General features: G+C 53.6%; 1 protein-coding gene and 1 long non-coding RNA gene across 12 annotated transcripts in view; both read right to left on the bottom strand.

The window, feature by feature from the left end:
- Positions 1-6,664: 6,664 nt before the first annotated feature.
- Positions 6,665-51,951, bottom strand: LOC127542960 (uncharacterized). Of its 11 annotated transcripts, none has more exons than XR_007948941.1 (9): positions 51,808-51,950; positions 51,406-51,505; positions 50,802-50,905; positions 50,562-50,660; positions 50,241-50,341; positions 49,406-49,501; positions 48,681-48,752; positions 48,034-48,167; positions 6,665-6,727 (listed from the first exon to the last, which is right to left on the bottom strand). It is a non-coding gene; the product is annotated as an uncharacterized LOC127542960 (long non-coding RNA). The 11 variants fall into 11 exon arrangements; XR_007948934.1 differs by lacking the exons at positions 48,034-48,167; positions 48,681-48,752; positions 49,406-49,501; ... (3 more) ...; positions 51,406-51,505; positions 51,808-51,950 and adding exons at positions 23,401-23,534; positions 24,056-24,127; positions 24,690-24,785; ... (3 more) ...; positions 26,720-26,819; positions 27,151-27,292; XR_007948939.1 differs by lacking the exons at positions 6,665-6,727; positions 48,034-48,167; positions 48,681-48,752; positions 49,406-49,501 and adding exons at positions 23,001-23,063; positions 23,401-23,534; positions 24,056-24,127; positions 24,690-24,785 and having other exon boundaries at positions 51,808-51,951.
- A 7,783-nt stretch (positions 51,952-59,734) lies between these two features.
- LOC127542952 (collagen alpha-2(I) chain-like) overlaps positions 59,735-60,948 on the bottom strand; it is a 1,831-nt gene continuing 617 nt past the window's right edge. Inside the window, exon 2 of the mRNA XM_051968903.1 lies at positions 59,735-60,695. Within this exon, the coding sequence (XP_051824863.1) occupies positions 60,045-60,695 (651 nt within the window). The 3' untranslated portion in view covers positions 59,735-60,044. The remainder of the gene's footprint in view (positions 60,696-60,948) is intronic.

Here is a 60,948-nt window from a genome sequence, read left to right as displayed (position 1 = left end):
TGCTCTGGTTGTAGCTACTTCTGTTTATTATAGATCAATTGGAACTGATTTGGATCCTCTCATTGTTGAACAGAGCCACGTCCATCAGAATTGATCATCAAGTAATATTGTTGTTGAATTATATAATGATCTCCTGGTTCTGCTTATTTAACTTATTGTCAGTTCATCTAAAACTCTCCAAACCTCTCTGTATTCATCCTGCGGGTCATTTCTTACAAATAATAATATTCCATAATATTCATACACCACAATTTACCCAGCCATTCTCCAACGGATGGGCATCCATTCAATTTCCAGTTTCTAGCCACTACAAACAGGGCTGCCACAAACATTTTTGCACATACGGGTCCCTTTCTCTTCTTTAGTATCTCTTTGGGATATAAACTCAATAGTAACACTGCTGGATCAAAGGGTATGCACAGTGTGTGTGATAACTTTTTGAGCATAGTTCCAAATTGTTCTCCAGAATGGTTGGATCTGTTCACAACTCTACCAACAATGCATCAGTGTCCCAGCCTTCCCCCATCCCCTCCAACATTCCACGTTATCTTTTCCTGTCATCTTAGCCAATCTGAGAGGTGTGTAGTGGTATCTCAGAGTTGTCTTAATGTGCATTTCTCTGACCAATAATGATTTAGAACACTTTATCATATGACTAGAAATAGTTTCAATTTCTTTGTCTGAAAATTGTTCATATCCTTTGACCATTTATCAACTGGAGAATGGTTTGATGTCTTATAAATTAAAGTCAATTCTCTATATATTTTGGAGATGAGGCCTTTATCAGAACCTTTAGCTGTAAAAATGTTTTCCTAGTTTATTGCTTCCCCTCTAATCCTGTTTGCATTAGTTTTATTTGTGCAAAAGCTTTTTAACTTAGTATAATCGAAATTTTCTATTTTGTGATCAATAATGACCTCTAATTCTTTTTTGGTCACAAATTCCTTCCTCCTCCACAAGTTGAAAGGGAAACTATCCTATGTTCTTCTAATTTATTTATAATCTCATTCTTTATGCCTAGATCATGGACCCATTTTGATCTTATCGGGGTGTACAGTGTTAAGTATGGGTCAATGCCTAGTTTTTGCCCTACTAATTTCCAATTTTCCCAGAAATTTTTGTCAAATAATGAATTCTTATCCCCAAAGCTGGGATCATTGGGTTTGTCAAATACTAGATTGCTATAGTTATTGACTATTTTGTCCTGTGACCCTAACCTATTCCACTGATCAACTAGTCTATTTCTTAGCTAATTCCAAATGGTTTTGGTGACCACTGCTTTATAATATAATTTTAGATAAGGTCCAGCTAGGCCACTTTCATTTGATTTTTTTTTCATTAGTTCCCTTAAAATTCTTGACTTTTTGTTCTGCTATATGAATTTTGTTGTTATTTTTTCTGAGGTCATTAAAAAGTTTCCTGGGAGTCAGATTGGTATAGCATTAAATAAATAGATTAGATAATATTGTCATCTTTATGATATTTGCTCGACCTATGCAGGAGCACTTAATATTTTTCCAATTGTTTAGATCTCCTCTGTTAATCTGAATAACCTATATTTTTGAAAGCATTCATCCATTTCATTTAAGTTATCAAATTTATCGGCATAAAGTTGAGCAAAGTAATACCTAATCATTTCTCTAATTTCCTCTTCATTAGTGGAAATTTCTCCCTTTTCATTTTTAAGACTAACAATTTGATTTTCCTCTTTCCTTTTTTTCTAATCAAATTTATCAAGGGTTTATCTATTTTATTGGTTTTTTCATAAAACCAACGCTTAGTTTTACTTATTAATTCAATAGTTTTTTTTACTTTCAATTTTATTGATCTCTCCTTTTATTTTTAGAATTTCAAGTTTAGTATTTAATTGGGGGGGTTAATTTGTTCTTTTTCTAGCTTTTTTAGTTGCAAGGCTAATTCATTGACTTTCTCTTTTTCTATTTTATGCAAGTAAGCCTCGAGAGATATAAAATTTCCCCTTATTAGCACCTTGATTGCATCCCACACATTTTTGTATGGTGTCTCATTATTGTCATTCTCTTGGGTTAAATTATTAATTGTGTCTATGATTTGCTGTTTCACCCAATCATTCTTTAGGATGAGATTATTTAGTTTCCAATTATTTTTTTGGTCTATTTCCCCTGGCTTTTTATTGAATATAATTTTCACTGCATCGTGATCTGAAAAAGATGCATTTACTATTTCTGCCTTTCTGCATTTGAATTTGAGGTCTTTATGTCCTAATATATGGTCAATTTTTGTATAGGTTCCATGAACTGCTGAGAAGAAAGTGTACTCCTTTCTGTCTCCATTTAGTTTTCTCCAAAGATCTCTCATATCTAATTTTTCTAGCATTCTATTTACCTCTTTAACTTGTTTCATGTTTATTTTGTGGTTTGATTTATCTAGTTCTGAGATTACAAGGTTGAGATCTCCCACTATTATAGTTTTGCTGTCGATTTCTTCTTGCAACTTTCTTAAATTCTCTTTTAGGAATTTAGATGCTATACTACTTGGTGCATGTATGTTTAGTATTGATGTTGCTTCATTATCTATGCTACCCTTTAGCAAGCTATAGTGTCCTTCCTTATCTCTTTTAATTAGATCAAGTTTTGCTTTTGCTTGATCTGAAATGCTTTTTTGATTTCACCTGAAGCATAGTAGATTCTGCACTAGCCTTTTACCTTTATTCTGTATGTATCTCCCTGCTTCAAGTGTGTTTCCTGTAAACAACATATTGTAGGATTCTGGCTTTTAACCCAGTCTGCTATCTGCCTCTGCTTTATGGGGGAGTTTACCCCATTCACATTACTAATTCTGTATTTCCTGCCATCTTGTTAACCCCCAGCTTATGCTTTTCTCCTTTGCTTCTCTTTTACCCCCCTCCCCAGTATTAAACCTGTGAGCACTACTTGCCTCACATGGCCCTCCCTTTTTAGGATCCCTCCCCCCACCTAGAGTTCCTCCCCTCTTCTTAACCCTTTTCCTCACAATTTCTGTATTCCCTTCCACTTAGCTTACTTCTTCCCTTTTCACTTTTCCCCTCCCACTTTTCAATGAGGTGGGAGAAGTTTCTCTGTAAATCAAATATGTCTAATATTTTTCTCTTTAAGCCAGTTCTGATGAGAGTAAGCTATACACTGTGTTCATGCCCCTCCCTTCTTTCTCTCAGCTATAAGAGGTTTCCTTTGCCTCTTCGTGAGATGTAGTACCTCCACTTTTTCCCTTTCTGGTACTAGTTCCTTTCCATCTCTAGATTCTTTTTCTATTATAACAGTAAAACCAAATTATACATGTATTCTTTATGTATACTCATAACAGAAATATAGTTCTTTTTATCTTTTTTATGTTTCTCTTGAATCCTATATTTGGAGATCAAACTTTTTGTTTAGTTCCAGTTTTTTCATCAGAAATAGATGGAATTCACCTATTTCATTGAATGTCCATCTTCTTCCCTGGAACAAAATGCTAAGTTTGGCTGGGTATGTTATTCTTGGCTGCATACCAAGCTCCTTAGCCTTTTGGAATATCAGATTCCAGGCCCTTCTATCCTTTGCTGTGGATGCTGCTAGACCCTGAGTAATCCTTATTGTGCTTCCTTGGTATTTGAATTTTTTCCTAGCTGCTTGTAGTATTTTTCCCTTGGTCTGATAGTTCTGGAATTTAGCCACAATATTTCTTGGAGTTTTGATTTTGGGATCTCTGTCAATAGGTGATTGATGAATTATTTCAATGTCTATTTTACCTTCTGTTTCTATACGGTCTGGGCAGTTCTCTTTGATGATTTCCTGAGAAATAGTGTCTAGGCTCTTTTTTCATCATGATTTTCAGGGAGTCCAATAATCCTTAGATTATCTCCCCTACATCTGTTTTTCAGGTCTGTTGTTATCTCAAGTACATATTTAACATTTTTTCTATTTTTTTCATTTTTTAAAATTTTGCCCGACTGATTCTTGGTGTCTCCTCAAGTCATTCATTTCCATTTGTTCAAATCTGATATTTAATGAATGATGTTCTTCATTTACTTTTAAAATTTCTTTTTGTAATTGTCCAACTGAGTTTTTAAATGAGTTGTTTTGTTCTATGGAATTTTTTTTCCATTTTGCCAGTTTTTTTAAAGAATTATTTTTTTTCCAATTCACAAATTCTGTTTTCCTTGGAATTGTTTACCTTTTCTAATTCACAAATTCTGTTTTCCTTGGAATTGTTTACATTTTTCAATTCACTAATTCTGTTTTAAGAGAATTGATTTCTTTTTCCACTCTATCTTTTAATAACTTACATGTCTTGTCCAGACCCTCTTGCAAAGCTTTCCTTTCCTTTTCCCATTTTTCTTCTAGCTCTCTTTTAAGATCCTTTTTAATTTCTTCTAGGAGAGCCTTATATGATGGAGATCAGGTCACATTTATCTTTGAATCTAGAGACAAAGTGTTTTTAGCCTCCTCAGGGTTGAAGTCTGCTCTCTTTCCATATAGAAGCTATCTATAGTTAGAACCCACTTAGTTTTTTTGCTCATTTTAAGAAAAGAAAAAGAAAAAAAAAAGCTACTGTCTGCTTATGGGGCAGTGGGGTATTTCCAAGCTGCCTCTACAGACAACAGGAAGCGGCAGTGAAGGGGCAGTGGGACGGCACCCACGGGCTGCGTTGGGATTAGCAGTTGTGCTTAAATTAGCGGCAGCAGTAAGGCAGTATCTGCACTGGGAACGGTGACTACGGCTGCACCCGGATCATGCGGAGTCATTCCAGTGTTGGGTGGGTGTGGCCAGGTCCCAAGAGACTCTAGCATTTTGGGGTTATAGTCTTTACCCCCTGTGTTTATAAGCCTCTCTGCTGATTTACTGGCTTGCTACCATGGCAAAGCAGCTCACACTGTGGTAAAGTTCTCCCCACAGGTTTTCCGCCAGTAGAGACCACACCCCCCGCCCCGCTCTGGTCTGCTCATTGTGAGCTGTTTCCCGAGCTCTCACCGCCTGCCTGAGTCTGCCCCTGGCCTACCCCCTGTTCTGTCCCGCACATGAGCAAGACAGACCTTTTCTGGTGAATTACAAGATTATCTTTGGTTGGTAATGTGTTGTACTCCCAATATTTGTGAGTTCTGACAGTCAAGCACTAATTCCGAGGCTGAACTTTGTTAAAAATTGATTGAGGGCAAAGGAGAGCCTAGGAAGACATGTGTGTCCTCTGTGCCATCTTGGCTCCGCCCCCACCCCCACCCCAGAAAAGGGACTTCTTGAACTCAGTTGTGCTGACAGCTATGAGGATGACGAATTTCTCCATAGATGATTACTGGGATCTTAATTAAGACCATTTTGATTTCACTGATATCCTCCCTTTCCAATCTCGGGGCCACTACATTCTGGACACCCACCGCTATACCAGTGACACTGGCCATCCAACAACACCTCCGAACAAATCTCGCCCTTCAGCCCTGCAATTTTATCCACTCGTGTCTTTTGGATCGGATTTACTGGAAGCAAAAATGCAATTGAGGCGGTTGGACACCAGGCCCCGTTGAATACAAAGGAGTGTGGTAGATTAGGTGGCAAGTGCTAGACACAAGAAAGAGTGAGAATATTTCCATGAACTAGTAAAGAACAAGAGACAGCTGAACAACAGCTGATTGCAATCAAGTTAAAACAGAGGGTGATGGCACTCCTGCTTGGCCGCCTTCCACAAAAACGATGCCTGCCCAGCCATTGATATCTCCACCTCATCACGCTGGATCGCATGGCAAGGGACTTCAGTTGTACCCTGGAGTACAAAACAATTGGATCTGGCCTTGTACATAGAGAGCAATCCCGATCCTCCGACATGGCCTTGTTTACGTCCCTGGCGTCCACCTCCAGTGCTTTCGGAAAGAAATATTTGCATACTGAGCTCTAAGCAAAGATCAGGAACCGTACTATGCCGCGTTGCTAGAAACTTAGAACCCCTCAACCTCTAGAGAATTCTGTGGCCGTGGCGTCCGTCAGCGCCTTCTCCCTGGTTTTCAAATGGAGGAATATTCTTGCTACGTTTGTCCCGGCACCACAGGGAATTCAGCTATGGCTTGATCTGCTGGACAGCTCCTAGCAAGTGCTGAAAGAGACTGAGTTATCGCCTTACAGAGGAGCCCTTTGGAAGAACCTTGGGAGAGGCGGCCTAGCCCCCTTGGAGCCAGAGCAGAAAGATCCCTGGGAAGCAGGGCCATACTCAGCAAAGGCAATGGATGAAGGGGTCGTGTCACTTGGCTCTTTCTGCCTTTACTGTATGTTTCCCCCGAGGATTGCCGTTTGCTCTTCATTCCCGAAGAGAGCCATGGCATCCAGGAGGTGACACCATAACTCCATGACACGAAAGTGAATTTGGATTGGAAGGAGGGAGGGAGGGAGGGCTGGGCAAGGTCAGCTGCTTCACTGTTCCCTCCAGCCCCAACTAGACTGAGAGCCAGCCCTTGCTGGCTGTGCCGGCAGCCAAACACAGGTCTCCTTTTCCTCCTCTGAATTGAATCCCCTAATAAACAATTACTGAAGCATGATCCTAGTCTTCCTATAGTTTGCATTTCACAAAAATCATGCAACCTCCCAGATTTCTCTAAGACATGGTCATGTTCCCACTGCTCCGAGGGAGTCCCCCCTCCCTCTCCCCCCCCCAGAGCGCAAGGACCCTCTCGGCACACGGCGGGTTCCTCAGAGGCGTGTTTATTGACCAGATGCATCACGCCTCACAGAGGCAGCCGCCCGGGCACCTGGGAGACAAGGACAGCCATCGGGGGGGGGGGGGGGCACAGGGGAGGCTCGGCGGGAGACGGGAAGGGGAGCGGCTCTGCGGGTTGGGACCGGGCGGCGGCGGCCGTGCCAAGGCCACATCTGCCTGACGGCAGCAGCCTCCGGGCCCAGGGAGGAGGGGGCGGGGAGCCCACACACCCAGAGTGCCAAGGGGTCAGGCCACCCGCAGCAGGGGCTGGGTCCTCCCCTCTGCCCTCTGCCCTGGGAGGCCGGCACGCCCGGAGGGCGGCACCCCCGTCTGGGGTAGAACGTGTCCGGGGGTGGCGGGCAGGCAGAGGAGCCCTCCCCCCCCCCACTGCCCAGCCAGACCAGGCCCTACTTACTCAGGGTCTGAGCGGGCAGCAGTCGGGCTGGGTCCTAGCGGACCATGCCTCAGCTGACCCGATGTCTGGTGGTCCTTGTGCCCCACAGAAAGGTGCTGCTTCTGGTCCAGCAGGGCTGCTTTCTCCTCTAGTTCTGGAACACACCCCAGCCCCTCCCTCCCCCCCACCCCCGCACCCTGGGCCCCGTGAGGAACAAGCCCGAGCTGTCCTGGGGCTGCGTGTGTGCCCTGAAGGTGGGGACGCCCCTCTGGGTGGTTGCTATGTGTATTTGTGTGTGAAGTGTACTTTTATGTCTGGTGTGTATTTTTGTGTCTGGTGTGTGTACATTTCTGTGTAGTGTGTATTTGTGTGTCTGGTGCATGTGTATTTGTGCGTGGTGTGTATATTTGTGTGTCTATAGTGTGTTTAGTATGTGTGTTTATTTGTGAAGTGTATTTTTGTGTCTGTTGTAGATTTTTGTGTCTGGTGTGTGTAGATTTCTGAGTGATGTGTATTTGTGTATGGTATGTTTATTCCTGTGTCTATAATGCGTTTGGTAAGTATATTTGTGTGTGAAGTGTATTCTCTTTCCTGTTGTGCATCTTTGTGTCTAGTATGTGTGTGCATTTGTGCGTATTGTGTCTTTCTGTGTTTGTATTTGTGTGTGGTGTGTATGTGCATGTTTCTATAGTGTCTGGGGTATGTGTATTTGTGTATGATGTGTATTTTTATGTCTGCTGTAGATTTTGGGGTCTGATGTGTGTATTTCTATGTGGTGTGTATTTTTTGTCTGGCGTGTGTGCGTTTGTGTGTTTGTATTTGTGTGTGGTGTGTGTTTGGGCGGCTGGTATGTGTCTGTGTGTGGAGCTGTGTGTATTTGTATGTGGTGTATGTTTGTATGTCTGGTATTTGGATGTATTTGCATGTGGTGTGTGCTCATTTGTGAGTTGATGGACTATGCTGTATGCTTCTTTGTGGTGTGTATTTGTGTTTTGGGTGTGTGTGACATGAGTATTTTTATCTGGGATGTATATTGAAGTGTCTATTGTGTGTGTTATGTGTATTTCTGTGTCTCGTGTGTGTCTATATTGCAGTAAATGTATTTGTGTGTGTGTGTGTTGTAGGTGTGGATGGTGTATTTGTGTGTACTGTATATGGTATGTGTGTATTTTTATAGGGTGTGTGGTTTTTTAAATGTATGTATTTGTGTATGTGGTATGTACATTCACGCATCTATGGAGTGCATGAAATGTGTATTTGTGCACTGTGTGTATTTGTGTACGTATGCTCTGTGTGGTATGTGTATTTGTGTGTATGAAATGTAGGTGACACGTGTATGGTGTATAGAGTGTATGAAATCGAAATTGATGTGGAGGGTGTAGTTTGTGTATTGTTTGCATATGTATGTATATGTATTTGTGTGTGATATAAACATTTTTATGTGATGTATTTGAGTGTAATATGTGGATTCTCAGTGTATGTGGTGTATGTGACTGTTCTAAGTGGATTTGTGCACGTGTGTCTTCGGTAAAGTATATTTAGTGTTTGCCCGAGTGTGATGTGTGAATATGTATGTGTGTGATCTGCATATGCACACGTGTCAATTTGTGTGTGATATATGTGGTATGTGTTGAAATTGTGTGTATAAGTATATTGTGTATTTGTGTGGAGGTGTAAGCATTATTTTTCAGTATCGTATTTGTATATGTGTGAGTTTGGTGGATGGTGCGCCTGATGTACGTATTTGTGTGTCTGTGGTGTGTGTTATGAATACTTGTATGTGTATAATGTGTATAATGTATGTTTGTGTATATTGCATATTGTGTTGGGTATATATGGGTATATATTTATGGAGTTGTGGTTTGTGTGCTATTTGTATAAGAATGTATGTATATATTTGTATATGATGCACATATGAGTTTGATGGATATGTGTATTTGTACGGTGTGAGTGGTTTGTGGGTTATGTATTTGTATGATGTGAGTGGTTTGTGTGTTGTGTATTTGTATGGTAAGTGTGGTTTCTGCGATGTGTATTTGTATAATGAGAAAAGTTTGTGTGTTGTATATTGTGTGTTTGTATGTAATTGTATGGTGTGAGTTATGTATTTGTGTGCTATGTGTGGTTTCTGTGATGTGTATTTGTATAATGTGAAAGGTTTGTGTGTAGTTGTGTATTTGTATGCTATGTGTGGTTCGTGTGTTATGTATTTGTGTGGTGTGAGTGGTTTGTATGTTGTGTATTTGTATGGTGTGTGTGGTTCATGTGTTGTGTAATTGTATGGTGTGAGTGGTTTGTGAGTTGTGTATTTGTATGCTAGGTGTGGTTCGTGTGTTGTGTAATTGTATGCTGTGAGTGGCTTGTGCGTTGTGTATTTGTACGGTGTGAGTGGTTTGTGAGTTGTGTATTTGTATGGTGTGAGTGGTTTGTGCATTGTGTAATTGTATGGTGTAAGTGGTTTGTGAATTGTGTATTTGTACGGTGTGAGTGGTTTGTGAGTTGTGTATTTGTATGCTATGTGTGGTTCATGCGTTGTGTAATTGTATGGTGTGAGTGGTTTGTGTGTTGTGTATTTGTGTGCTATGTGTGGTTTCTGTGATGTGTATTTGTATAATGTGAAAGGTTTGTGTGTTGTATATTTGTATGATGTGAATGGTTTGTGAGTTGTGTATTTGTATGCTATGTGTAGTTCGTGTGTTGTGTAATTGTATGGTGTGAGTGGTTTGTGTGTTGTGTATTTGTATGGTGTGTGTGTGGTTCATATGTTGTGTAATTGTATTGTGTGAGTGGTTTGTGTGTTGTGTATTTGTGTGCTATGTGTGGTTTCTGTGATGTGTATTTGTATAATGTGAAAGGTTTGTGTGTTGTATATTTGTACGATGTGAGTGGTTTGTGAGTTGTGTATTTGTATGCTATGTGTGGTTCGTGCGTTGTGTAATTGTATGGTGTGAGTGGTTTGTGTGTTGTGTATTTGTATGGTGTGTGTGGTTCATGTGTTGTGTAATTGTATGGTGTGAGTGGTTTGTGTGTTGTTTATTTGTGTGCTATGTGTGGTTTCTGTGATGTGTATTTGTATAATGTGAAAGGTTTGTGTGTTGTATATTTGTACGATGTGAATGGTTTGTGAGTTGTGTATTTGTATGCTATGTGTAGTTCGTGTGTTGTGTAATTGTATGGTGTGAGTGGTTTGTGTGTTGTGTATTTGTATGGTGTGTGTGTGGTTCATATGTTGTGTAATTGTATTGTGTGAGTGGTTTGTGTGTTGTGTATTTGTGTGCTATGTGTGGTTTCTGTGATGTGTATTTGTATAATGTGAAAGGTTTGTGTGTTGTATATTTGTACGATGTGAGTGGTTTGTGAGTTGTGTATTTGTATGCTATGTGTGGTTCGTGCGTTGTGTAATTGTATGGTGTGAGTGGTTTGTGTGTTGTGTATTTGTATGGTGTGTGTGGTTCATGTGTTGTGTAATTGTATGGTGTGAGTGGTTTGTGTGTTGTGTATTTGTGTGCTATGTGTGGTTTCTGTGATGTGTATTTGTATAATGTGAAAGGTTTGTGTGTTGTATATTTGTATGATGTGAATGGTTTGTGAGTTGTGTATTTGTATGCTATGTGTAGTTCGTGTGTTGTGTAATTGTATGGTGTGAGTGGTTTGTGTGTTGTGTATTTGTATGGTGTGTGTGTGGTTCATATGTTGTGTAATTGTATTGTGTGAGTGGTTTGTGTGTTGTGTATTTGTGTGCTATGTGTGGTTTCTGTGATGTGTATTTGTATAATGTGAAAGGTTTGTGTGTTGTATATTTGTACGATGTGAGTGGTTTGTGAGTTGTGTATTTGTATGCTATGTGTGCTTTGTGTGTTGTGTAATTGTATGGTGTGAGTGGTTTGTGTGTTGTGTATTTGTGTGCTATGTGTTTTTTCTGTGATGTGTATTTGTATAATGTGAAAGGTTTGTGTGTTGTATATTTGTACGATGTGAGTGGTTTGTGAGTTGTGTATTTGTATGGTGTGAGTGGTTTGTGAGTTGTGTATTTGTGTGGTGTGAGTGGTTTGTGAGTTGTGTATTTGTGTGGTGTGAGTGGTTTGTGCATTGTGTAATTGTATGCTGTGAGTGGTTTGTGAGTTGTATATTTGTATGCTATGTGTGGTTTGTGTGTTGTATATTTGTGTGGTGTGAGTGGTTTGTGCGTTGTGTATTTGTGTGCTATGTGTGGTTTCTGTGATGTGTATTTGTATAATGTGAAAGGTTTGTGTGTTGTGTATTTGTACGATGTGAGTGGTTTTTGAGTTGTGTATTTGTATGCTATGTGTGCTTCGTGTGTTGTGTAATTGTATGGTGTGAGTGGTTTGTGCATTGTGTAATTGTATGGTGTGAGTGGTTTGTGTGTTGTGTAACTGTATGCTGTGAGTGGTTTGTGAGTTGTGTATTTGTATGCTATGTGTGCTTTGTGTGTTGTGTAATTGTATGGTGTGAGTGGTTTGTGTGTTGTGTATTTGTGTGCTATGTGTTTTTTCTGTGATGTGTATTTGTATAATGTGAAAGGTTTGTGTGTTGTATATTTGTACGATGTGAGTGGTTTGTGCGTTGTGTATTTGTATGCTATGTATGGTTCGTGTGTTGTATATTTGTGTGGTGTGAGTGGTTTGTGCATTGTGTAATTGTGTGGTGTGAGTGGTTTGTGTGTTGTGTATTTGTGTGCTATGTGTGGTTTCTGTGATGTGTATTTGTATAATGTGAAAGGTTTGTGTGTTGTATATTTGCACGATGTGAATGGTTTGTGAGTTGTGTATTTGTATGGTGTGAGTGGTTTGTGTGTTGTGTATTTGTGTGCTATGTGTGGTTTCTGTGATGTGGATTTGTATAATGTGAAAGGTTTGTGTGTTGTATATTTGCACGATGTGAATGGTTTGTGAGTTGTGTATTTGTATGGTGTGAGTGGTTTGTGTGTTGTGTATTTGTGTGCTATGTGTGGTTTCTGTGATGTGGATTTGTATAATGTGAAAGGTTTGTGTGTTGTATATTTGCACGATGTGAATGGTTTGTGAGTTGTGTATTTGTATGCTATGTGTGCTTCGTGTGTTGTGTAATTGTATGGTGTGAGTGGTTTGTGTGTTGTGTATTTGTGTGCTATGTGTGGTTTCTGTGATGTGGATTTGTATAATGTGAAAGGTTTGTGTGTTGTATATTTGTACGATGTGAGTGGTTTGTGCGTTGTGTAATTGTATGGTGTGAGTGGTTTGTGTGTTGTGTATTTGTGTGCTATGTGTGGTTTCTGTGATGTGGATTTGTATAATGTGAAAGGTTTGTGTGTTGTATATTTGTACGATGTGAGTGGTTTGTGAGTTGTGTATTTGTATGGTGTGAGTGGTTTGTGTGTTGTGTATTTGTGTGCTATGTGTGGTTTCTGTGATGTGGATTTGTATAATGTGAAAGGTTTGTGTGTTGTATATTTGCACGATGTGAATGGTTTGTGAGTTGTGTATTTGTATGGTGTGAGTGGTTTGTGTGTTGTGTATTTGTGTGCTATGTGTGGTTTCTGTGATGTGGATTTGTATAATGTGAAAGGTTTGTGTGTTGTATATTTGCACGATGTGAATGGTTTGTGAGTTGTGTATTTGTATGGTGTGAGTGGTTTGTGTGTTGTGTATTTGTGTGCTATGTGTGGTTTCTGTGATGTGGATTTGTATAATGTGAAAGGTTTGTGTGTTGTATATTTGTACGATGTGAGTGGTTTGTGCGTTGTGTAATTGTATGCTATGTGTGGTTCGTGTGTTGTGTAATTATATGGTGTGAGTGGTTTGTAAGTTGTGTATTTGTACGGTGTGAGTTATGCTATGCGCGGTTCGTGTGTTGTGTATTTGTGTGGTGAGTGGTTTGTGTGCTATATGTTTATTTGATGTGAGCGCTTTGTGTGCTGTGTGTGTATGACTCCCACCGGCCTGTCAGGGAGCCACCACTCCCCGGCCCCCGTGAGCCTCAGTTTCCCCCTCTGTAACAGGGCAGCCTTCTAGTCAGTGGACTCTCTGGCCTCCTCCCGCTCTGAGTCCAGCTCCTTTGGCCCCAACTGACGAGGAGCTGGGGCGGGGGGTGAGGGGGGGGACGATTTCTTGCCCCTTGGCTCCCACCCCGCTGAGCATCACTAGGGCAGAACGTGCCCCCTGCCCCGTTCCCTCCTTCCTGTGGGCCCGGTAAGGGCCCGGGGAGTCGGCGGGCCCGGCCGGGGGTCCCTGCGGTGACGGCCGGGGTGGTCGAGTTCTCTGCCCCCCCGAGGCCCCTGCAGGGTGAGAAAGCCTCCGTGTGTCCTCTGTTTTCCCTGGAAGCTGCCCCCGAACCGCGGGGCCGGCCCTTTGGGCCAGACCCAAACAAGGAGCTTCTTACCCCCCAGGGCACTTATTGGGGCCGGGTCTCGCGCTCCCGTCGCACCGCAGTCTCCCCCACAACTTCCCCGGCTCTGCGGGGCCCTGGGGCAGGCAGAGGGGGTGCCCCTGGGGCTGCTGGGAAACTGCAGCCCTCAGGCAGGGAGCCAGCCAGGGCAGGGGGAGCCTTCGGGGCCCCGCTGCGCCCGAGCCCGCCGGTACAGTCTGGGCCGGGACAGCCCGGGAGCCCCCGCCCCGTCTCCCACCCGCTTTCTTCAGGCCTAACTCAGAGGGGCTCCCAGGACGGACCCGCTGGGCTGGAGACCCCCACGTTCCTGTGGGCCTTCCCCCCTCCCCCTTCCCAGAGCCCAGGGGTCTCCCTCCTCTCTGTGAAGGCGGAAGCTGGGGCAGTGACTCAGAGTGGGGCTTCCCACCCCAAATGAGCCCCTGCCCCTGCCACATCCCCACATTCACCACCTGAGGGGGCCCCCCATTTGCCTGTGAAGGAGGAAGCAGGGGCAGTGAGTCTAGACCAGGCCTTCCTGGCCCAAAGGCTCCTTGAATTCTCCACATCCCCAAGTTCCGCACCCCAGGGGAACATCCCCTGCACCCTGGTGGGGGGGATCTCTCGGGGGATCAGGGGTGGGCACCTGGAGATTAGGCGACAAGAGACAGCAGCAGGGGACAGTAGGGGACAGGAATATCAAGGGGCGGAGACCAAGGGGCCCAGGAGAAGAAAGGCAGGAGGCAGGAAGATGGAGGGGGCCCCACCAGGTTGTGGTGGGGTTGGGGGCAGGGGGGGAGAAGAGAGAAGGACAAAAGAACAAAGGCCATTTCAACAGAGAAAGTTCTTTAATTTTCATGAGGGTGAAAGAAAGCTCTTTTAATTTTGGAGGAAAAGATGAAGTGCAACAGGATAATGTTTAAAAGAATAGGTCCTTCCCAGAAAGATAAGGGGAGAGAGATAGGAAAAGGTGGCAGTCTCCTGCTCTCCTCCAATCTATAGGACAATCGCTGTTGAAGGGAGCCTTTAGGCCGAAGGGGGAGGGGAGAGAGAAGGGCCAAAGGGGAACGTCAAAGGGAAAGGGGGGAATGATGAAATAGATGAAGGGGACGAGGCCAGAGTTTATAAAGGTGTGCTCCAGCCCTTGGACGTCCCCCACTACACGTCCCCTGTGGTGGTCAGGGCAGAAGGGACATCTTCGGTTCTTCCATCTTCTTCTTGTCCTCCTTCTTGTTCTTCTAGGCCATTGGCAAGTTGGTGGGGACTTAGGGACACGGGTGGAGGGCAAGATTTGTCACTGCCCTCAGCTGCTGCTGCCTCCTGGGGTTCTTCAGCCACAGACTGGGAGGAGGCCCCGACGAGCGCCCCGGAGCTTCGATCTTCCGTTCCAGCCAGAGCTGCCAGCAGGCTTTCAGGGAGGGCTCGGTATCTTCTCGCATGGGCCATTGAGCGAGGGCCCCGATGTCTGTCCGTGAAAGTCTGGGACCGCCTCGCTTGGAGAGATATTCCCATTCTCCCGTCGCCGGCTCCGATAAAGGCTCCCTGTTGACTCTCTAGGTATGGCTGAGGATGACGGGCGTACACCATTGCCTGTGGCCTAGCTCCCGGTCTTCCATCCCGACCTGCACCGAAAACCGTCACAAACAAATTAGGAATGGCCCGGACTACCCTCGCATGGATCATAGGCTGGGGAGGGCCTCTTCCCCGCCCATGCCCAGCAAAGGGGACGCGGACTCCTTCTGCTTGGATTTGTGGCATTTGGGGACGGGCCCCTAGTGATGCCCGGGGTCTAAATTTTCCGTCCGCTGATCTCAGAGGAAAGTGCCCAGGCTTATAGGCCGAGGATGACAATCGGACCACACGGGTCATAGGCTGTTGCCACGGTTCCGAGTCTGTTGGCCCCACCCCACCCTGGCTGTTATTCCATGGCAACCCTTTTTCATCAACTACCTAGGAGAATTGTGAGGTGGCGCCCCCCCGCTGCCACGGTTACCCCAAATGCCAGGAGATGTTCACAGAGATGGGCCTCAAGCCCCCCCAGCAGGGGGCTAATTTCTCCATCTAATTGGGGGGACCGGGGCTCCTCTCCCCCAAAACATGACACAACACAATTAATAAAGGTCAGAAAGTACACGCACACCGCCATCCCCGCTTGTGGAAGTGCCCACTGGTGGGAGCTTGATCGCGGCCCCCGCACTGGGTTGTGGGCAGGGTTAGGAGTGTTGGGAACGGGCCCAGGCTCTCCCATGCCCCCCTCCCAGCCGGGCACTCCCCAGGATGGGGAGGCACCGGCACGGGGCCTGGCGCCCGGGCAGGGCCGCTCACCTGCATGTTGTTACGTCTGAGGAGTCCTTCCGCATCGGGCCTGACTGTGACCGGCTGCTCCAGCCATGGCCTAGAGGCCCCTCTCCCCATGTCCCGCTCCCCCGGGCTGGCAGCACCTCCCTCAGGCCCAATTGCCCCCAACGGACCCCCACATGCTGGGGCTCGGCTCCCTGGGAGGGAATCTCTGACACCGGCTGTCCTGCACCAGCCGAGCACCAGCAGGCCTGGGGGAGGGCAGACGGGCCGGGGCCACATCCACAAGTGGGCCCAACAACCTTCCAATGAAGGGGGAGGATGAGGGCTGGGGCCCCACGGCCCGTCCAGCTCTCAGGGAGGAACGGCCGGCGGCAGGGGGAGAGCAGGCACCGAGGCAAGCCCCAGCCGGCTCCCGGAGAGGGAGGCCGGGCCGGGCCAGGGAAGGCGGTCGGAGGCAGCCAGGGCAGGCCTTGCTTGGAAATGCCCCAGCAACCAAAGGGAGAGTCGGGGGGGGGGGGCGAGACCTGGGGAGGAGGGGGAGGGCCATGCTGGTTGGGGGCAGAGGAGGCGGCTGGGAGCCATGCTGCTGCATGTGCCCTTTGGCCCCGGCCTCCGTCCCCTCCAGCCCCGGCCTGCTGCCCCTCCGGCCCCGGCCTCCTTCCCCTCCGGCCCCGGCCTGCTGTCCCTCCGGCCCTGGCCTCCTTTGGGAGAAATGACCAGGTCTGAGGAGACGGCCTCTGAGGCGCCCTCAGAGACGGGCCATGGCCCATGTGACCTCTAACCTCCTTTCCAGCGTTTCCCCAAGAAGGGGAAGCTGGCCAAGCCTGCTAGCTGCAGGTTGATGGGCCTGACTTGGAGCTCCCGAAAACCCCTCCAGGGAGCCCTGAGTCCCCTCTGTTGCCTCAGGGGGGTCCCCCGGCCCTTCTCAGCCACTCCCCGATGGCACTCACTTGGCCCCACTGCCCAGCGGCCTCTACTGGCACCCTCGGGGGGGGCTAATGCCCTGGGCTAATCCAGTTGCCCCCAGTGCTCCCTTCTCCCCCATCCTCCAGAGGACAGCAGCCCCACATTGTGCCCCCCAGGGGTGCACCCCAACTGTGTGAAGGACAAGGCGGGGGCAGTGAGTCTAGAACATGGCTCTCCACCGCAAATGAACCCTCGGATGTCTCCGTCCCCGAGGTCTGCACTCGATAATGGCTCCATATCCCTGGTGCTGAACTTGGGGACGTGGATATTCCAAAGGGCTCGTTCGGGGCTGGAAGGACTGGGCTGTAATCACTGCCCCTAACTTGTCCTGAACATAGTAGGCGTGAGGCCCTGGAGGGCAGAAGCCGGGGATCTGGGTAATCCAGGGGCTCAGTTGGGGTGGGAATCTCTGGTCTCTACTTGCTGCCCCCAGCTTGTCTTTCCCACCGTCGGATAAAGACCCCTGGAGAGCGGAACTTGGGGTTATAGACCATCCAAGGGTTCATTTGGGGTTGGAATCTTTGGTTCTCTATTCACCGCCCCCAACTTCTCCTTCACACAGGTGGGGTGGAGACCCCTGGGAGGCAGAGCTTGGGGATGTGGATTTTCCATAGGTTCATTGGTTTTGAAAAACCATGGTTTGGACTCACTGCCCCACCCTTGTCCTTCCAAATGTTGGGGTGGAGACCTTTGGGTGCAGAACTTGGAGATGTGGATGATCCAGGGGCTTATTTGCGGTGGGAATCCTTGGTCTCTATTCACTGCCCCCAGCTTTTCCTTCACACGATTGGACCCCTGGGGTGCAGAACTTGGGGATGTGGGTAAACTCACTGGGGGTGGGAAGCACAGGGCTGTATTCACTGCCCCAGCTTCCTCCTTCACAGAATAAGGGGGAGATCCTTGGGATGCACAAAGTGGGAATGTAGCTGGAAGAAAGGCCGATTGAGGGCGGGAAGGCATAGTGTAGACACAATCCCCCCCCCCGCTTTCAACTTCACAGATAATGGGGGATGTCCCTGGAGTGCAGAACTTGGGATATGGATAATCCAAGGGTTCATTGGGGGTGGGAAGCGCGGGGCTGTATTCACAATTTCTGGAGAAACTTTCGGTCTGGTGACTCAAGACCCCAAGCCTCCTTGGAAAAATCCTGGAGGATTTTCCTAAATCTAGGTGCCGAGTGAAGACCGGGGGCCGGAATGGACCCCTGCTTCTGGGTGTGGATTGCGATGGGGAGTCTCATCGGTCTAGGGGCAGGGCTGCTGGGGGCCATTGGAATGGGCCCCATCCTTGCTTCCTTCCTGTAGCGGGGAGACTTTCTGCATGGACAGGCTGCAGAGGCCAAGACAGACCCATCTGTGAGCCAGGAAAAGGAAGGCCCTCTTCCCTGGAGCCAAAGTGGAACCGGGTCAATACGCCCAATAGTAGGTCCTAGATGGCCCCGAGAGCCCTGCGGGGACCTAGCAGCGGCCTTGGAGTTAGGGCCTGTGCCAGTTACTGTCCCCCTTGCACGGGGGGAAAAGAACTGAGGCACGGAGAGGTCGGTATGGCCGGCTCCTGTGTTCCAGTGTCTGTCAGGCACCGGAAGTTCATGGATGGCGGAGCCAGAACAGATTTGGAGGAGCCCGAGTCCCGCTTAGGACAGATGGGCGGGGCTGGGGGCCGAGATACGGGACTTGCCAAGTCCCAGATCTTCCGCTTTCCAAGCCACGGCATTCTGATTCCTTCAGCTCGGCCTATATCGTAGAAGGGGCAGCAGGCGCCCTAACGAAGGAAGCTCAGGGTCAGTCTGAGCATTCTCTGCCACCTGAGGCCTGGGAAGAGTTCTCCTGACCCTTCCCAGCCTCCTCTTCCAGGTCACTCTGCCCAGAACTAACCCTCCCTTCACAAGATGCCCAGGCCTGGCCTTGGGCAGGAAGCTCTGGCTAGGGCTCTTCAGCAGGCCAGCAGATCAGCTTCCAGCCAGCTAAAAGGCATCCTGAGATCTCCCTGGTGAAAGCTCCTCTTCTTACAGAACAGGAGACTGAGGCCCACAGTGAGCAGCAGAGCAGGATTGGAGGCCACCTCCTGTGACTCCAGAGCCATCATCCTGTCTGCTCTGCTCTGCCTCTCCCGGCCTCCAGAACCGAGGCCGGAACACAGGGAGGAAGCTAAGGATCACCCCTGTGATCCTCGCTGCCGCCCCGACAGCCCAGACACATCTAGCCGACAGATGAGGAAAGCTGGGCTCAGGATCTGTTCCTGTTCCGTGGATGGCAGGGGTTTGCATCCCAGGCTTCAGTGGCCCTAGAATGGAAGGGCCTCGTTCCCTCTTGGTGACCCAGCTCCCAGGCCGTCTGGGCCTCCACGCGGGGAGGAGAGGCTGCGTCGCCAGGGACTTTCTCGCCGGGACATGGGGAACCTCTATCGTGGGCGGAGGAACTGTCTGTAACAACTTTCGCATCCCCTAAAAAGGAGGCCCCTGAGAAGCAGGGCTGCACTGGCTGCAAGGAGATGGGCCACAGGCACTGTCTTCCCACACTCTCAGCTCCTCCCTTTTCATCAGCCTCTTGCTCAGAGATGCAGGATGCCCCCAACCCCCGGTCTTGGGAGCACAGCCACCTCTCCGGTGCCCTCTGCACACGCGGGTGGTCCCGGGCCCACGCCGCACAAACGGACCCACGGGCAGCCACACCTGTGCGCACGCCGGGCACGAGAATGTGAGGTGTCCGCCCTCCACGGCTGGGATGCAGAGAGGGCACCGACAGGTGTCTGAGACCACCTTGAACAGCCGAGCCCACTCCTCCCAGGCGCCCTTGGGAGAATCAAACATTAGCCAGTCCTGGCTGCGGGAATTTACACACCCCAAAAGCTAGATTGGTAAAAGAAGTTTATTATGGGGATTGGAAGCAAGGTTAGAGTCTGCTTAGGGGAATAGGCCAGGGTAGAGAGAGGCGGCCACTGGAAACAGGGTTCCGGGGGGCAGAAGCTCTTTTTTTTTTTTTTTTGTTGATGTTTGCTTGCGGCAGAAGCTCCTTGGCTGCCAACAGTAGGCCTGCCATGTTTGGAACCTCTGCAAAGAAAGGATTTATATAATGATTTTATTTTATAATGAGAGATTTAGCTAGAGGGCCCGTGGGTGGAGTCCCAAGTTGGCTCAGATCCCACGGGGGCTGGGAGAGCCCAAGTTGGCTGAGATCTGGAGGGGACCTGGACAGGCCCAGATCTATTGGAATTCAAAGGATGCTTTTGACCAGGATTTGGGACTCAAAGGTCCTGGCTTCCAGAGTTGATAAAGCATCAGCCAGGAGGGGCTGGGAGTAATCTCAATCAGAAAGGATCACAAATCAGTTTCTTAAAGGGACCACACCCACTTCACAGGGACTTGGCTCGGGTCACCAGGGGGAGACAGTTCCAGGCCAGGTCTTCATACACAAAACCCACTGCACCTCGTGACCAGCGATCTAGCTCTTCCCGCTGGCCTAGACTTCAAGATCTCCGAAGGCAGGACTGGGGCCCTCATGAAAAGGGAGTGGGAAAAGGGAGTGCTGAATGTGAATGAAGGGGGAAAGACAGGAAGCAAAGGCCGGGTCCGCCAACTTTCTCCCTACGGGCGACGCCTGGGGGTGAGGAGAGGAGGAAGAGACTTGGCTAAGTCTCTAGGTCTAGCGTCTTCAATTTCAACTCTGAAAGCCTCCGGGGCCTGCTGAGGCTCCGCCCAGGCCGGAGTGCCGGCGCCCCAGGGCGCCCCCTACGTCCCGGAGCTCATCCTCGGGGTGCTGTCCGCCAGTAGCCCCTAGAACCTTGCAAGTCGGAAGGATTCTACTCTCCCGACGAGGCCCAACCATAATTCTCTTGCGTTCCTATTCCAACCCCCTGCAGATTGGGGGAGGGGTGCGGGGGCAGACGGACAACAGGACTCCCAGCTCCGACCCGCTCGATCTCTGACCCGGCTGGCTGCGGTTCGGGCCGCCTTTCGGGCATCTCTCCACTCCTCCCCCTGCGAGGATCCCCCCTCCCCGTGGATCAGAGGGTCAGGTTCCAGAACTGGCTTCTAACCACCTGGCATCTAGGACAGATCATTCGATAGGCCTTATGAGGCACTTGCTGCATGCCGGCCCCGCGCTGGCCGCTGATACAGATACGCTCGCAAGGGAGCGGGTCCCGCCGCCTCCCCGGCCGCTGGGGAGCACCGAACCGTGGCCCGGCTGAGAACGGCCTCCCGCCAAGGAAAGGGAGGCTGAAGGCGGACATCCGGGTTCTCCACAGGGGGACGTGGCAGAAGGCTGGGGGCGGGGGGACGCCGACAGCTCCCCGTTTCCCGGATCGTACCCGGATTTGTCCGGATAGTCCAGTCCCGCGTCCCCGCAGCCCTAGCGGTGTGTCTGGACCTGCGCATGCGCAACGGGCGTGCAAGGGGCCGGGGAGGGGTAGCTTCTGTATTACGGGTATGGGGGAGGATTGATTTACACAGCAGAGGGAGGAGCGGGGGAGGGACTTGGTGCCTTCTCCGAGGACCGGGGCTCGGGGAGCTCCCGATGCGTCCCGGCTTGTGGAGCGGCCTTTGGGCCCAGGTGTCCGGGAGAGAGGGCGGGACCGGGCGGGACCGGGCGGGCCCACACCCTCCTAGACTTGAGGCCGGGTGCCTGAAGGCCCAACTTTCTGGGGGACTTTGGGTTAGTGCGGGCGGCCCCGGGCCGCGGCCGGAAACCCAACGCTGGGTGGTCTCGGCAGGGAGAGGAACCGGCGGCCACCGCCCCCCCACCCCATGGAGTGAGAGAAGGGAAGGGGAGCGCCCCCGGCGCCCAAAAGGCGTGTAAGGGAAGGAGAGGGGGACACATTCCACCCCCCAGAGGTAGAGGGGACCCACCAGCCTAGACCTTGGCACACTTGGCCCGCGGCAGCCTTCCCCGGGAGGGGGGAGGGATACGGCCCAGAGGGGCTGCGGATGCTCCCCAAAAGGAGCGGTGGGAGACTGAGGTACACGAAGCGGAGCCGGCCCCAAAAGGCGCCTAATGGCCTCGAATTCCCCAGGAAACAGGCAACGCTTCAGCTCGTAGGGATCCCCTTCTCTCCCGGGACAAAGGCAGGAAAGGGGGAAGCAAGAGGAAGAGCGTCCCTCAGAGGAATAACTCAGCCCGCTCAGTAATAATTCGGGCCCCCCCCCCGGAGTAATAATTCAGGCCCCTCCTTCCGGAGTAATATTTCAAGTGCCCCCCCAGTAATGTTTCAGTTGCCCCCTCCGAAGTAACACTTCAGGCCCCCCCTCCGGAGTAATCCTTCAGGCTCCACCTCTGCAGTAATACTTCAGGCCCCCCCACTTTAGGAGTAATACTTCAGGCCGCCCCCTCCGGAGTAATACTTCAGGCCCCCCCTCCGGAGTAATCCTTCAGGCTCCACCTCTGCAGTAATACTTCAGGCCCCCCCACTTTAGGAGTAATACTTCAGGCCCCCCCTCCGGAGTAATCCTTCAGGCTCCACCTCTGCAGTAATACTTCAGGCCCCCCCACTTTAGGAGTAATACTTCAGGCCCCCCCTCCGGAGTAATCCTTCAGGCTCCACCTCTGTAGTAATACTTCAGGCCCCCCCACTTTAGGAGTAATACTTCAGGCCCCCCCTCCGGAGTAATCCTTCAGGCGCCCCCTCCGGAGTAATACTTCAGGCCCCCCTCTGGGATAACACTTCAGGCCGTATTGGGCCAGAATTGAGGAGGAAGTGGGGCCAAAGGGTCCGGGACAGGGCGGCCTCTGGGACTCGGGCCTGGGCGGGACCAGGCGGGAAGGTGAGAAGGCGCGCGCAGAGCCGGGTGTCCAACATCTCAGAGGGGGACCCAGGGGAGGCCAGGGACTGAGCGAGGGGGCGGGGCACCAGGTGACAGGCAGGTCAGCCCCAGATGTGATTGGCCCCAGAGGGGGGAAGGAGACAGTGGCGGGAGAAGGGAGTGGGGAGGGAGAGGCCCAGGGCTGTGAGGGAGAGGTCGGGTCTCTGGGCTCCCCAGGGATGAGGCTGCAGAACCGGGGGCACCTCCGTGGGGGGGCAGCTCCCCCTGCCCCATCAGTCCTGCCTGGGAGTCCCTGAGGGGGCGGGGAGGGAGGCCCCTCTGGGCAGACACCAGGCCCCGGGCAGGGGGGCAGCCCGGCGGGGGCAGGAAGGAGCCGGAGGCGGAGGACTTCCTGGGGAGAATCGCCCTGAAGGAGACGGGCCTCCTTGGAGCTGTCTGCGCCTGGGAAAGGTCCCAGCTCCCTGCTGGCCCAAGCTCATGTTCCCCCCTCCTCCCGCCCTCGCCCCCCCCCCCCCAGAGCGCAAGGACCCTCTCGGCACACGTGGGTTCCTCAGAGGCGTGTTTATTGACCAGATGCATCACGCCTCACAGAGGCAGCCGCCCGGGCACCTGGGAGACAAGGACAGCCATCAGGGGGGGGCACAGGGGAGGCTCGGCGGGAGACGGGAAGGGGAGCCGCTCCGCGGGTCCGGGGCCACATCTGCCCGACGGCAGCAGCCTCGGGGCCCAGGGAGGAGGGGGCACGGGGAGCCCACACCCCCAGAGTGCCAAGGGGTCAGGCCGCGTGCGGCAGGGGCCGGGACCTCCCTTCTGCCCTCTGCCCTGGGAGGCCGGCACCCCCGTCTCGGGAAGAATGTGTCTGGGGGTGGCAGGCAGGCAGAGGAGGCCCCCCAACCCCCCATCCCCCCACACCCCTTGCTGCCCAGCCAGACCAGCCCCTACTTACTCAGGGTCTGAGCAGGCAGCAGTCGGGCTGGGTCCTAGCGGACCATGCCTCAGCTGACCCGATGTCTGGTGGTCCTTGTGCCCCACAGAAAGGTGCTGCTTCTGGTCCAGCAGGGCTGCTTTCTGCCTCTAGTTCTGGAACACACCCCAGCCCCCGCCAGGGCCCCGTGAGGAACAAGCCCGGGCTGCCTGGGGGCTGCGTGTGTGCCCCGAAGGTGGGGACGCCCCTCTGGGAGCCCTGGGCCCGGGGGCAGGGAAGGAACTGGGGACCCGCCCGCGAGGGGGGAGCCTGGGCCCCTCGGGGAAAGGAGGGCGCCGCCGGGGCTCTCCCTGCGGGGAGGTCAGGGAGGGGAGGTGCTGCCCACAAGGCGACTGGGCCAAGCCCCCAGAGGCTGCGGCCCAGAGGCCACCCGGCCCGGGAGGCGGGGCTGCCCCCTCTCAGCGCAGGCCCGCGGGGCCATGGGGCGGCCTCTCAAGAGAGCCCTCACTCAGAGCGGGCAGCCCCCACGGGCGGTGCTCCTTGGCATCTCGGGGCACGCACAGCCCCCCTGGCAGGGCGGCGCCGGGCACCCAGCTACCGGGATGGCCGCCCCATTCTACAGAGGGCACAAGGGGAGCCCGCGCAGGGAGGGAGAGGTTTGCCCCAGGTCACCCACCAGGAAGGAAGGAAGTTGCACAATTAGGGCCAGTCCTGCCCGGGCAGTGCGAGAGCAGAGAGATTGTCATTCCTGGGGGGAGAAGGAGAGAGAGCCTCGGTCACCAAGGGCTCTGGATCCCCCCACAGCACCACGGGGGGCCGGAACGTCCCCCACTGCACCACGGGGGGCCGGAATGCCCCTCATAGCATCAGGAAGGGCCGAAACGCCCCCCACCGCACCACAGGGGGCCGGAACACCCCCCACCGCACCACGGGGGGGGCTAGAACGTCCCCCACTGCACCACAGGGGCCAGAACGTCCCCCACAGCACCACGGGGGGCCGGAACGCCCCCCACCGCACTGGGCACCAGAAAGCCTGCACTCTGTGAAGCGGGGCTCCCGAGTCCCAAGCTGGGGGCGGCCCCCCGGCCAATGGGCCCTCGTGAGCTCCAGGTCTTGGCCCCTCCTCTGCAAAGCAGATGCAGGAAGCCCCCCTGCCCGTGAGGAGGACTCTGGGAGGGACTGGCTGCCGGCCCCCGAGGGACACCTCCCCGGGGCAGCGGGGGGCGCCCGGCTCCGGGCCAAGGGGGCCGGGCACCCTCGGAGGGGCAGAGCAGAGGGCTCAGGCCAAACGACTGGGCAACGCTTCCTACCTCGGGCATTTCTTCCTAAGCCACCTCAGTGGTTCTCTTCCTCACAGCTGCTGGGTCTGATGGGAGCTGTCAGGGAGCAGGCAACTTCTGATGTGTCTGTAAAGAGCGGGGGGAGGAGGGGTGTGGGAACAGTGCCGGGCAGGGGTCCCGGCCCCCACCCCCACGCGCCTGTCCCACTGATGGGGCTTCAGGGCCCAGGGAAAGAGCAGGCCCGGCACGGGGAAGCTGGCTCTGGGAGTGTGTGCCATGTGCAGGGGGGGGGGGGATTCGTGTGTGTGTGTGTGTGTGTGCCCCGTGTGTGTGTGCGTGTGTGTACGTGTGTGTGCGTGTGTGTACGTGTGTGTGCCCCGTGTGTGCGTGTGCCCCGTGTGTGTTTGGTGTGTGTGTGTGTGTGCCCCGTGTGTGTGTGTGTGTGTGCGTGTGTGTGTGTGTGTAGGGTGTGAGCACTGTGTGTGTTCAGTGTCTCTGTGTGTGCCCCGTGTGTGTGTTCGGTGTCTGTGTGTGTGTGTGTGTGTGTGTGTGTGCGTGTGTGTACGTGTGTGTGCCCCGTGTGTGTGTGTGTGTGTGTGTGTGTGCGCCCCGTGTGTGTGTGTGTGCCCCGCGTGTGTGTTCGGTGTCTGTGTCTGTGTGTGTTCTGTGCCTTGGGGACTTTTTGCTCTGAGGGTGAGAGGTGGCTTTTGTTCTCTAGGGGAAGCCTTGTGTGCTGTGTGTAGGTCCCCGTGAGCGGGGTGTGTGTGTGTGTGTGTGTGTGTGTGTGTGTGAGGGAATAGCCATGGCACGTGGGGGGGGGGCACGGGGGATGGGCTTCCAACAGGGGCCCCAGCGAGGCTTCTGGGAGGGGCGCCCCCTGCTGGTACCTGGGGACGAGAAGGGCAGTTGGTCTCGGCGGAGATCTGTGCTAACGCTCCTCTGGAGCTGCCACGGGGGATCTTGGTGCACTATTCGCACTGGAGGCCTCCTGGGGGACAAAGAGCAGGGGCCCCCGCCAGGGCAGCCGGGGGACGCTCGGGCCCAGCTCTGCCCCTCGGCTCTCAGGGGTCCCGGGGGCCAGACCCCCCACAGAGAGCCTGGGCCCCGGGGAGGGGAGAGGCCAAGGCCACCCGAGATGGGAGAGGGGCCTCCTCCTCCCAGGGCAAGGGGAAGTCCCCCCCCCCCCCCGACCCGGCCCACACAGTCTCACCAGAGCGGCCTTTCTAGGGTCCCGAGGGCCTTGCCAGCATCCCCACCTGGGTGACTTCCAAGCAGCCTGGCAGCAGCTACAGCCCGGGCCTCCATGAGACTGGGGAGAGGGAGACGGGACGCTGCAGGCCCCGCTCCCTTTCAGGACCCCAGAGCCCTCCTGCCCGTCCATGGCCCCGCGTCTCCTCCCCCGCCCCTTCAGTCCCCAAGCAGTCCCAGGCCCGGGAGCCGGGGGCACTCACTTTCTCAGGTGGCAGCAGAGGCTGGCCCAGCTGACACCCCGGCTGGGCAGGGCAGGTCTGGGCAGCCCCAGACGCCTCACCCCCAGGACTGTGGCCAATGGAACCTGGTTGTGACATCATCCATTGTGACCCACCAGGTCACAGGTCAGGGCGGGGCCAATGGCCACTTGGTGGTGTCAAGGGGGATGGGCGGGGCAGGCTGGGCCCCTCCCCCCAGACCCAGTCCCAGGCCCACCCTCTTGGCCCATCTCCCCCAACTACAGCAGGACCCAGGTCTCTGGGCCTGGGGGGGGGGAGGGGCAGCCCAGCCCAGACAATTCCCCACCACCCCCCGTGGCAGGACCCCCAGATGGTACATAAAACACTCACACAGGAAAGGGTGCGGGCCTAAGGGAGAAAGTGGCCCGCCCTGGGGGGGAGCCGGACCTGGAAGCCCCTTGGTTGTGTGCCTTCCCCCCTCCCATTTCTCTCAGCCCCAGGGGTCTACACCCTGTCCCTGGGAAAGTGGAAGGGGGGGGGGGCAGAGCCTCCAGACCAGGGGGCCTGGGCTTCCCTCCCCAAATGAGCCCTTGTCCCGCCACATCCCCAATGGCGCCCCCTGCTGGGTACCTGGGGAGGAGAACGGCAGTCTGTCACGTTGGAGATCTGGGCTAAGGCTCCTCTGCAGCTGCCATGGGGGATCTTGGGGCACTATCCGCACTGGAGGCTCCTGGGGGACAAAGAGCAGGGGCCCCCAGGGCACCCGGGGACGCTCGGGCCCAGCTCTGCCCCTCGGCTCTCAGGGGTCCCGGGGGCCTTCCCCGCATCCCCACCCGGGTGACCCCCCCCAGCCTGCGAGGCAGCAGCTACAGCCCGGGCCTCCATGAGCCTGGGGAAGGGGCACAGGACCCGCTCCCTGAAGAGTTTCCCAGGACCCCAGAGCCCTCCTGCCCGTCCATTGCCCCATGTCTCAGCCCCCGCCCCTTGGGTCCCCAAGCCCCAGGAAGCCAGGCCCCGGGAGCGGCCGCAGGCCCCGGGAGCCGGGAGCGAGGGGCACTCACTCTCTCAGGTGGCACAGACACTGGCGCTGCTGCCCGCGGCCTGCTCCCTAGCTCCGGGCGGGAGCCGAGGCTGGCCCAGATGACACCAGGCTGGGCACGGGCAGCTCTGGGCAGCCCCAGACGCCTCACCCCCAGGACTGTGGCCAATGGAGTCTGGCGGTGACATCATCCATTGTGACCCACCAGGTCACAGGGCGGGGCGGGGCCCAATGGCCTGAATCTCCTGCTTGTGTCAAGGGGGATGGGCGGGGCAGGCTTGGCCCCTCCCCCCCAGACCTGGACACACCCTCTTGGCCCATCTCCCCCAGCTAGAGCAGGACCCAGGTCTCTGGATCTCTCGTGGGGGGGGGCAGCCCAGCCCAGACAATTCCCCGCCACCCCCGGTGGCAGGACCCCCAGATCGTACACAAAACACTCACACAGGAAAGGGCGCAGGCACAAGGGAGAAAGCGGGCCCGCCTTGGGGGGGGTGGAGGGGAGCCGAACTGGAAGCCCCTTCAGGGGTCAGGCTCAGGAAACAGCCAGATCCCCTCCTCTCCCCAATGGCAATGCAAATCCCAGGGGCCCTGGGGAAGGCAGAGGCCGGGGCGCCCCTGGGGATGCTGGGAAACTGCAGCCATCAAGCAGGGAGCCAGCCAGGGCAGGGGGAGCCTTCGGAGCCCCTGCTGCCCCTGAGCCCACTGGTACACAGTCTGGGTTAGGACAGCCAGGGAGCCCCCGCCCCGTCTCCCACCTGCTTTCTTCAGGCCTAACTCAGAGGGGCTCCCAGGACAGACCCGCCGGGCTGGAGATCCCCACGTTCTTGTGGGCCTCCCCCCCTCCCAGTTCCCAGAGCCCCAGGGGTCTACAGCCTGTCTCTGGGAAGTTGGAAGGGGGGGCAGAGGCTAGACCAAGTGGCCCGGGCTTCCCTCCCCACATGAGCCCTTGTCCCCGCCACATCCCCACATTCACCACCACAGGGGCCCCATCTGCCTGTGAAGGAGGAAGCCGGGGACAGTGAGTCTAGACTGGGGCTTTTCACCCCAAATGAGCCCTTGTCCCCGCCACATCTCCGCATTCACCACCGCGGGGGGGCTCCCCCAGTTCCTGTGAAGGAGGAAAGTGGGGGCAGTGAGTCTCGTACACTTGGGGATGTTGCTCAGACAAGGGCCGCTTTCCTGGGAAGGCCTGCTGCAGACTCACGGTTCCCAGCTTCCTCCTTCACAGGGATGGTCGGGAGACCCCTGTGCTGTGGGATGGGGAGATGTGGCTGGGAGAAGGGCTTCCCTGGGGGGGGGCCTGCCCCTGGTCTCCTCTGTGGGGTCTCTGCCGCAGTGACCCCGGCCCCTGCTATTCCTGAGCTGCTCCTCTTCCCTTCCCCATGACCTGAACCTTTCCCCCCAGTTTCCCTGTGAATCTTTGCCCCTCGTCTCCAGTCTCTGCTGCCCCTTCCACCGTCTCTTCTTGTCCCTTGGCCTTCAGCTCTCAGTTCCTCATTTCTTCCTGGATGTTCACGAGGGGTCTCTGCCCCTGTAGGGGTTTCTGACGCTGCTCTCCATGGGGGGTCTCTGACCCTGCTCTCCATGGGGGGTCTCTGACCCTGCTCTCCATGGGGGGTCTCCGACCTTGATTTTCCTGGGTGGTCTCTGAATTCGATCTCTAGGAAAGGTCTGTTTTTGACTCTGAGGCTCATGTGCATGGGGGGAGGTCTGTCTCTGATTTCCAGAAGGGGTCTGCTTCTCAATCTGCCCCTGGGCAGGCTTGGGCCCTGATCTCTATGGGAGATCTCTGACCCTTGATCTCCATAATTTATCTCTGACACTGATCTCATTGTGGGGGATCATCATCAGGGATCTGTGACCCTGAGCTCCATAGGGGGTCTCTGACCCTCATTTTTATGGTTGGTCTCTCAATTTAATCTCCATGGAGCATCCTTGTTCTTGGTGTCCATGAGAGGCCTTTACCCCCTGCTGGTCTATGACCTGATCTGCACGGGAGTCCCCAGCAATGGTCTCTGTCTCTGATCTCAATTGGGAGTCTGCACGGATTTCCAAGGGGAGTTTCTCACCTGGATCTCCATGTATGGATTTTGCCTTTGGTCTCCATGGGGTGTCTGTGTCCCTGACCTCCATGGCTGGTCTCTTACCCTGATGCCCATTGGCAGTTTGCTTCTGACCTCCATGGCTGGTCTCTGGCCCCGATTTCAAGGGCGGGGGGGGTTTCTGCCATTGATCTCCATGGGGAGTCTCCAACAATAATCTCCATGTGGAGACTCTGCCCCTGGTCTTTCAAAGGGGACCCTGCCCCAGGAGGTGATCTCTGCCCCTGAAATCCAAGGGGGGGGGTCTGCCTTGATCTCTGTGCTGGTCTCTGACCCTGATTTCCCTAGTGAATCTGTCTCTGATCTCAATGGGGGGGTTGCCCCCGATTTCCAGGTTTGTTCCCTAATTGTGATCTCCCTGGGGGATCTATGTCCCGGATCTCCATGGGAAGTCTCTGAAGCTGATGTTCACCTGTTCACCGGGGTGGGGGGGAGTTGTGCCTCTGACCTCCATGGGGGGGTGTCTAGCTTTGAGATTCTGTGTCCCAGATCTCCATGTGGGGTCCTACCCGCATTCTCCATGGGGGGGTCTCTACCAGGGTTCTCCATTGGGAAGTCTAACCTGCTCTCCATTGGGGGGGGTCCCTGCATTTAATCTTCATGAAGGATCTATGCCCCTGATCTTCATGGTAAGTCTGTGGCCCCTCTGTCCCTAGCAGCTCTTTGCCCCTGGGCTGTCTTGGACCCTGATCTCCATTGCAGGGGGGGGGGGGAATCTGACTGATCTCTCCATACTGGGTCTCTGCCACGGATCTCTATGTGGAGACTCTGCCTCTGCGGGTCTGCCTCTGATTTCTTTTTTCTTTTTTTTTTAATAGCTTTTTATTTATTTATTTATTATTTAATAGCTTTATTTATTTTTATTTATTTAATAGCTTATTTATTTATAAATAGGTTTTATTTAAAAACCACCTGCATGGGTAATTGTTCAACACTGATTCTTGCAAAACCTTCTGTTCCCAATTTTCCCCTCCTCTAGCTGACAGGCAGTTCAAGCCATCTTAAATATGTTAAAATATATGTTAAATGCAATATATATAAATATGTACACAGATTTATACAGTTACCTTGCTGTACAAGAAAAATCAGATCAAGAAGGAAAAAAAAAAAACCTGGGAAAGAACAAAACGCAAGCAAACGACAACAGAAAGAGTGAGAATGCTATGTTGTGAACCACTCTCAGTTCCCACAGTCCTCTCTGTGTGCACATGGCTCTCTTCAGCACTGAACAATTGGAACTGGTTTGCATCCTCTCATTGTTGAAGAGAGCCGCAGCCATCAGAACTGATCATCATATAGTCTTGTTGTGGCCGCGTATGATGATCTCCTGGCCCTGCTCACTTCACTCAGCATCAGTTCGTGTCAGGCTCTCCAGGCCGCTCTCAAATCATGCTGCTGATCGTTTCTTACAGAACAATAATATTCCATAACACGATCAGGGTCTGTGACCCTGATCTCCATAGTGGATCTCAAACCCTGGTCTTAATGGGGAATCTGTGTCAGATCGCATTGGAGGATCTCTTTGGAGGTTTCTGCTCCTGATCTCCACTGGGGTGTCGTCTCTAGCACTAATCACCTTGGGGCGGTCTCTCTTTAAGATTTCCCGGAGGGTCTCTCCACTCAAATACCTCTGTCCCTCATTGCCATGGAGGCTCTGTGCCTCTGATCTCCGTGGGAGGGCTCCGCCCCGATCTGCTGGGGTCCTTTTATTGGCAGTGATCTCCGTGGGGGTGTCTGCTCCTGATTTCCTTGATGGAGTTGTGGCCCCTTGGATTCCTCACACGTTTCTCTTCCCTTCCTCATGACCTCACCTTTTCCCCCTAATTTCGGTGGGAATCTTTGCCCCTCACGTCCACCCCCTCTGCTGCCCCTTCCCCCATCTCTTCTCTTTCGTTGGTCTTCGGTTCTCAATCTTTCATCTCTTTCTCCATCTTATGCTGTAATCTCCTGGCGTTTTCTGACCTTGATGTCCACAGAGGTCGCTGCCACCACGGTGTCTGTGACCCTGATCTCCACGGAAGGCCTATTCCTCTGATAAGGGGTCTGCCTGATCCGCATTGTGGGTCTCTGAGTCTCATCTCCGTTTGGGTTCCATGTCCCCGGCCTGCATAAGTTGGCTCTCCCCCTGGAAAGTCTTAGACCCCAATCACCATAGGGGATCTCTAACCCTGATCTCCTTAATGGGTATCTGACACTGATCCCTATGTGATGACCTTCATGGGTGGTCTCCATGGGGGGGGGTCTGCCTTGAACCCCTTGGGTGGTCTCTGCTCCTGAATTCTATATGGTTTCTCTGCCACGGATATCCATGGATAGTCTCCAACAGTAATCTCCATGTGTAGTGTCTGCCCCTGGTCTCCCTAAGGGGACTCTGACCCGGGGGATATTGGATCCTGATCTCCATGGAGGGTGTCTGCCCTTGAAATCCTTGGCGGGGTCTGCCTTGATCTCTATGGTGGTTCTCTGATCCTGATTTCCATGAGGGATCTCTACCCATGATGTCCATTGGGAGTCTCTACCCCTGTAGATCTCCAGCAGGGGATCGGTGACCAAATAGTCATGGGGTGTGGTGTTTTTCTTCTCTAAGATATAATCGTTCTCTCTGGGAGCCGGTTTCTCGGGGAGGTTTTCTGGAGGCAGCCTTAATTTTAGTTAAAAGTAATAATCACCCAAAATGCAGGCAGCGGATAAAAATGCAAACATTTATTTTCTCCTTCCAAAATAGCCCCGTTAGTCGAGGCCTATCTCTCTGCTTGGTTCCAAGAGCTCTTGCAGCTTTGTCCTTTTGCTTCTGCCTCTGCTTCCTTCAGCCTCTGGCCAGCACAAGGGTAAAAGTTGGAACGACTCTTTCTTGCCTCCGAGAGAGGGCTTCTGGCTGAACTTACTTGATGCTCCCCTCCCAGTCTAATTCAGCTGAACTCCCTTGACTGGCTCACTGAAGCTCTATTTATGCTCCTTCTCTGAGAGAGGGATTGTGGGATCCGAGAGTGGGATTGTGGGTTTCCTCCCAGAGTGCTCTCTGGCCCTAAGAGCTTCTTGCTTATATGAGCTCTCTAAAGGTGTGAACACAAGCATTGTTTTTATCAGTTCTACCTAGTCCCTTGTTTCTTCTGGCCCATAACATCTCCTTGTAAGATCAGATCAGTGATACTGAACCAGGCTAAATTAGAGAATTATTGTCTCTATCAACTCTAAGGACTTAACACTTTGTAAAGATTCCAACAATGGTGGTCTCTGCTTCTGATCTCCATGGTAGTTCTGCACTGATCTCCATGGGGGGGGGGGTGTCTGTGTGACTGCTCTCCATTGGGGGGTTTATACCCCAATCTCCATAGGGGGTTTATACTGATCTCCATCAAGGGTATCTGATTCTGATCTCCATATGGGTTCTGCCTCTGGTTTCCACAGGGGTCTTTGTCCCAGATTTCAATGGAGTCTATGACCCTGAACTCCATGGCTCGTCAATGCCGTTGATCTTCATGGAGGGAATCTTTTCCATGGGGATCTTTGTCCCTTGGAGGGTTTCTGACACCAATCCCCACAGGGGTCTCTGACCCTGATCTCTTAATGGGTCTCTGACACTGATCTCCATGAGGGGGTCTTTGCCATGGTGTGTCTCTGACTTTGAGCTCCATTGGGGATCCATTCCCAATGGAGATTGGGAATTTGTGATCCTACTCTTCATGGGGGGGGGGGTTTTCTGGCCCTGATCTCCATGGGGTGTCTCCTCTGCTCTCCATGGGGGGTTTCTGCCATGATCTCCATGGGGGGTTTCCAACACTGATCTCAACGGGTGGTCTCTGTTCCAGATTTCATGGAGGGTCTCTACCTTTCAATACCTCTTCTTTCATTATCATGGAGGTCTCTACCCTTGATTTCCATAGGGTCTCCGTGCCTCTGATCTCCATGGCTTTCTCTGTTCTAGATATCTTTGGTGGGATCTCCCCAACAGTGATCCTGGCACATGTTTCTCTTCCCTTCCTCATGACCCGATCGTTTTCTCTGTCATTTCCCCGTGAATCTTTGCCCTTCCTCTCCACACTCTCTGCTGCCTCCTTCTACCATCTCTTCTTTTTCATTGGTTTTCAGCTCTCAATCCCTAATCTCTTCATCCATCTCACCCTGTAATCTACATGGGGGTCTCTGACTTTAATGTCCCTGGAGGTTCTTTGTCTCTGGGGTGTTTGTGACCCTGATCTCCATGGCGGGGGGGGAGGTTCTCTATCCCTGATCTCCATGGTAGAGGTGTCTCTGATCTCAGTGGGTGGTTTTGTGGTTTTGCCATTGATTTCCACGGGGGGTTTCTGAGTTTGATCTCTATGGGGGGTCTCTATTCATGCTATCCATTAGGGGTCTCTGCCATGATGTCCTTGGGAGGTTCTCTAACTATCTCCATGAATGGGGCTGTACCAATCTCCATGGGGGGTCCGTGTGACTGATCTCCATTGTCCCTGATCTCCATAGGGTATCTACCCTGATCTCCTTGGGGGTCTTTGCCCATGATCTCCATGGGAGAGTCTCTGACCCTGAACTCCATGGCGGGTCCCTACACTTGATTTTCATGGAGGGTCTATGCCCCTGATCTTCATGGAGCATTGTTATGGGCCAGAACTCTGAACTTGAAACAAAGGATTCTTACAAGGTGCCGAGTCAGTGGAATTGATAGAGACAATAGTTATCTAATTTAGCCTGGTTCAGCGTAATCGATTTAACCCTACAAGGAGATGTTACGGGCCGGAACCTGAAACAAGGTACTGAGTGGAATCGAGGAGACTGTGGTTAAATCGAGTTTAGCATTGATTTAATCCTACCCCAAATAACGGTTCCTAGTGATAGAATGGTTGGTTTGTACTCAGTGTGGACCATATAAGCGAGAAGCTCTCAGGGCCAGAGGAGACAGGCGCACTAGAAGCTCTCGGGGTAGGAGACAGATTCATTCCATCGTCCACCTTTGTGGTGGCCGGAGGCTCAAGCACAAACCTTTGGAGTCGGGGAGATTCAGAGGCCAGAGAAGGCCTTTCTTTTTTCCCTTTCTCGTATTTTATTTATTTTTTTTTATTAAAGGTTTTTATTTTCAAACCGTATGCATGGATGTTTTTTCAAAACTGACCCTCGCAAAACCTTGTGTCCCAAAATTACCCCTCCGCCTTCCCTAGATGGCAAGTAGTCCAATACATGTTAAATATGTTAAAGTATATATCAAAACCAATATGTGCATTCACAATTTATACAATTATCGTGGCCCGCAAGAAAAAAAAAGAGAAGCAAAATAAAATGCGAGCAAACAACAAAAAGAGTGAAAGTGCTATGTTGTAAACCACACTCAGTTCCTACAGTTCTTTCTCCGTGTGTAGATGGCTCTCTTCATCACTAAACCATTGGAACTAGGCCGAATCATCTCATTGTGAAGAAAGCCATGTCCATCACAATTGAACATTATATAATCTTGCTGTTGCCATGTATAATGATCTTGTGCAGCATCAGTTCATGTGAGTCTCTCCAGGCCTTTCTGAAATCATCCTGTTGGTCATTTTTTCCAGAACAATACTATTCCATAACATTCATATACCACAGTTTATTCAGCCATTCTCTAACTGATGGGCATCCACTCCGTTTCCAGTTTCTGGCCACTCCAAACAGGGCTGCCACAAACTTTTTTGCACATGCGGGTCCCTTTCCCTCCTTTAAGATCTGTTTGGGATATAAGTTCAGTAGAAACACTGCTGGATCAAAGGGTATGCACAATTTGATAATTTTTTGGGCATAATTCCAGATTGCTCTCCAGAATGGTTGGATTCGTTCACAACTCCACCAGCAATGCAATAGTGTCCCAGTTTTCCCGCATCCCCTCCAACATTCTGCATAATCTTTCCCTGTCATTCTAGCCAGTCTGACAGGTGTGTAGTGGTATCTCAGAGTTGTCTTCATTTGCATTTCTCTGATCAATAGTGATTTGGAACACTCTTTCATATGATGGAAATAATTTCAATTTCTTCATCTGAGAATTGTCTGTTCATATCCTTTGACCATTTGTCCATTGGAGAATGGCTTGATTTCTTGTAAATTTGAGTCAATTCTCTCTATATTTTGGAAATGAGGCCTTTATCAGAACCTTTAACTGTAAAAATGCTTTCCCATTTTATTGCTTCTCTTCTCATCTTGTCTGCATTGGATTTATAACTTAATATAATCAAAATTATCTATTTGGTGTTCAATAATGAACGGGGGGGCGGAGCCAAGATGGCAGAGAGCAGATATGCTTTTGACACTCATCTCCAAAGATGATCTCTAACCTGATCTCCATGGGGGTTCTCTGACCCTGATTTTCCTGGGTGGTCTCTAAATCTGATCTCTATGGGGGATCTCTGTTTTTGACCCTGAGGCTCTTCTTCACGGGAGGTCTGTCTCTGATTTCTGTGTGGTTGGGTCTGTGTCCCTTGATTGCATAAGGAGGCCCTGCTCCTGTGGAGTCTATGACCTTGTTCTCCAAAATTGGTCTCTGACACTGATCGCCGTAGATCTCTAACCCTGATGTTCGTAAGGGTTCTCTGACCCTCATTTTTATACTCAGTCTCTGGCTTTGATCTCCATGGGGCATCTCAGTCCTTGATGTCCATGGAGGGTCTCTAACCCCTGGGGGGTCTCTGTCCTTGATCTCCATGGTGGTTTCTATACATGATCTCCATAGGTGGTCTGTATCTGATCTGAATTGGGAGTCTTTGTGCTGTTTTCCGAAGGATGTCTGTGACCTTGATCTCCATGTGTGATCTCTGCCTTTGGTCCCCATGGGTTATCTGTGTCTTTGAGCTCCATGGGGGCTCTGACTCATATGTCTATGAGAGATCTACCTCTGATCTTCATGGGAGTCTCTGGCCCTGATTTCCACAAGGGGTCTCTACCCCAATCTCCAAAGGAGTGCTGTGACCCTAATCTCCATGGGAGTCTCTGCTTCTAATCTCCATGGGGGGCAGCCTCTGATTTCCATAGGGCGGTCTCTAACCCTGATTTCCATGCAGGCTCCGAGGCTCTACTCCTCATGGGGGTCTTTGAACCTGATCTATAGAGGGGGTCTCTACCCCTATGCATTTCTGCTGCTCATCACCTTGGGGGTTATCTAGCCCTGATTTCCATAGGGCTCAGAGATTCAGCTCTTCAAGGGGGTCCTTGCCCCTATTTCTTGGGGGCATCTCTGCAACAATAAATTCCTTACACATGCCTCTTCCCTTCGTCATGACCTGATCTTTTCTCCCTAATTTCCGCTCTCCTTCCCCCTTCCACCATCTCTTGTTTTTCATTGGTCTTTATTCCTCATCTTTTCTTCCATCTCCTACCATGACATAATGGGGTTCTCTGTCCTTGATACCCATTGGGGGTCTCTTTCCCTTGTTGGGTTTCTGACAGTGATCTCCATAGATGCTCCCTGACGCTGATCTCCATGAGGGTTTTCTGACTCTGATTTTCATAGGCGGTCTCTGAATTTGATCTCTTTGGGGAGTCTCTGTTTTTGACTTGGAGTCTCATGTCCATGGTGGGGGGCTCTACCTCAGATTTCCACAGGGGGTCTCTGTTCTCCATGTGTGTTGTCTGCCTTTTGTCTCCATGGGGAGGGGTATGTGTCCCTTACCTCCATGGGGGGGTCTCTGGCCCTGATGTCCATGAGAGCTGTCTCTCTCTCTCTGATCTCCATGGGGTGTGTGATCCTGGCCTTCATAAGGGGACTCTGCCTCTGGGGGTATTGGCCCTGATCTCTATGGGGGTTCTCTGACCCTCATCTCCATAATGGGTCATTGAATCTGATCTCTCTCAGGGATCTGTGACCTTGATTTCGATGGGCTTCTCTGACCATGATCTCCATGGGATCTCCTGATCTCATTTGGGGATCTTTGCCCCTGATCTCCATGGGTGATGCCTAACTATGATCTCCAGAAAGGTCCTGTGACTCTGATCTCTATCGGGGGAATCTCTGCTTCCAATATCTATGGAGGGGATCTGCTCTGATCTCCATGGGGGATCTCTTCAACGGACCTCCATGTCTAGACTATCTCTATGGGAGGTCTCTGTCCCTGTTTTCCATAAGGATCTCTGCTCTGGAGGGTATTGGACCCTGGTCTCCATAGGGGATCTCTGTTTTTGACTCTGAGTCTCATATTCGGGGCAGGGGGGCTCTGTCTCTGATTTCCATGACGGGGCACCTGGTCTGCATAATGGGGATCCGCTCCTGGGAGATCTTAGACCCTGATATCTAAGAGGGAACTCTGACCCTGATCTCCATAATTGATCTCTGACCCTGATCTCTATGGGGCATCTTTTTCCCTAGTGGGGGTTTCTGACATTGATCTCCATGAGGGTCTCCACCCCTGTTCTCCATCGGGGGCCTGTGAACCTCATTTTTCTGGTCGGTCTCTGCATTTGATTTCCACGGGGCATCTCTGTCCTGGATGTCCATGGGGAATGTCTCACCATGATCTCCATAGGCAGTCTGGCTCTGATGTCAATTGGGAGTCTTTGCGCCGATTGGCAAGGGGGTCGTCTGACATCATTCTCCACGTGTGGTCCCTGCTTTCGGTCTCCACGGGTTGCTTGTGCTCCGTATCTCCGTGGTGGATCTCTGATCTAGATATGCATAAGAGGTCTGCCTCTGATCTCCACGGGGGTCAGTCTGTGATCTTCCTAGGGGTCTTTGCCCCTGATTTCCATGAAATGTCTATGAACGTGAACCCCATGGCACCTCCCTCATCCCTTAGTCATTGTTGGTCTACGCCCACGATCTTCATGATGAGTCTCTGGCCCTGATCTCCATAGCGCTTCTCTTCCTCTTGGGGATCTTGGACCCTGCTCCCCATAGCGGGTCTCTGACCTAGATCTCCCTTATTGGTCTGTGATGCAGATCTCCATGGAGATTCTCTGTCCCCAGTGGGGGTCTGCAACATTGTCCTTTATGGGAGGTCTCTGCTGCTGGTCTCCATATGGGGTCTCTTTTCCAGGGTAGAGGGGATTCTGACATTGATCTCCACAGGGAGTTTCGAACTCTGATCTTCATGTAGCTTTTCTGACTCTGATTTTTATGGTCGGTCTCCAAATTTGATCTTCATGGGGCGTCTCTTTCCTTGATGTCCATGAGGCATCTCTACCCGCTGGGGGTCTGTGACCCTGATCTTCATTGTGAGTCTCTGCCCTTGATCTCCCTGGAGGAGGGGGGTCTCTGACCAGGATCTCCAAGTGGGTCTGTCTCTCATCTCAATTGGGGGTTTTCACCCCGATTTTCAAAGGAGATCTCTGACCCTGATCGCCATGTGTGCTCTCTGCCTTTGGTCTCCATGGAGGAGGTCTATGTCCCTGACCTTCTTAGGGGGTCTCTGATCCAGCTGTTCATGAGGGGTGTTCTTCTGATCTTTGTGGCGGTCTCTGGCTCTGATTTCCATGAGGGGCTGGGGGACTTTGACATAAATCTCTGTGATGTCTCTGCCCCTGTTATCAACGGGTGAGCTCTGGCCCAGCAGGAGTGGATATTGGACCGTGCCGTCTATGGGGGATCTCTGACCCCGATCTCCATATTGGGTGTTCGAAACTGACCTCCCTGTGGGGGTCTGTGACCTTGATTTCTATGGGGGTCTCTGACAATGATCTCTATAGGGATTCTGTTTATGATCTCATTCGGAGGCCTTTGTCCCTGATTTCCAGGAGGGATCTCTTCCCCTGATCTCCAAAGGGGTCTTGAGATCCTGATCTCCATGGGTGGGGTCTCTTCTTCTAATATCTACTGGGGAGTTTGCTCTCATCTGCATGGGTATCGCTAGCCCTGATTTCCATGGGGCTTTATGACCCTGATCTTCATTGGGGGTCTCTGCCTTTGGTCTCCATGGGGGCCTATGTTTCTGACCCCCATGGGGGTTCTCTAACCCCCATGTCCATAAGGGATCTGCCTCTGAACTCCATAGGGTTTTTTGACCCTGATTTCCATAGGGGGAGGTCTGCCGCTGATCACCAAGGTGGGACATCAACACTAGTCTCCGTGTGAGGTCTCTTCCCCTGGTCTCAGTATGGGGGCTGTGCTTGAGAGGGTATCGGGCCTTGACCTCCGTGAAGGTTCTCTGGCCTTGATCTCCAAGGGGGTCTTTCTCAGATCTGCACGATTGGCCTGACACCGTTCTCCATGGGGGAGTCTCTTAAACAGATCTCCATGGGAATTCTCTACCCCTGATCTGCATGGAGGATTTTTATGGGTAGTGCCAATTTGATCTCCATGGGGGTGTCTGCCCCTAATCTCCTTGATGGCATCTCTGCCACAATAACCGTGGTACCTTCTCTTCCTTACGTAGTTCTCTTCCCTTTCTCATGACCTGACCTGTTCTCCCTAATTTCCCTGGAAATCTTTGCCCCTCATCTCCATACACTCTACTGCTCCCTTCCACCATCTTTTCTTTCTCTTAAATGTTCATCTCTTTATCATTCTCTCAGGGGATCTCACACTATGATCTCCATCGGGGGGGGGGTCCCCATCTTTAATGTCCGACCTCTGCCTCTGAGGAGTTTGTGGACCTGATCTCCCCTGGAGAATCTATTACTGGGGGGATTTCTGACATGGGGTCTCTGCCCCTGATCTCCTTGGGGATGGGGGTCTGCATTCCTCTCCAATACAAAATTCTGACCCCGATCTCAATGAGGAGTCTGTCTCAAATCAAAATGAGGGTTCTTTGTTCCTGATCTCCATCTCTGTCTTTGGTCTCCATGGGGAGTCAGTGTCCCTGACATTTATGGCTGGTCTCTGAACCTGATATTTACTGGGGACTGCCGCCGATCTCCATGATGGGTCTCTGCCCATGCTATCCATGGGGAGTCTATCGCTGATCTGAATGGGGGGATTTGCCCTTGATTTCCATGGGGGTTTTCTGACTTTGATCCCTATGTGGGTTCTCTACCCAAGATGTCCCTAGGGGGTCTCAAAGCCTGATTTCCAGGGTAGGGGGGTGGTCCGTGATTCGAATATCCATAGGGGTTGTGTCCCTAATATTTATGAGGGGTCTACACTGTTCTTCATGTGTGTGTCTGATCTCCTTGTTTGGTCTCTACCCCTCATTCCCATCAGGGCTCTACCTTGATCTCTCCAGGTGGTTTCTGACCCTGGTCTCCATGGGGGCGGGTTCCTACACTTGATGTTCACGAGAGGCCTAGGTCCCTGAATTTCATGGTTCTGTTTCCCAGGTCTCCATGAGGGTCTCTGCCCCTTATCTCCACGCCGGGTCTCTGCCCCTGAAATGCATTGGGAGGTATACCTTGATGTCCACGGTGTTCTCTGCCTCTTGAATTTCATAGCAGGTCTGTCTCAGATTTTAGTGGGGCTTTTTGCCTCTGGTTTCCATGTGGTGTTTCTACCCCTGGTCTCCAAGGGTGGTCTCTTATCCTGATTTCCCTGGGGGTTCCCCGTCCCTGATCTCCATGTGTTTTGATCCTGATCTCCATGAGGGTCTCTCATCCTGATTTCCATGGGGGTTCCCGGCCCCTGATCTCCATTGGGTGTTTTGATCCTGAGCTCCATGGGGGAGTCCAGAACTCTGATCTCCATAGGAGGTCTCTCAGATCTCAATTGGCTGTCTTTGCCCCTGATTTCCAAGGCAGGTCTCTGCCCTTGATCTCCATGTGTGGTCTCTGCTTTTGATCCTGACCTCCATGAGGTGTCTCTGATCCAGATGTCCATGATAGGGCTGTCGTTGATCTCCACGGGGGACTCTGACACTAATATCGATGTGAGGTTTTTTGTCCCTGGTCTCTAAAAGGGAACTTTGCCTGGTAGGATATCAGACCTTGATCTCTGTAGGGGATCTCTGTCCTTGCTCTCCATGGAGGGTTTTCGCCCCTGGAGTCATCTGTGTCCCTGAAATCCATCGGCTGTCTATGCCCTGAACTCCATGTCAGATCTTTCCATCTCATCTTCACGGGGGTCTGTGCCCACGAGCTTCGTGGCGGGTCTTCGGCCCTGATCTCCGTAGGACTTCTCTACCTCTTTGGTATCTTTGAAGCAGATCTCCAGAGCGGATCTCTGACAAAGCTCGCCGTAATGGGTCTCTGCCCCAGATCTCCAAGTGGGCCTCTGTCCCTGATCTCCAATGGTGGAGGTCTCTTCTGTGATCTCCCTCGTGGAGTCTCTGCCACAATAACGCTGCCACCTTTTATTCCTTACCCGTTTTTCTTCCCTTTCTCAGGAACCGATCTTTCCCCTCTAATTTCCCTGTGAATCTTTGCCCCTTATCTCCACACCCTCTGCTGCCCCTTCCACCATTTTTTTTTTGGTTGTTGTTCGTGTTCAGCTCTTTAGAACTCATCTCTCAGTGGATCTCACACCATGATCTCTAAGAGGGGATTCCCTGTCTTTGATGTCCATAGAATGTATCTGTGAAGCTGACCTCCACGGAGGGGTCTCCATCTCTGGGGGATTTCTGACCCGAATCTCCATAGGGGTTGAAGTGGAGCCTCTGGACCGAGGGAAACATAACCTTGAAACTCTGCGGTTAGAAGTTTGTTACTAGCTCTTCCCACCCTCATGCAAATGGCATTTTTACACCCCCGGATGTATTGCGCTAAAAAGCTTAAGGCCTTGACAACTTGATAAACCAAGAAATCCTGTCTTGCTGCTGTCTGAGAATGGCCCCCTTAGTGTAATAATCTTTGCCTCCCGTCTAGTGTGACAAGTGTATTGGGGAACTTTTCTGTTTCTTTCTAGAAATCCCTCGATGCCGACTCCCCTGTTCCGGTGGGGCTCGGTCGCTAGCTGGCAATAAACGCTTTTTGGTTTTCCTGATTTTGGCTGTCCTGTATTTTCTCTCGTCTGGGCACTTCAGGGTCTTCTTCAGGGGTCTCTGATTTCAATGAGGTTTCATTTCCATTGATTTCCATGGGGTGTCTCTGCGGCTGATGTTTATGTGGGGGGCTTCTTTGATCTCCCTAAGGGATCTCTGAACCTGATCTCTATGAAGCGTCAGATCCAAATCCGGGATCTTTGCTCCCGGTCTCCAAGGGGGGGCGGGGTTCTCTGCCCTGGGTCTCTGCTTCTAGTCTCCATGTGTGTTCCCTGTCCCTGATTTCTAAGGGAGGTCTCCGCCACTGATCTCCATGGGGAATCTCCACGCGTGGTCTCTTTCCCTGGTCTTCCTCAGGGGACGCTGTCCCAGGGGGTATTGGATCCCAATCTATGGAAAGTCTCTGCCCCTGCGATCCATTGGGGACTATGCCTTAATCTTCATGGTGGGCTCTGCCCCTCATTGCCATAGTGGGTCTGTCTCTGATTTCCATGGGAAGGTTTGTCCCTGATTTTCACGGTGGGGATCCCTAGCCATGATCTCCATGGGGGGTCTATACCCCTGGTCTCTACGAAGGATCTGTGTCCCCAACCGCCATGGGAAGTCCCTGAACCTGATGTTTATTGGGGTTCTGGCTCTGACCTTTATGGGGGTCTCTAGCTTGGCTCTCCAAGGGTGGTCCCTAACTTTGATCTCCACAGAGCATTTCTACTCCTGATCTCCATGGGATTCAACGTCCCAGATCTCCATCAGGGGTCCCTACCGGAGGTCCCCGGGCTGGGTGTCTGACACGGATCTCCATGGGAGATTCTAATCTGGTCTCCATGGGGGTTCCCTGCATTTAACCTTCATGAAGTATCTGTGTCCCTGATCTACACGGTCAGTCTGCGCTCCTATCTCCACAGCAGTGGAGTGGTCTCGGACTCCGATCTCCATCCTGGGTCTCTGATCCAGATCTCCACGTGGAGACACGGTCCGTGATTTCCGTGGGGGGTCTCTGCGGATGCTCACGAGGGCGTGTGTCCCCGATCTCCATGGGGCGGGGGGGTCTCGGATCCTGATCTCCATAATCGGTCTCTTCCCCCGATCCTCATGGAGTGGATCTCTTGCACTGTTCTCCATGATGTTATTGTGCCCCGATTTCCATGGTGGGTCTCTGCCCTTGATCTTCACTAGGGGTCTCTGTGACTGACCTCTATCGGAGGCGTCTACCCTTGATTTCCACGGAGCATTTGTAACCCCGCTTTTTGTAGGCAGTCCGAATTGGCTCTCCACGGGGGTGTCTGCCCCTAATGTCCTGGATGGAGCCTCTGCCACAATAACCCTGGCACCTTCCATTCCCTAACTGTTTCTCTTCCCTTCCTCATGAATCGATCTTTTCCCCATGATTTATCTGTGAATCTTTGTCCCTCATATCTACGCACTCTGCTGCCCCCTTCCCCCCATCTCTTCTTTTTCATTGATCTTCACCTCCCAGTCCTTCATCTCTTTATCCATCTTACTCCATAATCTCCTAAGGTTCTTTGACCTTGATGTCTGTAGAGGTTCTCTGCCCCCGGGGGGGCCTGTGACCCATATATCCATGGAGGGGTGTGTGTGACCCTAATCCCTAAGGTGGGTCTGTCTCTGATCCGAATGGGGTATTTGCCCTTGATTTCCTTGGGGACTTTCTGACTTTAATCTCTATGTGGGTTCCCTGCTCATGATGTCCATGGGGGGTCTCTAACCTTGAACTCCATGGCGGTGGATCAGACTAAATATCTATAGGGGCTGTGTGCCCCTGATATTTATGAGGGGTGTGCACTGTTCTCCATGGGCTGTATGTGTGCCTATTCTCCTTGTCCCCCCTCTGGGGGGGGGCAGCCCAGCCCAGACAATTCCCCGCCACCTCCCGTGGCAGGACCCCCAGATGGTACACAAAACACTCACACAGAAAAGGGTGCGGGCACAGGGGAGAAAGCGGGCCCGCCCTGGAGGGGGAGCTGGACCTGGAAGCCCCTTCATGGGGCAGGCTCAGGAAACAGCCCAACCCCCTCCTCTCCCCACTGGCAATGCAAATTCCAGGAATCCTGGAGAAAGCAGAGGGGGTGCCCCTGGGGCTGCTGGGAAACTGCAGCCCTCAGGCAGGGAGCCAGAAAAGAGAGGAGGAGCACCTTCGGAGCTCCCGCTGGAGACCCCTGTGTTCTTGTGGGCCTCCCCCCCCCCCAGTTCCCAGAGCCCCAGGGGTCTACATCCTATCTCTGGGAAGTTGGAAGGGGGGGCAGAGGCTAGACCAAGTGGCCCGGGCTTCCCTCCCCACATGAGCCCTTGTCCCCGCCACATCCCCGCATTCACCACCACGGGGGGGGCCCCATCTGCCTGTGAAGGAGGAAAGTGGGGGCAGTGAGTCTCGTACACTTGGGGATGTTGCTCAGACAAGGGCCGCTTTCCTGGGAAGGCCTGCTGCAGACTCACGCTTCCCAGCTTCCTCCCTCACAGGGATGGGCAGGAGACCCCTGTGCTGTGGGACGGGGAGATGTGGCTGGGAGAAGGGCTTCTCTGGGGGGGGGGGCTGCCCCCGGTCTCCTCTGTGGGGTCTCTGCCGCAGTGACCCCGGCCCCTGCTGTTCCTGAGCTGCTCCTCTTCCCTTCCCCGTGACCTGAACCTTTCCCCCCAGTTTCCCTGTGAATCTTTGCCCCTCGTCTCCAGTCTCTGCTGCCCCTTCCACCGTCTCTTCTTCAATGATCATCTGTCTGTCCCTCATGTCTTTGTCCATCTCACCCCATGATCTCCATGGGGGGGTCTCCATGGGGGGTCTCTGACCATGATCTCCATGGGGGGGGGGGCTCTGGCCTTGACCTCCATGGAAGGTTTTTTCCCCTGGCTAGGTTTGTGTCAGGGATCTCCATGGATGTTTCTGACCCTGCTCTTCCTGGGCTTCTCTGCCCCTGATTTTCACGAGCGGCTCTGAATTTGAGCTTTCCGGGGGCATCTCTGTTTTTAGCCCTGAGTGTGGCGTCCCTGGAAGGGTCTGTCTCTGATTTCCATGGGGGTCTGTGTCCCTGGTCTGCATAAAAGGGCTCTATACCTGGGGGTAGTCTCTAAGCATCATTAACAAGATTTTTTTTTATGAAAAGCTTTTATTTTTCAAAACTCGCGCCTGGATAATTCTTTGACCTTAACCCTTGCAAAGCTCGTGTTCCAATTCCCCCCTTCCCCCACCCCCTCCCCAGATGCCATGTAGTCCAATGGCAGAAATATCCGGTAAATCTAATGTATACATACATATTTATATAATTATCTTGCTGCAAAGGAAAAATCAAATCATACCGGAAAAAATCAGAAGGAAAATAAACTACAAACGAACAATAAAGAGTCAAAATGTTACGTTGTGAAGCGCCGTCCCCTCTCTGGGTGCAGGTGGCTCTCTCCGTCACCAGATCCTCGCAACTGGCATCTGGCATCTGATTGTTGGAGAGAACCACGGCCAGCAGAGTTGCTCATCACATATTCTTGTCTCTCATTTGTAAGGTCAGTCTTTGCGTTTGATCTCCATGGAGTATCTCTGTCCTTGATGTCCATGTGGGTCTCTGAACCTCTGACCTCCACGGCGGCCCTCTACCCGTGATTTCCATGGGCGATCTGTCTCTGATCTCAACTGGGAGTCTTTGTGCTGATTTCCAAGAAGGGGAGTCTGGGGTTCCTGGATCAGCTGTTCATGAGTAGTCTCTGATCTTTGGGGGGGAAGGGAGTCCGTTGCTCAAATGAATGAGGATCTCTGCCCCGGATCTCCATGGCGGGTGAGTTTGGTCTCCATAAAGGGGCTGTGCTCTGGGGGTTCCTGCACCTTGATCTCCATGCAGGATGTCTGGCCCTAATCTCCACGGGGGTCTGGGAACCTGATCTCCATAGGGGGTCTGTGTCTTGTCTCAGTTTTGCCCGGACACCTAATTCTCTAGGTGAGGTCTCTGCCCCTGGTCTTTATAAGGGAGCTCTGCCCCAGGCTATTGGACCTTAATCCCCACAGGGGATCTCTGTGCTTGATGTCCATGGATGATTCTTGCTCCCAAAGGCCTCCGTCGGCCCGATTTCTGTGAAGGGTCTCTGAGGAGATTTCCATTTGCGGGGTCTGTGTCCCTGGTCTCCAGAAGGGTGCTCTGCCTTGGGGGGTATTAGAACCTGATGTGCATCAGGGGTCTCTGCCACTGAACTCTAACGGGGATCTCCGTGCCGGGCGGGGCATTTCTGACCTAGATCTCCAGGGTGGGTCGCTGACCATGATCTGCACACGGCCTCTGTCTCTCATCTCCCCTGGGGGGGTTTTGTTCCTGAGATGCATGGGGATTCTGTGGCTGGATCTCCATGTGCTCTCTGCCTTTGGTCTCCATGGGTTTTGTGTGTCCCTGACCTCCATGGGAGTCTCGGACCCAGATGTCCATGAGAGCTCTGCCTATGATTTTCACGGGAGGTCTTGGACCCTGATCTCCACAATGGGTCTCTGAACCTGCTCTCCCTTGGGCGTTTGTGGTCTTGATTTCTCTGGGGGTCTCTGACCATGATATCCATAGGGGGGGTCTGTCTCTGGTCTCGTTTGGGGGTCTGTGCCTGAACTTCATGGGGTGTATCCATACCTGATCTCCATGGGCCGTGTCTACTCCTGATCTCTATTTGAGATCCTTTGACCCTAACCTGCATGGGGGGTTGTCTGCTTCTAATATCCAGGGGGCGGGCGGTCTGCTCTGATCTCCATGTGGTATCTCTGACCCATATCTATATGGGGCAGCCAGCAAGGACAAGGAGAGAGAACCAGAGGCTCACGTATCAAATGGGGGAGATCTCTGGGCACCCCCAGGCCGTACCTACGCAGCCCCCCAGAAAGAAGGGGAAAAGCAAGAGGAAGAGCACCCCCTGGAGGAATAATTCAGCCCTCCAATAACACTTCAGGCCCCCCTCCAGAGTAACACTTCAGGCCGTATTGGGCCAGAATTGAGGAGGAAGTGAGGCCAAAGGGTCCGGGACAGGGCGGCCTCTGGGACTCGGGCCTGGGCGGGACCAGGCGGGAAGGTGAGAAGGCGCGCGCAGAGCCGGGTGTCCAACATCTCAGAGGGGGACCCAGGGGAGGCCAGGGACTGAGCGAGGGGGCGGGGCACCAGGTGACAGGCAGGTCAGCCACTGATGTGATTGGCCCCAGAGGGGGGAAGGAGACAGTGGCGGGAGAAGGGAGTGGGGAGGGAGAGGCCCAGGGCTGTGAGGGAGGGAGAGGCCCAGGGCTGTGAGGGAGAGCTCGGGTCTCTGGGCTCCCCAGGGATGAGGCTGCAGAACCGGGGGCACCTCCGTGGGGGGGCAGCTCCCCCTGCCCCATCAGTCCTGCCTGGGAGTCCCTGAGGGGGCGGGGAGGGAGGCCCCTGTGGGCAGACACCAGGCCCCGGGCAGGGGGGGCAGCCCGGCGGGGGCAGGAAGGAGACGGAGGCGGAGGACTTCCTGGGGAGAATCGCCCTGAAGGAGACGGGCCTCCTTGGAGCTGTCTGCGCCTGGGAAAGGTCCCAGCTCCCTGCTGGCCCAAGCTCATGTTCCCCCCCCCTCCCCCCCGCCCCCCCAGAACGCAAGGACCCTCTCGGCACACGGTGGGTTCCTCAGAGGCGTGTTTATTGACCAGATGCATCACGCCTCACAGAGGCAGCCGCCCGGGCACCTGGGAGACAAGGACAGCCATCAGGGGGGGGGCACAGGGGAGGCTCGGCGGGAGACGGGAAGGGGAGCGGCTCTGCGGGTCCGGGGCCACATCTGCCCGACGGCAGCAGCCTCGGGGCCCAGGGAGGAGGGGGCACGGGGAGCCCACACCCCCAGAGTGCCAAGGGGTCAGGCCGCCGGTGGCAGGGGCCCGGCCCTCCCCTCTGCCCTCTGCCCTGGGAGGCCGGCACCCCCGTCTGGGGTAGAACGTGTCTGGGGGTGGCAGGCAGGCAGAGGAGGCCCCCCAACCCCCCATCCCCCCACACCCCTTGCTGCCCAGCCAGACCAGCCCCTACTTACTCAGGGTCTGAGCAGGCAGCAGTCGGGCTGGGTCCTAGCGGACCATGCCTCAGCTGACCCGATGTCTGGTGGTCCTTGTGCCCCACAGAAAGGTGCTGCTTCTGGTCCAGCAGGGCTGCTTTCTGCCTCTAGTTCTGGAACACACCCCAGCCCCCGCCAGGGCCCCGTGAGGAACAAGCCCGGGCTGCCCGGGGGCTGCGTGTGTGCCCCGAAGGTGGGGACGCCCTCTGGGAGCCCTGGGCCCGGGGTCGGGGAAGGAGCTGGGGGCCCGCCCGCGAGAGGGGAGCCCGGGCCCCTCGGGGAAAGGAGGGCCCCCCTGTGGGGAGCCCAGGTCAGGGAGGGGAGGTGCTGCCCACAAGGCGACTGGGCCAAGCCCCCAGAGGCTGCGGCCCAGAGGCCACCCGGCCCGGGAGGCGGGGCTGCCCCCTCTCAGCGCAGGCCCACGGGGCCATGGGGCGGCCTCTCAAGAGGGCCCTCGCTCAGAGCGGGCAGCCCCCACGGGCGGTGCTCCTTGGCATCTCGGGGCACGCACAGCCACCCTGGCAGGGCGGCGCCGGGCACCCGGCTACCGGGATGGCAGCCCCATTCTACAGAGGGCACAAGGGGAGCCCGCGCAGGGAGGGAGAGGTTTGCCCCAGGTCACCCACCAGGAAGGAAGGAAGTTGCACAATTAGGGCCAGTCCTGCCCGGGCAGTGCGAGAGCAGAGAGATTGTCATTCCTGCGGGGAGAAGGAGAGAGAGCCTCGGTCACCAAGGGCTCTGGATCCCCCCCCACAGCACCACGGGGGGCCGGAACGTCCCCCACCGCACCACGGGGGGCCGGAACGCCCCTCATAGCATCAGGAAGGGCTGGAACGCCCCCCACCGCACCACAGGGGGCTGGAACGTCCCCCACCGCACCACGGGGGGCCGGAACGTCCCCCACAGCACCACGGGGGGCCGGAACGTCCCACACCGCACCACGGGGGGCCGGAACACCCCTCATAGCATCAGGAAGGGCTGGAACGCCCCCCACCGCACCACGGGGGGGCAGAATGTCCCCCACCGCACCACAGGGGGCCGGAACGTCCCCCACCGCACTGGGCACCAGAAGGCCTGCACTCCGTGAAGCGGGGCTCCCGAGTCCCAAGCTGGGGATGGCCCCCCGGCCAATGGGCCCTCGTGAGCTCCGGGTCTCGGCCCCTCCTCTGCAAAGCAGACGCGGGAAGCCCCCCTGCCCGTGCGGAGGACTCTGGGAGGGACTGGCTGCTGGCCCCCGTGGGACGCCTCCCCGGGGCAGCGGGGGGCGCCCGGCTCCGGGCCAAGGGGGCCGGGCACCCTTGGAGGGGCAGAGCAGAGGGCTCAGGCCAAACGACTGGGCAACGCTTCCTACCTCGGGCATTTCTTCCTAAGCCACCTCAGTGGTTCTCTTCCTCACAGCTGCTGGGTCTGATGGGAGCTGTCAGGGAGCAGGCAACTTCTGATGTGTCTGTAAAGAGCAGGGGGGGTGGGAACAGTGCCGGGCAGGGGTCCCGGCCCCCACCCCCACGCGCCTGTCCCACTGATGGGGCTTCAGGGCCCAGGGAAAGAGCAGGCCCGGCACGGGGAAGCTGGCTCTGGGAGTGTGTGCCATGTGCATGGGGGGGCGGGGATTCGTGTGTGTGTGTGTGTGTGTGCCCCGTGTGTGTGTGCGTGTGTGTACGTGTGTGTGCCCCGTGTGTGCGTGTGCCCCGTGTGTGTGTTTGGTGTGTGTGTGTGTGTGCCCCGTGTGTGTGTGTGTGTGTGCCGTGTGTGTGTGTGTGCCCCGTGTGTGTGTGTGTGTGTGCCGTGTGTGTGTGTGTGTGTGCCGTGTGTGTGTGTGTGCCCCGTGTGTGTGTGTGTGTGTGCCGTGTGTGTGTGTGTGTGCCCCGTGTGTGTGTGCGTGTGTGTACGTGTGTGTGCGTGTGTGTACGTGTGTGTGCCCCGTGTGTGCGTGTGTGTGTTCGGTGTCTCTGTGTGTGCCCCGTGTGTGTGTTCGGGGTGAATGTGCCTTGGGGACTTTTTGCTCTGAGGGTGAGATGTGGCTTTTGTTCTCTAGGGGAAGCCTTGTGTGCTGTGTGTAGGTCCCCGTGAGCGGAGGGGGGGTGTATGTGTGAGGGAATAGCCATGGCACGTGGGGGGGGCACGGGGGACGGGCTTTCAACAGGGGCCCCAGGGAGGCTTCTGGGAGGGGCGCCCCCTGCTGGTACCTGGGGACGAGAAGGGCAGTTGGTCTCGGCGGAGATCTGTGCTAACGCTCCTCTGGAGCTGCCACGGGGGATCTTGGTGCACTATTCGCACTGGAGGCCTCCTGGGGGACAAAGAGCAGGGGCCCCCGCCAGGGCGGCCGGGGGACGCTCGGGCCCAGCTCTGCCCCTCGGCTCTCAGGGGTCCCGGGGCAGACCCCCCGCAGAGAGCTGGGCCCCAAGGGAGGGGAGAGGCCGAGGCCACCCGAGATGGGAGAGGGGCCTCCTCCTCCCAGGGCAAGGGGAAGTCCCTCCCCCCCCCCGGCCCGGCCCACACAGTCTCACCAGAGCGGCCTTTCTAGGGTCCCGAGGGCCTTGCCAGCATCCCCACCTGGGTGACTTCCAAGCAGCCTGGCAGCAGCTACAGCCCGGGCCTCCATGAGACTGGGGAGAGGGAGACGGGACGCTGCAGGCCCCGCTCCCTTTCAGGACCCCAGAGCCCTCCTGCCCGTCCATGGCCCCGCGTCTCCTCCCCCGCCCCTTCAGTCCCCAAGCAGTCCCAGGCCCGGAGCCGGGGGCACTCACTTTCTCAGGTGGCAGCAGAGGCTGGCCCAGCTGACACCCCGGCTGGGCAGGGCAGGTCTGGGCAGCCCCAGACGCCTCACCCCCAGGACTGTGGCCAATGGAACCTGGTTGTGACATCATCCATTGTGACCCACCAGGTCACAGGTCAGGGCGGGGCCAATGGCCACTTGGTGGTGTCAAGGGGGGATGGGCGGGGCAGGCTGGGCCCCTCCCCCCAGACCCAGTCCCAGACCCACCCTCTTGGCCCATCTCCCCCACCTAGAGCAGGACCCAGGTCTCTGGGCCTGGGGGGGGGGGGCAGCCCAGCCCAGACAATTCCCCGCCACCCCCCGTGGCAGGACCCCCAGATGGTACACAAAACACACACAGGAAAGGGCGCGGGCCTAAGGGAGAAAGCGGGCCCGCCCTGGGGGGGGGGAGCCGGACCTGGAAGCCCCTTGGTTGTGTGCCTTCCCCCCTCCCATTTCTCTCAGCCCCAGGGGTCTACACCCTGTCCCTGGGAAAGTGGAAGGGGGGGCAGAGTCTCCAGACCAGGGGGCCTGGGCTTCCCTCCCCAAATGAGCCCCTGTCCCGCCACATCCCCAATGGCGCCCCCTGCTGGTACCTGGGGAGGAGAACGGCAGTCTGTCAGGTTGGAGATCTGGGCTAAGGCTCCTCTGCAGCTGCCATGGGGGATCTTGGGGCACTATCCGCACTGGAGGCTCCTGGGGGACAAAGAGCAGGGGCCCCCCAGGGCACCCGGGGGACGCTCGGGCCCAGCTCTGCCCCTCGGCTCTCAGGGGTCCCGGGGGCCTTCCCCGCATCCCCACCCGGGTGACCCCCCCCCCCAGCCCGTACAGCCCGGGCCTCCATGAGCCTGGGGAAGGGGCACAGGACCCGCTCCCTGAAGAGTTTCCCAGGACCCCAGAGCCCTCCTGCCCGTCCATTGCCCCATGTCTCAGCCCCCCCCTTGGGTCCCCAAGCCCCAGGAAGCCAGGCCCCGGAGCCGGGAGCGAGGGGCACTCACTCTCTCAGGTGGCACAGACACTGGCGCTGCTGCCCGCGGCCTGCTCCCTAGCTCCGGGCGGGAGCCGAGGCTGGCCCAGATGACACCAGGCTGGGCACGGGCAGCTCTGGGCAGCCCCAGACGCCTCACCCCCAGGACTGTGGCCAATGGAGTCTGGCGGTGACATCATCCATTGTGACCCACCAGGTCACAGGGCGGGGCGGGGCCCAATGGCCTGAATCTCCTGCTTGTGTCAAGGGGGATGGGCGGGGCAGGCTTGGCCCCTCCCCCCCAGACCCGGACACACCCTCTTGGCCCATCTCCCCCAGCTAGAGCAGGACCCAGGTCTCTGGATCTCTCGTGGGGGGGGGCAGCCCAGCCCAGACAATTCCCCGCCACCCCCCGTGGCAGGACCCCCAGATCGTACACAAAACACTCACACAGGAAAGGGCGCGGGCACAAGGGAGAAAGCGGGCCCGCCTTGGGGGGGAGCCGGACCTGGAAACACCTTTGTTGTGTGCTGTCCCCCTCCCAGTTCCCAGTGTCCCAGGGACACCGTCTTTGTGAAATTGGAAGGTGGGGGCAATAAATGGAGCCCAGGGAGCCTGGGCTTCCCACCCCAAATCAGCCCCAGTTTCGCATCCCCAAGATCTCGGCGGCTATCTCTGTGAAGGAGGAAGTCGGGGCAGTGTGTCTACACCAGGGCTTCACACCTCACATAGGCCCTCGGATCGTCCCCATCTCCAATTCCATACCCTGAGTGTCCATTCCCCTCAGCGCGGTGGGGCGCCTCTTACAGGATCATGGGCACAGCCCCAAAGCCAGGGGAAGGGAGGCGCAGCCGGGGCACGGCAGATGACAGGGAGTTAGGTGGGCAGAGCTCTGGAGCCCCGTGGAAGGGATAGGCGGAGGACCCCGGGCAGGCTGTGGGGAAGGGAGACAAAATCCTAAAGGCCACAGGCAATTTCACCAGGGAAAGAGCTTTATTTTTCTTCTTGAATTGAAGAAAGCTGTTTTCGTTATAGAAGGCAGAGGGCAAAGCAACATAAGCTCAAAGCGAAAGAATCATGTTCCCACTGATAGGTGGGAGGACAGGGGGTGGGAGGGCGATCCGGGCCTTCTGCAGCTCTCGGATGCCCACGGAGGAGACTTCTGCAGGGAGGAGTCTGGCCATGGTGGGGGGGGGGGGAGGGACCCAAGAGGAAGTCAAGGGAAGAAGAGGGGCCCTGAGGGTGGATTGCAGTCATTGACCGCCCCCCATTACACGGCCCCTGAAGGCTTCTGGGCAGAAGGAGAGTCTTTGCTTCTCCCCTCTGGCTGTGCGAGTCTCCGGGTGACCCGGGGATCTTCGGGGCCACCTTGCAGGGTCATAGCTGCCATCGCCATTGCCTACCGCTGTGTGGGGCTGCTTTTGTGGAGCCAGCGAATCTATTTGTGTGGGCTGTGGATTTGTATGTCTGGTGCGTGGACATTTGTGTGGCAGCAGTATTGGGATGTACTCGTGTGTGTTTACGATGTAAACCGTGTATTTGCGTGTGGTGTGTATATTTACATGTCTAGCATGTGTGTAGTATGGGTATTTGTGTGTCTATAATGTGTGGTATGTGAGTATTTGGGAGTGGTGTAGATTTGTGTGTCTCCTGTGTGGGATATGTATGTGTTTGGATATCTACTGTGTGTCTTTATGTTGATGTGCATTGTATACATGTGTGTCTACTGTGTGTCTTTGCGTTGCTGTGCATTGTATATGGGTGTGTTTTCTGTGGTGTGTATTTGTGTGTCTACTGTGTGTCTTTGTGTTGCTGTGCATTGTATATATGTGTGTTTTCTGTGTAGTGTGTGTTTGTGTATCTATTGTGTGTTTTTGTGTTGATACGGATTGTATATGTGTGTGTTTTCTGTGTGGTGTGTATTTGTGTGTCTACTGCATGTCTTTGTGTTGCTGTGCATTGTATATACGTGTATATTTCTGTGTGGTGTGTATTTGTGTGTCTACTGCATGTCTTTGTGTTGCTGTGCATTGTATATACGTGTATATTTCTGTGTGGTGTGTATTTGTGTGTCTACTGCGTGTCTTTGTGTTGCTGTGCATTGTATATACGTGTATATTTCTGTGTGGTGTGTATTTGTGTGTCTACTGTGTGTCTTTGTGTTGCTGTGCATTGTATATATGTGTGTTTTCTGTAGTGGTGTGTTTTTGTGTATCTACTGTGTGTCTTTGTGTTGATTTGCATTGTATATGGGTGTGTTTTCTGTGTGGTTTGTATTTGTGTGTCTACTGCGTGTCTTTGTGTTGATGTGCATTATATACATGTGTATATTTCAGTGTGGTGTGTATTTGTGTGTCTACTGCATGTCTTTGTGTTGCTGTGCATTGTATATACGTGTATATTTCTGTGTGGTGTGTATTTGTGTGTCTACTGCATGTCTTTGTGTTGCTGTGCATTGTATATACGTGTATATTTCTGTGTGTGTGTATTTGTGTGTCTACTGTGTGTCTTTGTGTTGCTGTGCATTGTATATATGTGTGTTTTCTGTGTAGTGTGTGTTTGTGTATCTACTGTGTGTCTTTGTGTTGATTTGCATTGTATATGGGTGTGTTTTCTGTGTGGTTTGTATTTGTGTGTCTACTGCGTGTCTTTGTGTTGATGTGCATTATATACATGTGTATATTTCAGTGTGGTGTGTATTTGTGTGTCTACTGCATGTCTTTGTGTTGCTGTGCATTGTATATATGTGTATATTTCAGTGTGGTGTGTATTTGTGTGTCTACTGTGTGTCTTTGTGTTGCTGTGCATTGTATACATGTGTGTTTTCTGTGTGGTGTGTATTTGTGTGTCTACTGCATGTCTTTGTGTTGATGTGCATTATATACATGTGTATATTTCAGTGTGGTGTGTATTTGTGTGTCTACTGTGTGTCTTTGTGTTGCTGTGCATTGTATACATGTGTGTTTTCTGTGTGGTGTGTGTTTGTGTATCTACTGTGTGTCTTTGTGTTTATTTGCATTGTATATGGGTGTGTTTTCTGTGTGGTGTGTATTTATGTGTCTACTGTGTGTCTTTGTGTTGCTGTGCATTGTATACATGTGTGTTTTCTGTATGGTGTGTATTTGTGTATCTACTGTGTGTCTTTGTGTTGCTGTGCATTGTATATATATGTGTTTTCTGTGTGGCGTGTATTTGTGTATCTACTGTGTGTTTTTGTGTTGCTGTGCATTGTATATATGTGTGTTTTCTGTGTAGTGTGTATTTGTGTCTACTGTGTGTCTTTGTGTTGATTTGCATTGTATATGGGTGTGTTTTCTGTGTGGTGTGTATTTGTGTGTCTACTGCATGTCTTTGTGTTGATGTGCATTATATACATGTGTATATTTCAGTGTGGTGTGTATTTGTGTGTCTACTGCATGTCTTTGTGTTGCTGTGCATTGTATATACGTGTATATTTCTGTGTGGTGTGTATTTGTGTGTCTACTGTGTGTCTTTGTGTTGCTGTGCATTGTATACATGTGTGTTTTCTGTGTGGTGTGTGTTTGTGTATCTACTGTGTGTCTTTGTGTTGATTTGCATTGTATATGGGTGTGTTTTCTGTGTGGGGTGTATTTATGTGTCTACTGTGTGTCTTTGTGTTGCTGTGCATTGTATATGGGTGTGTTTTCTGTATGGTGTGTATTTGTGTATCTACTGTGTGTCTTTATGTTGATGTGCATTGTATACATGTGTATCTACTGTGTGTTTTTGTGTTGCTGTGCATTGTATATATGTGTGTTTTCTGTGTGGCGTGTATTTGTGTATCTACTGTGTGTTTTTGTGTTGCTGTGCATTGTATATATGTGTGTTTTCTGTGTGGCGTGTATTTGTGTATCTACTGTGTGTTTTTGTGTTGCTGTGCATTGTATATATGTGTGTTTTCTGTGTAGTGTGTATTTGTGTCTACTGTGTGTCTTTGTGTTGATGTACATTGTATACATGTGTGTATTTCTGTGTGTCTTTATGTTGATGTGCATTGTATATATGTGTGTTTGCTGTGTAGTGTGTATTTGTGTATCTATTGTGTGTTTTTGTGTTGATACGGATTGTATATGTGTGTTTTCTGTGTGGTGTGTATTTGTGTGTCTACTGTGTGTCTTTGTGTTGCTGTGCTTCATATACATGTGTATATTTCTGTGTGGTGTGTATTTGTGGATCTACTGTGTGTTGTGTTTTCTGTGGGGCATGTATTTGTGTGCCTACTGTGTGTCTTTGTGTGTGGAGTCTATATGTATTTGTGTATTTATGGTAGGGGCTGTACATGTGTAACGAGTGTTGCGCGTGCATTTGTGTGTCTAGTGTGCGTGTTTTGTGTATACGTATAGAGCGGGCCGTTTTTCTGTTGTCTGTATTAGCACGGGGCTTGTTTGTGTGCGGTGTGAGCGTTATTCTCAGGTGGGGGATTTGTGTACGCATGGGAGTCCGCGTGTGCTTTATATGGCGTGTATGGAAGTCGGATGTGCACAGCTTCCATTTTTTGTTTGTTTGCTGAGGCAGTCGGGGTTAAGTGACTCGCCAGGGTCACAGCCAGGAAGTGTGAAGCGTCTGAGACCAGATTTAAACTCCGTCCTCCTGACTTCAGGGCTGGGGCTCTAGCCACTGCGCCCCCTAGCTGTCCATATTTCTTTGGCGTGCTTGGGTTGTGTGTTGTGTAGGTGATGTGTGTGTGAGCGTGGTATGTGTTGGTGCATTTGTGTACTCGTATGGTGTGTGTGGGAGTTTGATTTGTGTGTATTTGTACAGTGTCTATGTTCTGTGTGTTTGTGTGTGTATACTATGTGTGGTGGTTGTGGAATATGTAAGTGTGTAGTATGCATGATATGCATGTATTTGTATGGGGAGTGTGTGTGTGGGGGGTGTTGCTTACATACGTTTATATATGGGTGTTTGCCTTTATAGAAACAAACCTGTTTCTATAGGTGCTTCCCTATATATATATAAGCATATTTCTATAGGTGTTTGCCCTCACACACACACACACACACACACACACACATTTCTATAGGTGCTTGCCTATATATACATAGACACACATATCTGTTTCTATAGGTGTTTTGCCTATATGTATATAAACATGTTTCTACAGGTGTTTGCCTACACACACACACATGCATTTCTATAGGTGTTTGCATATACACACATATACATATACATACACACATGTTTTTGTAGGTGTTTGCCTATACACACACATATAAACATGTTTCTATAGTTGTTTATATATACACACACATACATGTACATACATATGCTTTTATAGGTGTTTGCCTTTATATATATAAACATGTTTCTATAGGTGTTTGCCTATACACACATGTATGTATGTGTAAACCTGTTTCTATAGGTGTTTGCCTACATGTATATAAACCTGTTTCTATAGGTGTTTGCATATATATACACATATAAACCTGTTTCTATAGGTGTTTGCATATATATACACACATACATGTTTCTATGGGTGTTTGCCTTTATATATAAACAATGTTTCTGTAGTTTGCCTGGTTTTCTGCGGGGTATTTGTATGCATCCCTGAGTCTGATGTGGGCTTTTCTCGGCGCCGTATATGCGGGGGACATATCTGACTTTGGTGTGTATTTATAAAGTGGGTTCAGTTTATGTGTGTGTGTAGGTGCATTTGTGCGGTGAGGGTATGGATGGTGCTTCAGTGTGATGCTTCCAAGAAGCGTGTGTATCTTGCTCATGTGACTGTATGTGTCATGTGTGTCTTTCTATGGCATCTTTGGTTGGTGTGTTGTGTAAGTGTGTGTATTTGGGTGCATTTGTGAGGTGTATTTTTGTATGCATGAGTGGTGTTTGTATGGCATTTGTCTATTTTTGTGTGGGGGGTATGAGTGTGCGCGTTTGGGTGTGTGTGTGTGTGTGTGAGGAAATAGCCATGGCACACGGTGGGTGGGGTGGGGGAGGTGGGGTTTCTGGGAGGGGCTCCCCCTGCTGGTACCTGGGGACGAGAAGGGCAGTTGGTCTCGGCGGAGATCTGTGCTAACGCTCCTCTGGAGCTGCCACGGGGGATCTTGGGGCACTATCTGCACTGGAGGCTCCTGGGGGGCAAAGAGCAAGGGCCCCCGCCAGGGCAGCCGGGGGACGCTCGGGCCCAGCTCTGCCCCTCGGCTCTCAGGGGTCCCGGGGGCCAGGCCCCCCGCAGAGAGCTGGGCCCCGGGGGAGGGGAGAGGCCGAGGCCACCCGAGATGGGAGAGGGGCCTCCTCCTCCCAGGGCAAGGGGAAGTCCCTCTCCCCCCCCCCCCCGACCCAGCCCGGCCCACACAGTCTCACCAGAGCGGCCTTTGCCTCCTGACCCGTGTGACTCCCCACAGCCTGGCAGGGAGCCGCCACTACCTGAGCCTCCACGGGCCTCAGCCCCCCCGCCCCCACAACAAGAAGGGCTTTGATTCAGCGCACTCTGTGGCCTCCTCCAGCCCTAGGTCGAGCTTCCTTTGACCCCAAAGGGCAGAGGAGGAACTGAGGCGGAGGGAGGCGGGGACGGTTCTCGCCCCTCGGCCCACACCCTGCTAAGGGTCAGTGGGGCAGAATCCCTCCCGTGGGCCTGCTGAGGGTGGGGGCGGGCTGCCCGGGGGTCCCTGCTTTATCAGCCAGGATGAAAGAGTTGTCTGCCCGCCCCCTCTCCCCTCCCCAGGGAGCCCAGCCCGGGTTAGAGAGCCCTAACTCCTCCTGCATCTTTCCGGTGGCCTCCGCCTGCCACCGGCCCTCTGGGGCAGTCCCGTCTCAGCGGTCTCACGCGCTGGCCCAGGGCGACTCCTGGGACAATAGACTGGGGCTCCTTTCCTGCTCCCGGTCTTTTCAACTCCTCTCACTTGGGAGAATGGTCCGGGAAGGCAGAGGGGGCGCCCCTGGGGCTGCTGGGAAACTGCAGCCCTCAGGCAGGGAGCCAGCAAGGGGAGGGGGAGCCCCTGATGCGCCTGAGCCCGCTGGCGCATAGTCTGGGTCAGGACAGCCCAGGCCCTGTCACACCTGCTTTCTTCAGGCCTAACTCAGAGGCATTTCCAGGACAGACCCCCACGTTGTTGTGGGCCTTCCCCCTCCCAGTTCCCAGAGCCCCACGGGTTCTCCCACCATTTCTGTGAAGGTGGAAGGTGGGGACAGAGTCTAGGCCAAGTGGCCCGGGCTTCCCTCCCAAAATGAACCCTTATCCCCCCCACATCCCCGCATTCACCACCGCGGGGGGCCCCCATCTCCTGTGAAGGAGGAACCAGGGGCAGTGAGTCTAGACCGGGGGCTTCCCTCCCCACATGAGCCCTTCTCCCAGCAACATCCCTTCATTCACCACCTCAAGGGGCTCCCCCATTTGTCTGAGGGAGAAACCTAGGGACAGTGAGTCTAGACCGAAGCTTCCCACCCCAAAGGAGCCCTTGTCCCCCCACATCCCCACATTCACCACCGCGGGGGGCCCCCATCTGCCTGTGAAGGAGCAGGCTGGGGCAGTGAGTCTAGACTGAACTTTCTCACCCCAAAAGAGCCTTTATCCCCCCCCACCCCTGCACTCACCACATCAAGGGGCTCCCCCATTTGTCTGTGAGGGAGAAACCTAGGGACAGTGAGTCTAGACCGAAGCTTCCCACCCCAAAGGAGCCCTTGTCCCCCCCACATCCCCGCATTCACCACCACGGGGGGCCCCCATCTGCCTGTGAAGAAGGAAGCCGGGGACAGTGAGTCTAGAGCGGGACTTCCCTCCCCAAAGGAGCCCTTGGTCCCCCCCCCCACTTCCTCACTCTGGGGAGCTGCCCCCCGGAGCCTGGGGGGAGGTCTCTCAGGCATCAGGGAAGGGGGGAAGCTGCGGGGACGGCAGGGGCAGAGGCCCGGAGCCCAAGGGAAGGCGCAGGCCGGGGCGGGGGGTGGAGGGGCCCGGCAGGCTGGGGGGGGAAAGACCAAAGGACCAGGCAGGCTCAATAGAGAAGGTGTTTATTTTTCTTCTTGCATTCATGCGAGCTCTTTTAGCTTCAGACCAAACTGTTGAGTAACATAAGCAAACTTTCAAAGAATAAATCCGCGATAGGGGTCACAGCAAGGGGGTGAGAAGTCCCTGAGGACCTCCTCCCTTTCTCCTATGTCCCGCGAGGAGGCTGCTGGTGGGAGCCTTGAGGCAGAGAGGGAGGGCAGGGAGAAGGCCCGAGGGCAGGGGAGGGGGGAGAGGAGGGGGGCGGGGAGGGGAGGGACAGGGCCGAGGGGGCGGGCTCTGGTTCTTTCGGAGCCTGGTTACATGGTCCCCGAGGGGCTCTGGGCGCCGAGAGCGTCTTCGGCTCTTCCGGCCGGCTGGGGAAGGCCGTCGGCGGGGTCTTGGGGTCTCGGGGGCCAGGGGGCGGGCCCGGCTCTGTCGCCGCCGGTGGGGTCTGGCGCCGCCTGCGAGGCCTGCGGGCCCTGGGCCAGGGCCTGGGAGCCGGCTCCCGAGAACTCGCCTTCCGTTCGGGCCAGCGTGGCCAGGAGCAGCTCGGGGAGGGCGCGGGATCTTCGATGTCTTCGCACGTGGGGCACGGCCTGGCGGCCTCGATGAGGGTCAGGAAAGAATGGACTGCGCCTCCCCGGCACGCTCACTCTCATCCTCCCGTCTCCGGCCCCGAACAAGGCGGCATGCTGGTTCTCTAAGTAGGCCTGGGGCCAGTGGCCATAGCCCAGAGCCCCGGGCCTGGCTCCGGGGATCCCTTCCCCCCCTGCGGCCAAGGCTGTCACCAGCAGGTCGGGGATGGCCGGGACCACCCGAGGATGCAACACTGGGGGGGGCATGGCTCTCCCCCGCCCATGTCCCGCAAAGGGGATACGGATGCTTTCTGCCTGAAACTGGGGCATTCTGGGCCGGGCCCCTGGAGGTGGCTGAGGTCCGGGTCTTCCATCGGCTCTGCGCTGAGGAACCTGGCCAGGAGTCAGTTGGAAAAGCCTCAACATAGCCACACAGGTGAGGGGACGTGGCAGGTTCTGGGGGCCGGCTCCCCCTCCCGGCCTTTTATTTCCTGGCCCCCGTCTCCCGGGCAACCGCCCGTGCCCACCTCACAGGGGAATTGTGAGGCGGCGCCCCGCCCCGTCGCCACGGTGACCCCAAATGCCGGGGGGTGGTCACGGTGACGGGCCTCGGGCCCCCCCAGGGGGGCTGATTTCCCCATCGCGT

The sequence above is a fragment of the Antechinus flavipes genome, chromosome X, assembly GCF_016432865.1.
Source record: "Antechinus flavipes isolate AdamAnt ecotype Samford, QLD, Australia chromosome X, AdamAnt_v2, whole genome shotgun sequence".
NCBI lineage: Eukaryota > Metazoa > Chordata > Mammalia > Dasyuromorphia > Dasyuridae > Antechinus > Antechinus flavipes.
This window is presented reverse-complemented; position numbering and strand designations above follow the sequence as displayed.